General features: G+C 55.5%; 1 protein-coding gene across 1 annotated transcript; it reads right to left on the reverse strand.

Moving 5' to 3' along the window:
• Positions 1–44,028: 44,028 nt before the first annotated feature.
• On the reverse strand, positions 44,029–51,309 carry LOC123745464 (mucin-22-like). Its single transcript, XM_069311937.1, has 4 exons — positions 47,317–51,309; positions 46,567–47,199; positions 45,103–46,239; positions 44,029–45,045 (listed from the first exon to the last, which is right to left on the reverse strand). Exons 1-4 carry the CDS (start codon positions 51,307–51,309, stop codon positions 44,029–44,031), a joined length of 6,780 nt encoding a protein of 2,259 aa, XP_069168038.1.
• Between the last annotated feature and the right edge of the window lie 19,331 nt (positions 51,310–70,640).

Here is a 70,640-nt window from a genome sequence, read left to right on the forward strand (position 1 = left end):
ACAGTACAACACACCAGTAGGTGAGGTATAGCAGTACAACACACCAGTAGGTGAGGTATAACAGTACAACACACCAGTAGGTGAGGTATAACAGTACAACACACCAGTAGGTGAGGTATAACAGTACAACACACCAGTAGGTGAGGTATAACAGTACAACACACCAGTAGGTGAGGTATAACAGGTACAACACACCAGTAGGTGAGGTATAACAGGTACAACACACCAGTAGGTGAGGTATAACAGTACAACACACCAGTAGGTGAGGTATAACAGTACAACACACCAGTAGGTGAGGTATAACAGTACAACACACCAGTAGGTGAGGTATAACAGTACAACACACCAGTAGGTGAGGTATAACAGTACAACACACCAGTAGGTGAGGTATAACAGTACAACACACCAGTAGGTGAGGTATAACAGTACAACACACCAGTAGGTGAGGTATAACAGGTACAACACACCAGTAGGTGAGGTATAACAGTACAACACACCAGTAGGTGAGGTATAACAGTACAACACACCAGTAGGTGAGGTATAACAGGTACAACACACCAGTAGGTGAGGTATAACAGTACAACACACCAGTAGGTGAGGTATAACAGTACAACACACCAGTAGGTGAGGTATAACAGTACAACACACAGTAGGTGAGGTATAAACAGGTACAACACACCAGTAGGTGAGGTATAACAGTACAACACACCAGTAGGTGAGGTATAACAGTACAACACACCAGTAGGTGAGGTATAACATGTACAACACACCAGTAGGTGAGGTATAACAGTACAACACACCAGTAGGTGAGGTATAACAGTACAACACACCAGTAGGTGAGGTATAACAGTACAACACACCAGTAGGTGAGGTATAACAGTACAACACACCAGTAGGTGAGGTATAACAGTACAACACACCAGTAGGTGAGGTATACAGTACAACACACCAGTAGGTGAGGTATAACAGTACAACACACCAGTAGGTGAGGTATAACAGTACAACACACCAGTAGGTGAGGTATAACAGTACAACACACCAGTAGGTGAGGTATAACAGTACAACACACCAGTAGGTGAGGTATACAACACACCAGTAGGTGAGGTATAACAGTACAACACACCAGTAGGTGAGGTATAACAGTACAACACACAGTAGGTGAGGTATAACAGTACAACACACCAGTAGGTGAGGTATAACAGTACAACACACCAGTAGGTGAGGTATACAGGTACAACACACCAGTAGGTGAGGTATAACAGGTACAACACACCAGTAGGTGAGGTATAACAGGTACAACACACCAGTAGGTGAGGTAATAACAGTACAACACACCAGTAGGTGAGGTACAACACACCAGTAGGTGAGGTATAACAGTACAACACAACCAGTAGGTGAGGTATAACAGGTACAACACACCAGTAGGTGAGGTATAACAGTACAACACACCAGTAGGTGAGGTATAACAGTACAACACACCAGTAGGTGAGGTATAACAGTACAACACACCAGTAGGTGAGGTATAACAGTACAACACACCAGTAGGTGAGGTATAACAGTACAACACACCAGTAGGTGAGGTATAACAGTACAACACACCAGTAGGTGAGGTACAACACCACCAGTAGGTGAGGTATAACAGTACAACACACCAGTAGGTGAGGTATAACAGTACAACACACCAGATAGGTGAGGATAACAGTACAACACCAGTAGGTGAGGTATAACAGTACAACACACCAGTAGGTGAGGATATAACAGTACAACACACCAGTAGTTGAGGGTATAAACAGTAGGTGAGTATAACACACCAGTAGGTGAGGTATAACAGGTACAACACACCAGTAGGTGAGGCTACTAACACCAGGGGTACAACATCACCCAGTAGGTGAGGTATAACAGTACAACACACAGTAGGTGAGGTTATAACAGTACAACCACACCAGTTAGGTGAGGTATATACCAGGTACAACACACCAGTAGGTGAGGTATAACAGTACAACACACACCAGTAGGTGAGGTATAACAGTACAATCACACCAGTTAGTGAGGTATAACAGTACAACACACCAGTAGGTGAGGTATAACAGGTACAACACACCCGTAGGTGAGGTATAACAGGTACAACACACCAGTAGGTGAGGTATAACAGGTACAACACACCAGTAGGTGAGGTATAACAGTACAACACACCAGTAGGTGAGGTATAACAGGTACAACACACCAGTAGGTGAGGTATAACAGGTACAACACACCAGTAGGTGAGGTATAACAGGTACAACACACCAGTAGGTGAGGTATAACAGGTACAACACACCAGTAGGTGAGGTATAACAGTACAACACACCAGTAGGTGAGGTATAACAGTACAACACACCAGTAGGTGAGGTATAACAGGTACAACACACCAGTAGGTGAGGTATAACAGGTACAACACACCAGTAGGTGAGGTATAACAGGTACAACACACCAGTAGGTGAGGTACAACACACCAGTAGGTGAGGTATAACAATACAACACACCAGTAGGGGGGGGGGGTATAGTGAGTACCTCACTCCACAATTCACTCTGATAGGCACGTACTTATAGGTAAGTAGTTCTAGGTAAGTGGCTCTCAGGTCATTCCCGTGGCCCGCATGTGGTAACAGCTGTTAGTGTAAGTTACCGTAGCGTTTTGGCTTCTTCCTTTGTTACTCTGCGGGGGTACTCACCTAGTTGTGCTTGCGGGGGTTGAGCTCTGGCTCTTTGGTCCCGACTCTCAACCGTCAATCAACTGGTGTACAGGTTCCTGAGCCTATTGGGCTCTATCATATCTACATTTGAAACTGTGTATGGAGTCAGCCTCCTCCACATCACTTCCTAGTGCATTCCATTTATTAACTACTCTGACACTGAAAAAGTTCTTTCTAACGTCTCTGTGGCTCATGTGGGTACTCAGTCTCCACCTGTGTCCCCTTGTTCGCGTACCACCCTTGCTAAATGATTTATCCTTATCTACCCTGTAAATTCCTCTGAGAATTTTGTAGGTAGTGATCACGTCTCCCCTTACTCTTCTGTCTTACAGTGTCGTAAGGTGCATTTCCCGCAGCCTTTCCTCGTAACTCATGCCTCTTAGTTCTGGGACTAGCCTAGTATCATACCTCTGATTTTTTTCCAGCTTCGTCTTGTGCTTGACAAGGTACGGGCTCCATGCTGGGGCTGCATACTCCAGGATTGGTTTTACATATGTGGTATACAAGGTTCTGAATGATTCCTTAAACAGGTTCCTGAAGGCTGTTCTGATGTTAGCCAGCCTCGCATATGCCGCAGACGTTATTCATTTTAGGTGGGCTTCAGGATTAATTAAAATTAAAATTACAATTTTTATTTATGAAAAGTACATTCATAGTTAATTTACAAACATAATGTTGGATTCATAGATAGAGGTAGTACATACAATACCTAGAGCCACTAATACGCACCGCGTTTCGGGCAACAAGGAGTCAGGTTTGGTGTGATATCAACTCCTAGATCTTTCTCTCTGTCCGTTTCACTAATTAAGTACTTCATCTCCTATTCTGTATCCTGTGTCTGGCCTCCTGTTTCCACCGCCTAGTTTCATTACCTTAAATTTACCCGGGTTGAACTTTAGTAGCCATTTGTTGGACCATTCATTCAGTCTGTCTAGGTCGTCTTGCAGCCTAATACTATCTTCCTTTGTTCTAATCCTCCTCATAATTTTTGCATCATCAGCAAACATTGAGAGAAACGAGTTTATACCCTCTGGGAGATCATTTACATATATCAGAAACAGTATAGGTCCAAGGACTGACCCCTGCGGGACTCCACTCGTAACGTCTCGCCAATCTGAGACCTCATCCATCACAGTGATTCGCTGTTTTCTGTTGCTTAGGTACTCCTTTATCCAGTGGAGTACCTTCCCTTTCACTCCAGCCTGCATCTCCAGCTTTTTCACTAGCTTCTTGTGTGGTACTGTATCAAAGGCTTTCTGACAATCCAAAAATATGCAGTCTGCCCACCCCCTCTGTTTCTCCCCTGGTTTTTGTTGCCTGGTCGTAGAATTCACGTAATCCTGTGAGGCAGGACCTGCCATCTTTGAACCCATGTTGATGCTGTGTTACAAAGTTCCTTTCCTCCAGATGTTCCACTAGCTTTTTCACACAATCTTCTCCATCAGCTTGCATGGTATGCAGGTTAGGGACACTGGCCTGTAGTTCAGTGCCTCCTGTCTATCCCCCTTCTTGTATATTGGGATTAAATTAGCCGTTTTCCTAATTTTTGGCAGTTCTCCTGTTACCAGCGATTTGTTATACAATATGGAGAGTGGCAGGCACAGTGCTTCTGCTGCTTCCTTTAGTATCCATGGCACTATTCCATCTGGGCCTATAGCCTTTGTCACATCCAACTCTCGTAAGAGCTTCCTTACATCCCCACTGGTAATCTTAAACTCTTCTAGTGGTACCTGGTTAATTATTCCCTCCTTATCTCTGGAACTTATCCTTGCTCTAATGTGAAGACCTCCTGGAATTTCTTATTTAGTTCCTCACACAATTCTTTGTCGTTTGTAGTGAATCTGTCTGCCCTTATCTTCAATTTCTTTGCCTGTTCCTTTACTGTTGTTTTTCTCCTGATGTGGCTGTGCAACAATTTAGGCTGAGTCTTTGCCTTGCTTGCTATGTCATTTTCGTATTGTCTTTCTGCCTCTCTTCTCACCCTGACGTATTCATTCCTGGCTCTCTGGTAACCTTCTCTGCTCTCAAGTGTCTTGTTGTTTCTATAGTTTCTCCATGCCCATTTTACTTAGTTGTTTAGCTAGCTTACATCTCTGATTAAACCATGGGTTTCTCATCTGCATTTTGTTATTTTCCTTTTGGGCCGGGATAAACTTTCTTGCTGCCTCCTTGCACTTCTGCGTGATGTATTCCATCATGTCTTGGGCCGTCTTTCTCCTTAGCTCTGATTCCCATGTTATATCCATTGGGTATTTTCTTATCTCCTCGTAATTTCCCTTACAGAATGCTAGCCTATTCCTTTCAGTTCCCTTTCTCGAGTACTTTAGCCCTTCTTCGACCAGATACTCAAACGTCAGAACACTGTGATCGCTCATTCCTACTGGGGCCTCGAAGTCAATTTCCCTTATGTCGGAGTCATTCAGAGTGAAGACTAGGTCGAGTCTCGCTGGTTTATCGTTTCCCCTCATCCTATTGGGTTCCCTGACATGTTGGCTTAGAAAGTTTCTTGTCGCCACCTCCACTAGTTTGGCTCTCATGTATCCTCTCCTCCATGCGGTTCCTTGTTCTCCCAGTCTATCCTTCCGTGATTGAAGTTCCCCAAGTTCCCCATGATGAGCAGGTGGGATCGATTTCTACAGGCAGCAGAGACTGCCCTCTCAATTATGTTATAAACTGCCATGTTGTTTCTGTCATACTCTTGCCTGAATCTTCTGTCATTTGGTGGAAGGTTATATATCACTGCTACTACTACTCTTGGTCCTCCCATCATCATGGTGCCTGTTATGTTGTCTCTAAATCCTTCACAGCCTGGGGTAACCATCTCCTTGAAACTCCTTTCCTTTCTCATGAGTAGGGCCACTCCACCTCCTCTCCAACCCTCCCTCTCTTTCCTTAATACAGTGTAATCCTGGGGGAACACCGCATTTGTTAGGATTCCTGAGAGTTTTGTTTCCGTGATTCCAATTACATCTGGGTTTACTTCTTGTGCTCTTTCCCTAAGTTCACTTGCCTTGCTTGTAATCCCATCTATGTTCGTGTACATCATCTTGATGCTGACTCTTTTCTCTCCATCGACAGTTTCTGTTGCTTCCACTGGAGTAGGTAAACATGGAGGGTCTGGGATGGGGAGGGGGAAGGGTGGGGCCCTGGGTTGTGAGGGAGCTGAGAGTGAGGGGGGACCTGGGTTGTGGGGGACGGGGAGGATCTGGTTTGGAGAGGGTAGGGGCGAAGTGAGGGCTTGGAGGGGTGGGGGAGAAGGGAGGTCTTGGGGGGACAGGGAGAAAAGGGGGGTTTGGGGGGAAGGGGGGAGGGAGGGCTTGGGTGGGGGGTGAGGGAGAAAGGAGGGCTTGGAGGGGGGGGAAGGAGGGAGGGCTTGGGGGGGGGAGAAGGGAAAAGTGTGTGAAGGAGAAAGGAAAAAATGTGTGTGTGTTGTTGTTACTTGTTCCTTTGTTACCTTGTGTGTCTAGGCAATGAGGCAGGGTGGGCTACTCGAGACATGAGGCGGTGACACAAGGCCAAGAGGCAGGGGGGACTACTCAGGATATGCCCCCTCCCTTTCCAGTCCGTTGTTGTCGTGAAGGGGCTCAGTAGGCGGCTGCCGAGGTGTGATGCTCCATGGGACGGTTCTCTGTCCTTTTGTGGCCTTATGCTCCTGCTGCCGTCTTCACTAATTATGCTGGTCACTGTTTTCTTTTCCTTATGTTTTGTCCCCCCTTTCCTGTCCTTCTCCTTTTTCATTGTCTTTCCCGCCGACCTTTTGCCAGTCTTGATTATTCTTTTGGACATTTTCTGTTTTGACGCCCGGGTGTTTGTGCAACCCGTCCTCTTAAAAATAACGTCACTTTTGGCTCGTATGCGCGATATGGCTAAATTTGGACGTAATTTGAAATGAAATCGACTCACAAAAGTGACGTTCTGTTCCGTTTTCTATTTGAGTCGTCCGGCCTACGCGCAGAGGTTATAAGTTGACTCTTTAAATTAACGTTTTTCATAACGTTTTGAAACTTTATAAGAATTTCCTGCCCACCTAACCTATCAGAGGACCCTTAACTTACTGTTGTTGAAAAAAAAAATCCCAAATTTATTTTCATTTTCAAATTACGTCCAAATTCGGCCATACGGGCAAACGGCCAAAAGCGACGTTCTTTTTAAGAGGACAGGTTGGTTTGTGGAGGCGCACTTTCTCACCCATAGAACTGTGGTACCCAACGTCGTGAGTGAGGGGACGCTTTTATTGTCAATCCTCCTTTTGTCGCTGAACTCGATCTCGACGGACTGATGGTTCTGTAGGTGGCGATTGTGGGGCGTATACTTATGACGCACCCCTGGGAGGCCCCGGCCTGTCTCTTGTTGGGTGTCCTATCCTCTTATTGTGGCTCCATGGTGGGTATATGGACTCATTTGTGAATGAGATTATTACCTCGTTTCTATGCTGCTGAATGATCCTCTTGTAAATTCTCAGGCTCGTTGAGTGGGCGACCAAGCCCCCGAGGCACACGGAAGTGCATTCGCTGGTTTAATGTGGACCGTGCTTGGGCTGTCCGCTGTAAGCGTGCAGCCTGGAAGAAATACCGACACTGACACCGACAGACGGCTACTTCCTTTATTTTCTTCTGGAAAGCGAGTGCGGACCATCCGTGCAGCTAAACGTGAGAGTTGGAAATCTTATGTTTCCACCATTACGTCCGATGCTCCTCTGCCGCTGATCTGGAAGAAAATCCGCAAGATAGCGGGTAGGTTTGTTCCAGATGTCTCACCGGTCCTTCACCTCCGTGGTACTCTTGTGGCGAATCCAGTAGTGGTTGCGACCAAACTGGGTTTCCACTTTTCTTCTGTTAGCTCTGGTTCTCATCTTCCTCAATCCTTTCTTCTTAGTAAGATCGTTCTTGAATCTCTTTCCTTAGATTTCTGCACTCATCTCCGACTTTCCTATAACGGTCCCTTCGATCTTGAAACTTCAGTTTGCTCTGGCCCTCTGCGGCTCTACAGCAGCGGGCCCAGATGACATTCATTATGAGATGCTTCGCCATCTTCCTCCATGTGCGTCCCAGTACTTACTGAATCTGTATAATCGTATCTGGGAGTCGTCGTCAGTCCCTACGGACTGGCTCGATGCGGTTGTTCTCCCTATTCGAAAACCCGGGTCTCTTGGAACATTCCCTAAGGACTTCTGCCTAATTGTCCTCACGAGTTGCGTCTGCAAACTTTTTGAACACATGGTAAATGTCCGTCTGATGTGGTTCTTAGAACACTATCACCACCTCTCCCTTTCTCAATTTGGTTTTCGCAAGTGTCGCAGCACAACTGATGTTTTGGTGAATTTGGAGGTCTATATTCGTACTGCTTTTGCTGCGAAGACCTCCGTTGTTGCTGTCATTTTTGACCTGGAAAAGACGTATTACACCTTCTGGAGATAACATATTCTGTCCCTACTTCGTTCTTTTGGCCTTCGTAGTAATCTCCCTCTCTTCCTCCAAAGTTTCCTCTCTAGTCGTTCCTTTAGAGTGAGTCTTAGTACTGCTCTCTGGGTCTTTCAGCAATACGAAGGTGTGCCCCAGGGTAGTGTTCTGAGCACTACTCTTTTCCTGGTTGCTCTGAATGGTCTTCTTTCTTCCCTTCCTTCTGGCATCTTCTTTGCTTTCTATGTTGAAGATCTTACCCTCTGCAGTTGAGGTGATGATTCGCTTTTCCTCCAACGGCGGCTTCAACTTGCGACTGATGCCGTATCGTCTTGGGCCACTGATCATGGCTTCAAGTTCTTTACAACTAAAACTTGTGCCATGACTTTTACTCGGAAGCAGGTCGTTCTCAGACTCCCTCTGTCGCTATACGGCCATCCCCTTTCATACAGAGATTCTTCTAAGCTTTTTGGGGCTCATCTTTGACACTCGTCTGACTTGGTTGCTCCATATCTCCAACCTCCGAATTGAATGCTCTAAGGTCGTTAACTTACTTAAGATCTTGTCTCATTCTTCTTGGGGAGCTTATAGGCGCACGCTCCTCTCTCTCATTCTGTCTAAACTTGATTATGGTTGTCCTGCTTACTCGCCTGCTTCTCCTTCTACTCTTCTCCATCTTGACGCTCTGCACCATACTGGGTTATACCTCAGTTTGTGTGTTGCGACCGGCGTCCTGTCTCTCCAGGACCGTCGTGATCGCTACCTTGCACGGTTCCTACAACACCCCTCACTCTCGCTTAGGTCGTGCCTTAACCTTTACCCTCCTGTGGTCCCTGTTCCCCTTCACCACCTCCCTCTTTCTGTCCGGCTGTCTCGCTTGCAAGATGCTCTGTCGGTTAGTATTACTAATATTTCTCCTCGTGTCGTTCTGTCTTTGCCCCCGTGGAGGGTCCCCCTTCCTTAATGTTGTAAAACTCTGACCCAAGTGACTAACACTTTTACCCCTCCTACTATTCTGAAACGCCTTTTCCTTGAACACTTTTCTTCACACTCCCACTCCATCTCCATCTTCACCGACGGGTCTAAGTCTGCAGATGGTGTAGGCTACTCTGTTGTTTTTCCTGACCTCACTTATATGTGTCGCCTGCCTCCATAGACTAGCATCTTCACGGCTGAACTTTATGCTATTCTCTATGCTCTTCGTCTACTGCTTTCTTGCTATCTATCCTCCTTAGTTGTTGTAGTTGACTCTCGTAGTGCCCTCGTGGTGCTGGAGTCCTTTAATCCAGTCCATCCTGTGGTAGTCGAGACTCAACATTGGCTGTTTCTTATCTCCAGCAGATTTAAGACAGTGGAGTTTTGGTGGGTTCCCAGCCATATTGGTGTCTCCTTAAAAGAGCGTGCGGACGCTGCCGCTAAGGAAGCTATTCACACTTGTCACATCTCCCGTAAAGATATTCCTTATTCCAACTTTTACCCAGTTATTCATTCCTCCATCCTTGCCCGTTGGCAGGGGTGTTGGTCTTCTGTTACTGCTAACAAACTGTGTACTCATAAGAGTAGTGTGTCCTCGTGGCCTTCCTCCTACCACCGTAACCGGCGGTGGGAAACGGCTCTGGCGAGGTTGCGTATTGGCTATACACATTTAATTCACGGACACTTAATAGAGTGCCGCCCTGCTCCTTATTGTCCAAACTACATTGTCCCTCTTAAATTCGTGCATATCCTTGGGCCATGGGGGCCGGGGTCCAGGACTGGGACACAGGGCCATGGGGGCCGGGGTCCAGGACTGGGACACAGGGCCATGGGGGCCGGGGTCCAGGACTGGGACACAGGGCCATGGGGGCCGGGGTCCAGGACTGGGACACAGGGCCATGGGGGCCGGGGTCCAGGACTGGGACACAGGGCCATGGGGGCCGGGGTCCAGGACTGGGACACAGGACCATGGGGGCCGGGGTCCAGGACTGGGACACAGGGCCATGGGGGCCGGGGTCCAGGACTGGGACACAGGGCCATGGGGGCCGGGGTCCAGGACTGGAACACAGGGCCATGGGGGCCGGGGTCCAGGACTGGGACACAGGGCCATGGGGGCCGGGGTCCAGGACTGGGACACAGGGCCATGGGGGCCGGGGTCCAGGACTGGGACACAGGGCCATGGGGGCCGGGGTCCAGGACTGGGACACAGGGCCATGGGGGCCGGGGTCCAGGACTGGGACACAGGGCCATGGGGGCCGGGGTCCAGGACTGGGACACAGGGCCATGGGGGCCGGGGTCCAGGACTGGGACACAGGGCCATGGGGAGACAATCAGGGCGCCACAGCACGGGTTGTCCTGGCATGATAGCGGCGTGTGGCCAATGGCCGCATTTCAGCATTTTCCAGTGCTTGGCCCGTCATTATCCTGGTAATCCCGGTATCTGCTCCCCAGTCCCCAGTTACCGGCACCACGCCTCTATAATACTGACTCTCTCTGCTCTTGTGTACCGGGGCCTCTGATCATAGGCATGTGTGTACCGGGGCCTCTGATCATAGGCATGTGTGTACCGGGGCCTCTGATCATAGGCATGTGTGTACCGGGGCCTCTGATCATAGGCATGTGTGTACCGGGGCCTCTGATCATAGGCATGTGTGTACCGGGGCCTCTGATCATAGGCATGTGTGTACCGGGGCCTCTGATCATAGGCATGTGTGTACCGGGGCCTTTGATCATAGGCATGTGTGTACCGGGGCCTCTGATCATAGGCATGTGTGTACCGGGGCCTCTGATCATAGGCTCTTGTGTACCGGGGCCTCTGATCATAGGCATGTGTGTACCGGGGCCTCTGATCATAGGCATGTGTGTGTACCGGGGCCTCTGATCATAGGCATGTGTGTACCGGGGCCTCTGATCATAGGTATGTGAGTACCGGGGCCTCTGATCATAGGCATGTGTGTACCTGGTCCAGTGATCATGTCCAGTGGTGTACCTGGTCCAGTGGTGTACCTGGTCCAGTGATCATGTCCAGTGGTGTACCTGGTCCAGTGGTGTACCTGGTCCAGTGATCATGTCCAGTGGTGTACCTGGTCCTGTGATCATGTCCAGTGGTGTACCTGGTCCTGTGATCATGTCCAGTGGTGTACCTGGTCCAGTGGTGTACCTGGTCCTGTGATCATGTCCAGTGGTGTACCTGGTCCAGTGGTGTACCTGGTCCTGTGATCATGTCCAGTGGTGTACCTGGTCCAGTGGTGTACCTGGTCCAGTGATCATGTCCAGTGGTGTACCTGGTCCTGTGATCATGTCCAGTGGTGTACCTGGTCCTGTGATCATGTCCAGTGGTGTACCTGGTCCTGTGATCATGTCCAGTGGTGTACCTGGTCCTGTGATCATGTCCAGTGGTGTACCGGGTCCTGTGATCATGTCCAGTGGTGTACCTGGTCCAGTGATCATGTCCAGTGGTGTACCTGGTCCAGTGATCATGTCCAGTGGTGTACCTGGTCCAGTGGTGTACCTGGTCCTGTGATCATGTCCAGTGGTGTACCTGGTCCAGTGATCATGTCCAGTGGTGTACCTGGTCCAGTGGTGTACCTGGTCCTGTGATCATGTCCAGTGGTGTACCTGGTCCAGTGGTGTACCTGGTCCTGTGATCATGTCCAGTGGTGTACCTGGTCCAGTGGTGTACCTGGTCCAGTGATCATGTCCAGTGGTGTACCTGGTCCTGTGATCATGTCCAGTGGTGTACCTGGTCCTGTGATCATGTCCAGTGGTGTACCTGGTCCTGTGATCATGTCCAGTGGTGTACCTGGTCCAGTGGTGTACCTGGTCCTGTGATCATGTCCAGTGGTGTACCTGGTCCTGTGATCATGTCCAGTGGTGTACCTGGTCCTGTGATCATGTCCAGTGGTGTACCTGGTCCTGTGATCATGTCCAGTGGTGTACCTGGTCCAGTGGTGTACCTGGTCCAGTGGTGTACCTGGTCCAGTGATCATGTCCAGTGGTGTACCTGGTCCAGTGGTGTACCTGGTCCAGTGGTGTACCTGGTCCAGTGGTGTACCTGGTCCAGTGGTGTACCTGGTCCAGTGATCATGTCCAGTGGTGTACCTGGTCCTGTGATCATGACCAGTGGTGTACCTGGTCCTGTGATCATGACCAGTGGTGTACCTGGTCCTGTGATCTTGTCCAGTGGTGTACCTGGTCCTGTGATCATGACCAGTGGTGTACCTGGTCCAGTGATCATGACCAGTGGTGTACCTGGTCCAGTGATCATGACCAGTGGTGTACCTGGTCCAGTGATCATGACCAGTGGTGTACCTGGTCCTGTGATCATGTCCAGTGGTGTACCTGGTCCTGTGATCATGACCAGTGGTGTACCTGGTCCAGTGGTGTACCTGGTCCTGTGATCATGACCAGTGGTGTACCTGGTCCTGTGATCATGACCAGTGGTGTACCTGGTCCAGTGGTGTACCTGGTCCAGTGATCATGACCAGTGGTGTACCTGGTCCAGTGATCATGACCAGTGGTGTACCTGGTCCAGTGATCATGACCAGTGGTGTACCTGGTCCTGTGATCATGACCAGTGGTGTACCTGGTCCTGTGATCATGACCAGTGGTGTACCTGGTCCTGTGATCATGACCAGTGGTGTACCTGGTCCTGTGATCATGTCCAGTGGTGTACCTGGTCCTGTGATCATGACCAGTGGTGTACCTGGTCCAGTGATCATGTCCAGTGGTGTACCTGGTCCTGTGATCATGTCCAGTGGTGTACCTGGTCCTGTGATCATGACCAGTGGTGTACCTGGTCCTGTGATCATGTCCAGTGGTGTACCTGGTCCTGTGATCATGTCCAGTGGTGTACCTGGTCCAGTGGTGTACCTGGTCCTGTGATCATGACCAGTGGTGTACCTGGTCCTGTGATCATGTCCAGTGGTGTACCTGGTCCTGTGATCATGTCCAGTGGTGTACCTGGTCCTGTGATCATGTCCAGTGGTGTACCTGGTCCAGTGGTGTACCTGGTCCTGTGATCATGACCAGTGGTGTACCTGGTCCTGTGATCATGACCAGTGGTGTACCTGGTCCTGTGATCATGACCAGTGGTGTACCTGGTCCAGTGGTGTACCTGGTCCTGTGATCATGACCAGTGGTGTACCTGGTCCTGTGATCATGACCAGTGGTGTACCTGGTCCTGTGATCATGACCAGTGGTGTACCTGGTCCAGTGGTGTACCTGGTCCAGTGGTGTACCTGGTCCTGTGATCATGACCAGTGGTGTACCTGGTCCTGTGATCATGACCAGTGGTGTACCTGGTCCTGTGATCATGACCAGTGGTGTACCTGGTCCTGTGATCATGTCCAGTGGAGTACCTGGTCCTGTGATCATGACCAGTGGTGTACCTGGTCCTGTGATCATGTCCAGTGGTGTACCTGGTCCTGTGATCATGACCAGTGGTGTACCTGGTCCTGTGATCATGTCCAGTGGTGTACCTGGTCCTGTGATCATGACCAGTGGTGTACCTGGTCCTGTGATCATGACCAGTGGTGTACCTGGTCCAGTGGTGTACCTGGTCCAGTGGTGTACCTGGTCCAGTGATCATGACCAGTGGTGTACCTGGTCCTGTGATCATGACCAGTGGTGTACCTGGTCCTGTGATCATGACCAGTGGTGTACCTGGTCCTGTGATCATGACCAGTGGTGTACCTGGTCCTGTGATCATGACCAGTGGTGTACCTGGTCCTGTGATCATGACCAGTGGTGTACCTGGTCCAGTGGTGTACCTGGTCCAGTGGTGTACCTGGTCCTGTGATCATGACCAGTGGTGTACCTGGTCCTGTGATCATGACCAGTGGTGTACCTGGTCCTGTGATCATGACCAGTGGTGTACCTGGTCCTGTGATCATGACCAGTGGTGTACCTGGTCCTGTGATCATGTCCAGTGGTGTACCTGGTCCTGTGATCATGACCAGTGGTGTACCTGGTCCAGTGATCATGACCAGTGGTGTACCTGGTCCTGTGATCATGACCAGTGGTGTACCTGGTCCTGTGATCATGACCAGTGGTGTACCTGGTCCTGTGATCATGACCAGTGGTGTACCTGGTCCTGTGATCATGACCAGTGGTGTACCTGGTCCAGTGATCATGACCAGTGGTGTACCTGGTCCTGTGATCATGACCAGTGGTGTACCTGGTCCTGTGATCATGACCAGTGGTGTACCTGGTCCTGTGATCATGTCCAGTGGTGTACCTGGTCCTGTGATCATGACCAGTGGTGTACCTGGTCCAGTGATCATGACCAGTGGTGTACCTGGTCCTGTGATCATGACCAGTGGTGTACCTGGTCCTGTGATCATGACCAGTGGTGTACCTGGTCCTGTGATCGTGTCCAGTGGTGTACCTGGTCCTGTGATCATGACCAGTGGTGTAACTGGTCCTGTGATCATGACCAGTGGTGTACCTGGTCCTGTGATCATGACCAGTGGTGTACCTGGTCCAGTGGTGTACCTGGTCCAGTGGTGTACCTGGTCCTGTGATCATGACCAGTGGTGTACCTGGTCCTGTGATCATGACCAGTGGTGTACCTGGTCCAGTGGTGTACCGGGACCAGTGGTGTACCTGGTCCTGTGATCATGACCAGTGGTGTACCTGGTCCAGTGGTGTACCTGGTCCAGTGGTGTACCTGGTCCAGTGGTGTACCTGGTCCAGTGATCATGTCCAGTGGTGTACCTGGTCCAGTGGTGTACCTGGTCCAGTGATCATGTCCAGTGGTGTACCTGGTCCTGTGATCATGTCCAGTGGTGTACCTGGTCCTGTGATCATGTCCAGTGGTGTACCTGGTCCAGTGGTGTACCTGGTCCTGTGATCATGTCCAGTGGTGTACCTGGTCCAGTGGTGTACCTGGTCCTGTGATCATGTCCAGTGGTGTACCTGGTCCAGTGGTGTACCTGGTCCAGTGATCATGTCCAGTGGTGTACCTGGTCCTGTGATCATGTCCAGTGGTGTACCTGGTCCTGTGATCATGTCCAGTGGTGTACCTGGTCCTGTGATCATGTCCAGTGGTGTACCTGGTCCTGTGATCATGTCCAGTGGTGTACAGGGTCCTGTGATCATGTCCAGTGGTGTACCTGGTCCAGTGATCATGTCCAGTGGTGTACCTGGTCCAGTGATCATGTCCAGTGGTGTACCTGGTCCAGTGGTGTACCTGGTCCTGTGATCATGTCCAGTGGTGTACCTGGTCCAGTGATCATGTCCAGTGGTGTACCTGGTCCAGTGGTGTACCTGGTCCTGTGATCATGTCCAGTGGTGTACCTGGTCCAGTGGTGTACCTGGTCCTGTGATCATGTCCAGTGGTGTACCTGGTCCAGTGGTGTACCTGGTCCAGTGATCATGTCCAGTGGTGTACCTGGTCCTGTGATCATGTCCAGTGGTGTACCTGGTCCTGTGATCATGTCCAGTGGTGTACCTGGTCCTGTGATCATGTCCAGTGGTGTACCTGGTCCAGTGGTGTACCTGGTCCTGTGATCATGTCCAGTGGTGTACCTGGTCCTGTGATCATGTCCAGTGGTGTACCTGGTCCTGTGATCATGTCCAGTGGTGTACCTGGTCCTGTGATCATGTCCAGTGGTGTACCTGGTCCAGTGGTGTACCTGGTCCAGTGGTGTACCTGGTCCAGTGATCATGTCCAGTGGTGTACCTGGTCCAGTGGTGTACCTGGTCCAGTGGTGTACCTGGTCCAGTGGTGTACCTGGTCCAGTGGTGTACCTGGTCCAGTGATCATGTCCAGTGGTGTACCTGGTCCTGTGATCATGACCAGTGGTGTACCTGGTCCTGTGATCATGACCAGTGGTGTACCTGGTCCTGTGATCTTGTCCAGTGGTGTACCTGGTCCTGTGATCATGACCAGTGGTGTACCTGGTCCAGTGATCATGACCAGTGGTGTACCTGGTCCAGTGATCATGACCAGTGGTGTACCTGGTCCAGTGATCATGACCAGTGGTGTACCTGGTCCTGTGATCATGTCCAGTGGTGTACCTGGTCCTGTGATCATGACCAGTGGTGTACCTGGTCCAGTGGTGTACCTGGTCCTGTGATCATGACCAGTGGTGTACCTGGTCCTGTGATCATGACCAGTGGTGTACCTGGTCCAGTGGTGTACCTGGTCCAGTGATCATGACCAGTGGTGTACCTGGTCCAGTGATCATGACCAGTGGTGTACCTGGTCCAGTGATCATGACCAGTGGTGTACCTGGTCCTGTGATCATGACCAGTGGTGTACCTGGTCCTGTGATCATGACCAGTGGTGTACCTGGTCCTGTGATCATGACCAGTGGTGTACCTGGTCCTGTGATCATGTCCAGTGGTGTACCTGGTCCTGTGATCATGACCAGTGGTGTACCTGGTCCAGTGATCATGTCCAGTGGTGTACCTGGTCCTGTGATCATGTCCAGTGGTGTACCTGGTCCTGTGATCATGACCAGTGGTGTACCTGGTCCTGTGATCATGTCCAGTGGTGTACCTGGTCCTGTGATCATGTCCAGTGGTGTACCTGGTCCAGTGGTGTACCTGGTCCTGTGATCATGACCAGTGGTGTACCTGGTCCTGTGATCATGTCCAGTGGTGTACCTGGTCCTGTGATCATGTCCAGTGGTGTACCTGGTCCTGTGATCATGTCCAGTGGTGTACCTGGTCCAGTGGTGTACCTGGTCCTGTGATCATGACCAGTGGTGTACCTGGTCCTGTGATCATGACCAGTGGTGTACCTGGTCCTGTGATCATGACCAGTGGTGTACCTGGTCCAGTGGTGTACCTGGTCCTGTGATCATGACCAGTGGTGTACCTGGTCCTGTGATCATGACCAGTGGTGTACCTGGTCCTGTGATCATGACCAGTGGTGTACCTGGTCCAGTGGTGTACCTGGTCCAGTGGTGTACCTGGTCCTGTGATCATGACCAGTGGTGTACCTGGTCCTGTGATCATGACCAGTGGTGTACCTGGTCCTGTGATCATGACCAGTGGTGTACCTGGTCCTGTGATCATGTCCAGTGGAGTACCTGGTCCTGTGATCATGACCAGTGGTGTACCTGGTCCTGTGATCATGTCCAGTGGTGTACCTGGTCCTGTGATCATGACCAGTGGTGTACCTGGTCCTGTGATCATGTCCAGTGGTGTACCTGGTCCTGTGATCATGACCAGTGGTGTACCTGGTCCTGTGATCATGACCAGTGGTGTACCTGGTCCAGTGGTGTACCTGGTCCAGTGGTGTACCTGGTCCAGTGATCATGACCAGTGGTGTACCTGGTCCTGTGATCATGACCAGTGGTGTACCTGGTCCTGTGATCATGACCAGTGGTGTACCTGGTCCTGTGATCATGACCAGTGGTGTACCTGGTCCTGTGATCATGACCAGTGGTGTACCTGGTCCTGTGATCATGACCAGTGGTGTACCTGGTCCAGTGGTGTACCTGGTCCAGTGGTGTACCTGGTCCTGTGATCATGACCAGTGGTGTACCTGGTCCTGTGATCATGACCAGTGGTGTACCTGGTCCTGTGATCATGACCAGTGGTGTACCTGGTCCTGTGATCATGACCAGTGGTGTACCTGGTCCTGTGATCATGTCCAGTGGTGTACCTGGTCCTGTGATCATGACCAGTGGTGTACCTGGTCCAGTGATCATGACCAGTGGTGTACCTGGTCCTGTGATCATGACCAGTGGTGTACCTGGTCCTGTGATCATGACCAGTGGTGTACCTGGTCCTGTGATCATGACCAGTGGTATACCTGGTCCTGTGATCATGACAGTGGTGTACCTGGTCCAGTGATCATGACCAGTGGTGTACCTGGTCCTGTGATCATGACCAGTGGTGTACCTGGTCCTGTGATCATGACCAGTGGTGTACCTGGTCCTGTGATCATGTCCAGTGGTGTACCTGGTCCTGTGATCATGACCAGTGGTGTACCTGGTCCAGTGATCATGACCAGTGGTGTACCTGGTCCTGTGATCATGACCAGTGGTGTACCTGGTCCTGTGATCATGACCAGTGGTGTACCTGGTCCTGTGATCGTGTCCAGTGGTGTACCTGGTCCTGTGATCATGACCAGTGGTGTACCTGGTCCTGTGATCATGACCAGTGGTGTACCTGGTCCTGTGATCATGACCAGTGGTGTACCTGGTCCAGTGGTGTACCTGGTCCAGTGGTGTACCTGGTCCTGTGATCATGACCAGTGGTGTACCTGGTCCTGTGATCATGACCAGTGGTGTACCTGGTCCAGTGGTGTACCGGGACCAGTGGTGTACCTGGTCCTGTGATCATGACCAGTGGTGTACCTGGTCCAGTGGTGTACCTGGTCCAGTGGTGTACCTGGTCCAGTGATCATGACCAGTGGTGTACCTGGTCCTGTGATCATGACCAGTGGTGTACCTGTTCCTGTGATAATGACCAGTGGTGTACCTGGTCCAGTGGTGTACCTGGTCCAGTGGTGTACCTGGTCCTGTGATCATGACCAGTGGTGTACCTGGTCCTGTGATCATGACCAGTGGTGTACCTGGTCCTGTGATCATGACCAGTGGTGTACCTGGTCCTGTGATCATGTCCAGTGGTGTACCTGGTCCTGTGATCATGTCCAGTGGTGTACCTGGTCCTGTGATCATGACCAGTGGTGTACCTGGTCCAGTGATCATGACCAGTGGTGTACCTGGTCCTGTGATCATGTCCAGTGGTGTACCTGGTCCAGTGGTGTACCTGGTCCTGTGATCATGTCCAGTGGTGTACCTGGTCCAGTGGTGTACCTGGTCCTGTGATCATGTCCAGTGGTGTACCTGGTCCTGTGATCATGTCCAGTGGTGTACCTGGTCCTGTGATCATGTCCAGTGGTGTACCGGGTCCTGTGATCATGCCCAGTGGTGTACCTGGTCTTGTGATCATGACCAGTGGTGTACCTGGTCCAGTGGTGTACCTGGTCCTGTGATCATGTCCAGTGGTGTACCTGGTCCTGTGATCATGTCCAGTGGTGTACCTGGTCCTGTGATCATGTCCAGTGGTGTACCTGGTCCAGTGGTGTACCTGGTCCAGTGGTGTACCTGGTCCTGTGATCATGTCCAGTGGTGTACCTGGTCCTGTGATCATGTCCAGTGGTGTACCTGGACCAGTGGTGTACCTGGTCCTGTGATCATGTCCAGTGGTGTACCTGGTCCTGTGATCATGACCAGTGGTGTACCTGGTCCAGTGATCATGTCCAGTGGTGTACCTGGTCCTGTGATCATGACCAGTGGTGTACCTGGTCCTGTGATCATGTCCAGTGGTGTACCTGGTCCTGTGATCATGACCAGTGGTGTACCTGGTCCTGTGATCATGACCAGTGGTGTACCTGGTCCAGTGATCATGTCCAGTGGTGTACCTGGTCCTGTGATCATGACCAGTGGTGTACCTGGTCCTGTGATCATGTCCAGTGGTGTACCTGGTCCTGTGATCATGTCCAGTGGTGTACCTGGTCCTGTGATCATGTCCAGTGGTGTACCTGGTCCTGTGATCATGTCCAGTGGTGTACCTGGTCCAGTGGTGTACCTGGTCCAGTGGTGTACCTGGTCCTGTGATCATGTCCAGTGGTGTACCTAGTCCTGTGATCATGACCAGTGGTGTACCTGGTCCTGTGATCATGTCCAGTGGTGTACCTGGTCCTGTGATCATGACCAGTGGTGTACCTGGTCCTGTGATCATGTCCAGTGGTGTACCTGGTCCTGTGATCATGTCCAGTGGTGTACCTGGTCCTGTGATCATGACCAGTGGTGTACCTGGTCCTGTGATCATGTCCAGTGGTGTACCTAGTCCAGTGGTGTACCTGGTCCAGTGGTGTACCTGGTCCTGTGATCATGTCCAGTGGTGTACCTGGTCCTGTGATCATGACCAGTGGTGTACCTGGTCCAGTGGTGTACCGGGACCAGTGGTGTACCTGGTCCTGTGATCATGACCAGTGGTGTACCTGGTCCAGTGGTGTACCGGGACCAGTGGTGTACCTGGTCCTGTGATCATGTCCAGTGGTGTACCTGGTCCTGTGATCATGACCAGTGGTGTACCTGGTCCAGTGGTGTACCGGGACCAGTGGTGTACCTGGTCCTGTGATCATGACCAGTGGTGTACCTGGTCCAGTGGTGTACCGGGACCAGTGGTGTACCTGGTCCTGTGATCATGACCAGTGGTGTACCTGGTCCTGTGATCATGACCAGTGGTGTACCTGGTCCTGTGATAATGACCAGTGGTGTACCTGGTCCTGTGATCATGTCCAGTGGTGTACCTGGTCCTGTGATAATGACCAGTGGTGTACCTGGTCCTGTGATAATGACCAGTGGTGTACCTGGTCCTGTGATCATGACCAGTGGTGTACCTGGTCCTGTGATCATGCCCAGTGGTGTACCTGGTCTTGTGATCATGACCAGTGGTGTACCTGGTCCAGTGATCATGCCCAGTGGTGTACCTGGTCCAGTGGTGTACCGGGACCAGTGGTGTACCGGGTCCTGTGATCATGCCCATAGAGACAGGTCCGGGTAAGTCATTGACCCTTGTTAATACTTCCCCCCGAGGCTTGTGACCTAAATAGTGACCAGGTGGTGCTCCCCTGCCACCTGGCCCCTCCCCTGACACCTTCCCTGCCACCTGGCCCCTCCCCTGACACCTTCCCTGCCACCTGGCCCCTCCCCTGACACCTTCCCTGCCACCTTCCCTGCCACCTGGCCCCTCCCCTGACACCTTCCCTGCCACCTGGCCCCTCCCCTGACACCTTCCCTGCCACCTGGCCCCTCCCCTGACACCTTCCCTGCCACCTGGCCCCTCCCCTGACACCTTCCCTGCCACCTGGCCCCTCCCCTGACACCTTCCCTGCCACCTGGCCCCTCCCCTGACACCTTCCCTGCCACCTGGCCCCTCCCCTGACACCTTCCCTGCCACCTGGTCCCTCTCCTGACACCTTCCCTGCCACCTGGCCCCTCACCTGACACCTTCCCTGCCACCTGGCCCCTCCCCTGACACCTTCCCTGCCACCGGGCCCCTCCCCTGACACCTTCCCTGCCACCTGCCCCCCCCCTGACACCTTCCCTGCCACCTGGCCCCTCCCCTGACACCTTCCCTGCCACCTGGCCCCTCCCCTGACACCTTCCCTGCCACCTGGCCCCTCCCCTGACACCTTCCCTGCCACTTGGCCCCTCCCCTGACACCTGGTCCCTCTCCTGCCACCTCCCCTGCCACCTCCCCTGCCACCTGGCCCCCTCCCCTGCCACCTCCCCTGCCACCTGGCCCCTCCCCTGACACCTGGTCCCTCTCCTGCCACCTCCCCTGCCACCTGGCCCCCTCCCCTGCCACCTGGTCCCTCCCCTGCAAACTGGCCCCCCTCCCCTGCCACCTGGCCCCTCCCCTGCCACCTCCCCAGCCACCTCCCCTGCCACCTGGCCCATCCCCTGCCACCTGGCCCCCCTCCCCTGCCACCTGATCCCTCCCCTGCCACCTGGCCCCTCCCCTGCCACCTCCCCTGCCACCTCCCCTGCCACCTGGCCCCTCCCCTGCCACCTGGCCCCCCTCCCCTGCCACCTGGCCCCCCTCCCCTGCCACCTGGCCCCCCTCCCCTGCCACCTGATCCCTCCCCTGCCACCTGGCCCCTCCCCTGCCACCTCACCTGCCACCTGGCCCCTCCCCTGCCACCTGGCCCCTCCCCTGCCACCTGGCCCTCCTCCCCTGCCACCTGATCCCTCCCCTGCCACCTGGCCCCTCCCCTGCCACCTCCCCTGCCACCTCCCCTGCCACCTGGCCCCTCCCCTGCCACCTGGCCCCTCCCCTGCCACCTGGCCACTCCCCTGCCACCTGGTCCCTCCCCTGCCACCTGGCCCCTCCCCTGCCACCTGGCCCCTCCCCTGCCACCTGGTCCCTCCCCTGCCACCTGGCGCCTCCCCTGCCACCTGGCCCCTCCCCTGCCACCTGGTCCCTCACCTGCCACCTGGCCCCTCCCCTGCCACCTGGCCCCTCCCCTGCCACCTGGCCCCTCCCCTGCCACCTGGTCCCTCCCCTGCCACGTGGCCCCTCCCCTGCCACCTTTCCTGCCACCTGGCCCCTCCCCTGCCACGTGGCCCCTCCCCTGCCACCTTTCCTGCCACCTGGCCCCTCTCCTGCCACGTTCCCTGCCACCTGGCCCCTCCCCTGCCACCTGGCCCCTCCCCTGCCACCTGGCCCCTCCTATGCCACCTTCCCTGCCACCTGGCCCCTCCCCTGCCACCTGGCCCCTCCCCTGACACCTCCCCTGCCACCTGGTCCCTCCCCTGCCACCTGGCCCCTCCCCTGCCACCTGGCCCCTCCCCTGCCACCTGGTCCCTCCCCTGCCACCTGACCCCTCCCCTGCCACCTGGCCCCTCCCCTGCCACCTGGTCCCTCCCCTGCCACCTGGCCCCTCCCCTGCCACCTGGCCCCTCCCCTGCCACCTGGCTCCTCCCCTGCCACCTGGCCCCTCCCCTGCCACCTTTCCTGCCACCTGGCCCCTCTCCTGCCACCTTCCCTGCCACCTGGCCCCTCCCCTGCCACCTCCCCTGCCACCTCCCCTGCCACCTGGCCCCTCCCCTGCCACCTGGCCCCTCCCCTGCCACCTGGCCACTCCCCTGCCACCTGGTCCCTCCCCTGCCACCTGGCCCCTCCCCTGCCACCTGGCCCCTCCCCTGCCACCTGGTCCCTCCCCTGCCACCTGGCCCCTCCCCTGCCACCTGGCCCCTCCCCTGCCACCTGGTCCCTCACCTGCCACCTGGCCCCTCCCCTGCCACCTGGCCCCTCCCCTGCCACCTGGCCCCTCCCCTGCCACCTGGTCCCTCCCCTGCCACGTGGCCCCTCCCCTGCCACCTTTCCTGCCACCTGGCCCCTCCCCTGCCACGTGGCCCCTCCCCTGCCACCTTTCCTGCCACCTGGCCCCTCTCCTGCCACGTTCCCTGCCACCTGGCCCCTCCCCTGCCACCTGGCCCCTCCCCTGCCACCTGGCCCCTCCTATGCCACCTTCCCTGCCACCTGGCCCCTCCCCTGCCACCTGGCCCCTCCCCTGACAACTCCCCTGCCACCTGGTCCCTCCCCTGCCACCTGGCCCCTCCCCTGCCACCTGGCCCCTCCCCTGCCACCTGGTCCCTCCCCTGCCACCTGACCCCTCCCCTGCCACCTGGCCCCTCCCCTGCCACCTGGTCCCTCCCCTGCCACCTGGCCCCTCCCCTGCCACCTGGCCCCTCCCCTGCCACCTGGCCCCTCCCCTGCCACCTGGCCCCTCCCCTGCCACCTTTCCTGCCACCTGGCCCCTCTCCTGCCACCTTCCCTGCCACCTGGCCCCTCCCCTGCCACCTGGCCCCTCCCCTGACACCTTCCCTGCCACCTGGCCCCTCCCCTGACACCTCCCCTGCCACCTGGCCCCTCCCCTGCCACCTTCCCTGCCACCTGGCCCCACCTCTGACACCTTCCCTGCCACCTGGTCCCTCCCCTGCCACCTTCCCTGCCACCTGGCCCCTCCACTGACACCTCCACTGCCACCTGGCCCCTCCCCTGACACCTTCCCTGCCACCTTCCCTGCCACCTGGCCCCACCCCTGACACCTTCCCTGCCACCTGGCCCCTCCCCTGACACCTTCCCTGCCACCTGGCCCCTCTCCTGCCACCTTCCCTGCCACCTGGCCCCACCCCTGACACCTTCCCTGCCACCTGGCCCCTCCCCTGACACCTTCCCTGCCACCTGGCCCCTCCCCTGCCACCTGGTCCCTCCCCTGACACCTTCCCTGCCACCTGGCCCCTCCCCTGACACCTTCCCTGCCACCTGGCCCCTCCCCTGACACCTTCCCTGCCACCTGGTCCCTCACCTGACACCTTCCCTGCCACCTGGTCCCTCACCTGACATCTTCCCTGCCACCTGGCCCCTCCCCTGACACCTTCCCTGCCACCTGGCCCATCCATTGCCACCTTCCCTGCCACCTGGCCCCTCCCCTGACACCTTCCCTGCCACCTGGTCCCTCACCTGACATCTTCCCTGCCTCCAGGCCCCTCCCCTGACACCTTCCCTGCCACCTGGCCCCTCCCCTGACACCTTCCCTGCCACCTGGCCCAACCCCTGACACCTTCCCTGCCACCTGGAACCACCCCTGCCACCTTCCCTGCCACCTGGCCCCTCCCCTGACACCTCCCCTGCCACCTGGCCCCTCCCCTGACACCTCCCCTGCCACCTGGCCCCTCCCCTGACACCTCCCCTGCCACCTGGCCCCTCCCCTGACACCTTCCCTGCCACCTGGTCCCTCACCTGACACCTTCCCTGCCACCTGGTCCCTCACCTGACATCTTCCCTGCCACCAGGCCCCTCCCCTGACACCTTCCCTGCCACCTGGCCCCTCCCCTGACACCTTCCCTGCCACCTGGCCCAACCCCTGACACCTTCCCTGCCACCTGGAACCACACCTGCCACCTTCCCTGCCACCTGGCCCCTCCCCTGACACCTCCCCTGCCACCTGGCCCCTCCCCTGACACCTCCCCTGCCACCTGGCCCCTCCCCTGACACCTTCCCTGCCACCTGGCCCCTCCCCTGACACCTTCCCTGACACCTGGCCCCTCCCCTGACACCTTCCCTGCCACCTGGCCCCTCCCCTGACACCTTCCCTGCCACCTGGCCCCTCCCCTGACACCTTCCCTGCCACCTGGCCCCTCCCCTGACACCTTCCCTGCCACCTGGCCCCTCCCCTGACACCTTCCCTGCCACCTGGCCCCTCCCCTGACACCTTCCCTGCCACCTGGCCCCTCCCCTGACACCTTCCCTGCCACCTGGCCCCTCCCTGACACCTTCCCTGCCACCTGGCCCCTCCCCAGGTGGCAGACAGGAGACTGTGTGGCAGGAGACTGTGGCAGGAGACTGTGTGGCAGGAGACTGTGTGGCAGGAGACTGTGTGGCAGGAGACTGTGTGGCAGGAGACTGTGTGGCAAGAGACTGTGTGGCAGGAGGTGGTGTGGCAGGAGGTGGTGTGGCAGGAGACTGTGTGGCAGGAGACTGTGTGGCAGGAGACTGTGTGGCAGGAGACTGTGTGGCAGGAGACTGTGTGGCAGGAGACTGTGTGGCAGGAGACTGTGTGGCAGGAGACTGTGTGGCAGGAGGTGGTGTGGCAGGAGGTGGTGTGGCAGGAGACTGTGTGGCAGGAGACTGTGTGGCAGGAGACTGTGTGGCAGGAGACTGTGTGGCAGGAGACTGTGTGGCAGGAGACTGTGTGGCAGGAGACTGTGTAGCAGGAGACTGTGTGGCAGGAGCCTGTGTGGCAGGAGGTGGTGTGGCAGGAGGTGGTGTGGCAGGAGGTGGTGTGGCAGGAGACTGTGTGGCAGGAGACTGTGTGGCAGGAGACTGTGTGAAAGAGACTGTGTGGCAGGAGGTGGTGTGGCAGGAGGTGGTGTGGCAGGAGACTGTGTGGCAGGAGACTGTGTGGCAGGAGACTGTGTGGCAGGAGACTGTGTGGCAGGAGGTGGTGTGGCAGGAGGTGGTGTGGCAGGAGGTGGTGTGGCAGGAGGCTGTGTGGCAGGAGACTGTGTGGCAGGAGACTGTGTGGCAGGAGACTGTGTGGCAGGAGACTGTGTGGCAGGAGACTGTGTGGCAGGAGACTGTGTGGCAGGAGACTGTGTGGCAGGAGACTGTGTGGCAGGAGCCTGTGTGGCAGGAGGTGGTGTGGCAGGAGGTGGTGTGGCAGGAGGTGGTGTGGCAGGAGACTGTGTGGCAGGAGACTGTGTGGCAGGAGACTGTGTGGCAGGAGGTGGTGTGGCAGGAGGTGGTGTGGCAGGAGACTGTGTGGCAGGAGACTGTGTGGCAGGAGACTGTGTGGCAGGAGACTGTGTGGCAGGAGACTGTGTGGCAGGAGACTGTGTGGCAGGAGACTGTGTGGCAGGAGACAGTGTGGCAGGAGACTGTGTGGCAGGAGGTGGTGTGGCAGGAGGTGGTGTGGCAGGAGGTGGTGTGGCAGGAGACTGTGTGGCAGGAGGTGGTGTGGCAGGAGACTGTGTGGCAGGAGACTGTGTGGCAGGAGACTGTGTGGCAGGAGACTGTGTGGCAGGAGGTGGTGTGGCAGGAGACTGTGTGGCAGGAGGTGGTGTGGCAGGAGACTGTGTGGCAGGAGACTGTGTGGCAGGAGACTGTGTGGCAGGAGGTGGTGTGGCAGGAGACTGTGTGGCAGGAGACTGTGTGGCAGGAGACTGTGTGGCAGGAGGTGGTGTGGCAGGAGACTGTGTGGCAGGAGGTGGTGTGGCAGGAGACTGTGTGGCAGGAGACTGTGGCAGGAGGTGGTGTGGCAGGAGACTTTGTGGCAGGAGACTGTGTGGCAGGAGACTGTGTGGCAGGAGACTGTGTGGCAGGAGACTGTGTGGCAGGAGACTGTGTGGCAGGAGACTGTGTGGCAGGAGACTGTGTGGCAGGAGACTGTGTGGCAGGAGACTATGTGGCAGGAGACTGTGTGGCAGGAGGTGGTGTGGCAGGAGACTGTGTGGAAGGAGGTGGTGTGGCAGGAGACTGTGTGGCAGGAGACTGTGTGGCAGGAGACTGTGTGGCAGGAGACTGTGTGGCAGGAGACTGTGTGGCAGGAGGTGGTGTGGCAGGAGACTGTGTGGCAGGAGACTGTGTGGCAGGAGACTGTGTGGCAGGAGACTGTGTGGCAGGAGACTGTGGCAGGAGACTGTGTGGCAGGAGACTGTGTGGCAGGAGGTGGTGTGACCGGAGACTGTGTGGCAGGAGACTGTGTGGCAGGAGACTGTGTGGCAGGAGACTGTGTGGCAGGAGACTGTGTGGCAGGAGACTGTGTGGCAGGAGGTGGTGTGGCAGGAGACTGTGTGGCAGGAGGTGGTGTGGCAGGAGACTGTGTGGCAGGAGGTGGTGTGGCAGGAGACTGTGTGGCAGGAGGTGGTGTGGCAGGAGGTGGTGTGGCAGGAGACTGTGTGGCAGGAGACTGTGTGGCAGGAGACTGTGTGGCAGGAGGTGGTGTGGCAGGAGACTGTGTGGCAGGAGGTGGTGTGGCAGGAGACTGTGTGGCAGGAGACTGTGGCAGGAGGTGGTGTGGCAGGAGACTGTGTGGCAGGAGACTGTGTGGCAGGAGACTGTGTGGCAGGAGGTGGTGTGGCAGGAGGTGGTGTGGCAGGAGACTGTGTGGCAGGAGACTGTGTGGCAGGAGGTGGTGTGGCAGGAGACTGTGTGGCAGGAGGTGGTGTGGCAGGAGACTGTGTGGCAGGAAACTGTGTGGCAGGAGACTGTGTGGCAGGAGACTGTGTGGCAGGAGACTGTGTGGCAGGAGACTGTGTGGCAGGAGACTGTGTGGCAGGAGACTATGTGGCAGGAGACTGTGTGGCAGGAGACTATGTGGCAGGAGACTGTGTGGCAGGAGACTGTGTGGCAGGAGACTGTGTGGCAGGAGACTGTGTGTCAGGAGACTGTGTGGCAGGAGACTGTGTGGCAGGAGACTGTGTGGCAGGAGACTGTGTGGCAGGAGACTGTGTGGCAGGAGACTGTGTGGCAGGAGACTGTGTGGCAGGAGGTGGTGTGGCAGGAGACTGTGTGGCAGGAGACTGTGTGGCAGGAGACGGTGTGGCAGGAGACTGTGTGGCAGGAGGTGGTGTGGCAGGAGACTGTGTGGCAGGAGACTGTGTGGCAGGAGACTGTGTGGCAGGAGACTGTGTGGCAGGAGACTGTGTGGCAGGAGACTGTGTGGCAGGAGGTGGTGTGGCAGGAGACTGTGTGGCAGGAGACTGTGTGGCAGGAGGTGGTGTGGCAGGAGACTGTGTGGCAGGAGACTGTGTGGCAGGAGGTGGTGTGGCAGGAGACTGTGTGGCAGGAGACTGTGTGGCAGGAGACTGTGTGGCAGGAGGTGGTGTGGCAGGAGACTGTGTGGCAGGAGACTGTGTGGCAGGAGACTGTGTGGCAGGAGACTGTGTGGCAGGAGACTGTGTGGCAGGAGGTGGTGTGGCAGGAGACTGTTTGGCAGGAGACTGTGTGGCAGGAGACTGTGTGGCAGGAGACTGTGTAGCAGGAGGTGGTGTGGCAGGAGACTGTTTGGCAGGAGACTGTGTGGCAGGAGACTGTGTGGCAGGAGACTGTGTGGCAGGAGACTGTGTGGCAGGAGACTGTGTGACAGGAGACTGTGTGGCAGGAGACTGTGTGGCAGGAGACTGTGTGGCAGGAGACTGTGTGGCAGGAGATGGTGTGGCAGGAGACTGTGTGGCAGGAGACTGTGTGGCAGGAGACTGTGTGGCAGGAGACTGTGTGGCAGGAGACTGTGTGGCAGGAGACTGTGTGGCAGGAGACTGTGTGGCAGGAGGTGGTGTGGCAGGAGACTGTGTGGCAGGAGACTGTGTGGCAGGAGACTGTGTGGCAGGAGACTGTGTGGCAGGAGACTGTGTGGCAGGAGACTGTGTAGCAGGAGACTGTGTGGCAGGAGGTGGTGTGGCAGGAGACTCTGTGGCAGGAGACTGTGTGGCAGGAGACTGTGTGGCAGGAGGTGGTGTGGCAGGAGACTGCGTGGCAGGAGGTGGTGTGGCAGGAGACTGTGTGGCAGGAGACTGTGGCAGGAGGTGGTGTGGCAGGAGACTGTGTGGCAGGAGACTGTGTGGCAGGAGACTGTGTGGCAGGAGACTGTGTGGCAGGAGACTGTGTGGCAGGAGACTGTGTGGCAGGAGACTGTGTGGCAGGAGACTATGTGGCAGGAGACTGTGTGGCAGGAGGTGGAGTGGCAGGAGACTGTGTGGCAGGAGGTGGTGTGGCAGGAGACTGTGTGGCAGGAGACTGTGTGGCAGGAGACTGTGTGGCAGGAGACTGTGTGGCAGGAGACTGTGTGGCAGGATACTGTGTGGCAGGAGGTGGTGTGGCAGGAGACTGTGTGGCAGGAGACTGTGTGGCAGGATACTGTGTGGCAGGAGACTGTGTGGCAGGAGACTGTGTGGCAGGAGGTGGTGTGGCAGGAGACTGTGTGGCAGGAGACTGTGTGGCAGGATACTGTGTGGCAGGAGACTGTGTGGCAGGAGGTGGTGTGGTAGGAGACTGTGTGGCAGGAGACTGTGTGGCAGGAGACTGTGTGGCAGGAGACTGTGTGGCAGGATACTGTGTGGCAGGAGACTGTGTGGCAGGAGGTGGTGTGGCAGGAGACTGTGTGGCAGGAGAATGTGTGGCAGGAGACTGTGTGGCAGGAGGTGGTGTGGCAGGAGACTGTGTGGCAGGAGACTGTGTGGCAGGAGACTGTGTGGCAGGAGACTGTGTGGCAGGAGACTGTGGCAGGAGACTGTGTGGCAGGAGACTGTGTGGCAGGAGGTGGTGTGGCAGGAGGTGGTGTGGCAGGAGACTGTGGCAGGAGGTGGTGTGGCAGGAGACTGTGTGGCAGGAGACTGTGTGGCAGGAGACTGTGTGGCAGGAGACTGTGTGGCAGGAGACTGTGTGGCAGGAGACTGTGTGGCAGGAGACTGTGTGGCAGGAGACTGTGTGGCAGGAGGTGGTGTGGCAGGAGACTGTGTGGCAGGAGGTGGTGTGGCAGGAGACTGTGTGGCAGGAGGTGGTGTGGCAGGAGACTGTGTGGCAGGAGGTGGTGTGGCAGGAGGTGGTGTGGCAGGAGGTGGTGTGGCAGGAGACTGTGTGGCAGGAGACTGTGTGGCAGGAGGACTGTGTGGCAGGAGTGGTGTGGCAGGAGACTGTGTGGCAGGAGGTGGTGTGGCAGGAGACTGTGTGGCAGGAGACTGTGGCAGGAGGTGGTGTGCAGGAGACTGTGTGGCAGGAGACTGTGTGGCAGGAGACTGTGTGGCAGGAGACTGTGTGGCAGGAGGTGTGTGGCAGGAGACTGTGTGGCAGGAGACTGTGTGGCAGGAGACTGTGTGGCAGGAGACTGTGTGGCGAGGAGGTGGTGTGGCAGGAGACTGTGTGGCAGGAGACTGTGAGGCAGGTGACTGTGTGGCAGGAGACTGTGTGGCAGGAGACTGTGTGGCAGGAGACTGGTGTGGCAGGAGACTATGTGGCAGGAGACTGTGTGGCAGGAGACTGTGTGGCAGGAGACTGTGTGGCAGGAGACTGTGTGGCAGGAGACTGTGTGGCAGGAGACTGTGTGGCAGGAGACTGTGTGGCAGGAGGTGGTGTGGCAGGAGACTGTGGTGGCAGGAGACTGTGTGGCAGGAGACTGTGTGGCAGGAGACTGTGTGGCAGGAGGTGGTGTGGCAGGAGACTGTGTGGTAGGAGACTGTGTGGCAGGAGACTGTGTGGCAGGAGACTGTGTGGCAGGAGACTGTGTGGCAGGAGACTGTGTGGCAGGAGGTGGTGGCAGGAGACTGTGTGGCAGGAGACTGTGTGGCAGGAGGTGTGTGGCAGGAGACTGTGTGGCAGGAGACTGTGTGGCAGGAGGTGGTGTGGCAGGAGGTGGTGTGGCAGGAGACTGTGTGGCAGGAGACTGTGTGGCAGGAGACTGTGTGGCAGGAGTGGTGTGGCAGGAGACTGTGTGGCAGGAGACTGTGTGGCAGGAGGTGGTGTGGCAGGAGACTGTGTGGCAGGAGACTGTGTGGCAGGAGTGTGTGGCAGGGGTGGTGTGGCAGGAGACTGTGTGGCAGGAGACTGTGTGGCAGGAGGACTGTGTGGCAGGAGACTGTGTGGCAGGAGACTTGTGGCAGGAGACGTGTGGCAGGAGACTGTGTGGCAGGAGACTGTGTGGCAGGAGACTGTGTGGCAGGAGGTGGTGTGGCAGGAGGTGTGTGGCAGGAGTGGTGTGGCAGGAGACTGTGTGGCAGGAGTGGTGTGGCAGGAGAATGTGTGGCAGGAGACTGTGGCAGGAGACTGTGTGGCAGGAGACTGTGTGGCAGGAGGTGGTGTGGCAGGAGACTGTGTGCAGGAGGTGGTGTGGCAGGAGACTGTGTGGCAGGAGACTGTGTGGCAGGAGACTGTGTGGCAGGAGGTGGTGTGGCAGGAGACTGTGTGGCAGGAGACTGTGTGGCAGGAGACTGTGTGGCAGGAGGTGGTGTGGCAGGAGACTGTGTGGCAGGAGGTGTGTGGCAGGAGACTGTGTGGCAGGAGACTGTGGCAGGAGGTGGTGTGGCAGGAGACTGTGTGGCAGGAGACTGTGTGGCAGGAGACTGTGTGGCAGGAGACTGTGTGGCAGGAGACTGTGTGGCAGGAGACTGTGTGGCAGGAGACTGTGTGGCAGGAGACTGTGTGGCAGGAGACTATGTGGCAGGAGACTGTGTGGCAGGAGGTGTGTGGCAGGAGACTGTGTGGCAGGAGGTGGTGTGGCAGGAGACTGTGTGGCAGGAGACTGTGTGGCAGGAGACTGTGTGGCAGGAGACTTGTGTGGCAGGAGACTGTGTGGCAGGAGGTGGTGTGGCAGGAGACTGTGTGGCAGGAGACTGTGTGGCAGGAGACTGTGTGGCAGGAGACTGTGTGGCAGGAGACGTGTGTGCAGGAGACTGTGTGGCAGGAGGTGTGTGGCAGGAGACTGTGTGGCAGGAGACTGTGTGGCAGGAGGACTGTGTGGCAGGAGGTGGGTGGCAGGAGACTGTGTGGCAGGAGACTGTGTGGCAGGAGACTGTGTGGCAGGAGACTGTGTGGCAGGAGACTGTGTGGCAGGAGACTGTGTGGCAAGGAGACTGTGTGGCAGGAGACTGTGTGCAGGAGAAGAGGAGACTGTGTGGCAGGAGACTGTGTGGCAGGAGACTGTGTGGCAGGAGACTGTGTGGCAGGAGACTGTGTGGCAGGAGACTGTGTGGCAGGAGACTGTGTGGCAGGAGACTGTGTGGCAGGAGACTGTGTGGCAGGAGGACTGTGGCAGGGAGGTGGTGTGGGCAGGAGACTGTGTGGCAGGAGGTGGTGTGGCAGGAGACTGTGTGGCAGGAGACTGGTGGCAGGAGACTGTGTGGCAGGGAGATGTGTGGCAGGAGACTATGTGGCAGGAGACTGTTGGGCAGGAGGTGGTGTGCAGGAGACTGTGTGGCAGGAGGTGGTGTGGCAGGAGACTGTGTGGCAGGGAGACGTGTGGCAGGAGACTGTGTGGCGAGGAGACTGTGTGGCAGGAGGTGGTGGGGCAGAAGACTGTGTGCAGGAGACTGTGTGGCAGGATACTGTGTGGCAGGAGACTGTGTGGCAGGAGGTTGTGTGGCAGGAGACTGTGTGGGCAGGAGACTGTGTGGGCAGGAGACTGTGTGGCAGGAGACTGTGTGGCAGGGATACTGTGTGGCAGGAGACTGTGTGGCAGGAGGTGGTGTGGCAGGAGACTGTGTGGCAGGAGACTGTGTGGCAGGAGACTGTGTGGCAGGAGGTGGTGTGGCAGGAGACTGTGTGGCAGGAGACTGTATGGCAGGAGACCTGTGTGGCAGGAGACTGTGTGGCAGGAGACTGTGGCAGGAGACTGTGTGGACAGGAGACTGTGTGGCGGAGGTGGTGTGACAGGAGACTGTGTGGCAGGAGACTGTGTGGCAGGAGACTGTGTGGCAGGAGACTGTGTGGCAGGAGACTGTGTGGCAGGAGACTGTGTGGCAGGAGACTGTGTGGCAGTAGGTGGTGTGGCAGGAGACTGTGTGGCAGGAGACTGTGTGGCAGGAGGTGTGTGGCAGGAGACTGTGTGGCAGGAGACTGTGTGGCAGGAGGTGGTGTGGCAGGAGGTGGTGTGGCAGGAGACTGTGTGGCAGGAGACTGTGTGGCAGGAGACTGTGTGGCAGAGGGTGTGTGTGGCAGGAGACTGTGTGGCAGGAGACTGTGTGGCAGGGACGGTGTGGCAGGAGACTGTGTGGCAGGAGACTGTGTGGCAGGAGTGGTGTGGCAGGAGACTGTTGGCAGGAGACTGTGTGGCAGGAGACTGTGTGGCAGGAGACTGTGTGGCAGGAGACTGTGTGGCAGGAGACTGTGTGGCAGGAGGTGGTGTGGCAGGAGACTGTTTGGCAGGAGACTGTGTGGCAGGAGACTGTGTGGCAGGAGACTGTGTGGCAGGACTGTGTGGCAGGAGACTGTGTGGCAGGACTGTGTGGCAGGAGACTGTGTGGCAGGAGACTGTGTGGCAGGAGACTGTGTGGCAGGAGACTGTGTGGCAGGAGATGTGTGGCAGGAGACTGTGTGGCAGGAGACTGTGTGGCAGGAGACTGTGTGGCAGGAGACTGTGTGGCAGGAGGTGGTGTGCAGGAGACTGTGTGGCAGGAGACTGTGTGGCAGGAGACTGTGTGGCAGGAGACTGTGTGGTAGGAGACTGTGTGGCAGGAGACTGTGTGGCAGGAGACTGTGTGGCAGGAGACTGTGTGGCAGGAGGTGGTGTGGCAGGAGACTGTGTGGCAGGAGACTGTGTGGCAGGAGACTGTGTGGCAGGAGACTGTGTGGCAGGAGACTGTGTGGCAGGAGACTGTGTAGCAGGAGACTGTGTGGCAGGAGGTGGTGTGGCAGGAGACTGTGTGGCAGGAGACTGTGTGGCAGGAGACTGTGTGGCAGGAGGTGTGTGGCAGGAGACTGTGTGGCGGAGGTGGTGTGGCAGGAGACTGTGTGGCAGGAGACTGTGGCAGGAGGTGGTGTGGCAGGAGACTGTGTGGCAGGAGGTGGTGTGGCAGGAGACTGTGTGGCAGGAGACTGTGTGGCAGGAGACTGTGTGGCAGGAGACTGTGTGGCAGGAGACTATGTGGCAGGAGACTGTGTGGCAGGAGGTGGTGTGGCAGGAGACTGTGTGGCAGGAGGTGGTGTGGCAGGAGACTGTGTGGCAGGAGACTGTGTGGCAGGAGACTGTGTGGCAGGAGACTGTGTGGCAGGAGGTGGTGTGGCAGAGACTGTGTGGCAGGAGACTGTGTGGCAGGAACTGTGTGGCAGGAGACTGTGTGGCAGGAGGTGGTGTGGCAGGAGACTGTGTGGCAGGAGACTGTGTGGCAGGAGACTGTGTGGCAGGAGACTGTGTGGCAGGATACTGTGTGGCAGGAGACTGTGTGGCAGGAGGTGGTGTGGCAGGAGACTGTGTGGCAGGAGACTGTGTGGCAGGAGACTGTGTGGCAGGAGGTGGTGTGGCAGGAGACTGTGTGGCAGGAGACTGTATGGCAGGAGACTGTGTGGCAGGAGACTGTGTGCAGGAGACTGTGGCAGGAGACTGTGTGGCAGGAGACTGTGGCAGGAGGTGGTGTGCAGGAGACTGTGTGGCAGGAGACTGTGGCAGGAGACTGTGTGGCAGGAGACTGTGGCAGGAGACTGTGTGGCAGGAGGGGTGTGGCAGGAGACTGTGTGGCAGGAGGTGTGTGGCAGGAGACTGTGTGGCAGGAGGTGTGTGGCAGGAGATGTGTGGCAGGAGGTGGTGTGGCAGGAGGTGGTGTGGCAGGAGGTGTGGCAGGAGAGGAGACTGTGTGGCAGGAGACTGTGTGGCAGGAGACTGTGTGGCAGGAGGTGGTGTGGCAGGAGACTGTGTGGCAGGAGACTGTGGCAGGAGGTGGTGTGGCAGGAGACTGTGTGGCAGGAGACTGTGTGGCAGGAGACTGTGTGGCAGGAGACTGTGTGGCAGGAGGTAGTGTGGCAGGAGACTGTGTGGCAGGAGACTGTGTGGCAGGAGACTGTGTGGCAGGAGACTGTGTGGCAGGAGGTGTGTGGCAGGAGACTGTGTGGCAGGAGACTGTGTGGCAGGAGACGTGTGGCAGGAGACTGTGTGGCAGGAGACTGTGTGGCAGGAGACTGTGTGGCAGGAGGTGGTGTGGCAGGAGACTGTGTGGCAGGAGACTGTGTGGCAGGAGACTGTGTGGCAGGAGACTGTGTGGCAGGAGACTGTGTGGCAGGAGACTGTGTGGCAGGAGACTGTGTGGCAGGAGACTGTGTGGCAGGAGGTGGTGTGGCAGGAGACTGTGTGGCAGGAGACTGTGTGGCAGGAGACTGTGTGGCAGGAGACTGTGTGGCAGGAGGTGGTGTGGCAGGAGACTGTGTGGCAGGGACTGTGTGGCAGGAGACTGTTGGCAGGAGACTGTGTGGCAGGAGACTGTGTGGCAGGAGACTGTGTGGCAGGAGGTGGTGTGGCAGAGGTGGAGGGACTGTGTGGCAGGAGACTGGTGTGGCAGGAGACTGTGTGGCAGGAGACTGTGTGGCAGGAGGTGGTGTGGCAGGAGACTGTGTGGCAGGAGACTGTGTGGCAGGAGACTGTGTGGCAGGAGACTGTGTGGCAGGAGGTGGTGTGGCAGGAGACTGTGTGGCAGGAGACTGTGTGGCAGGAGGTGGTGTGGCAGGAGACTGTGGCAGGAGACTGTGTGGCAGGAGGACTGTGTGGCAGGAGGTGGTGTGGCAGGAGACTGTGTGGCAGGAGACTGTGTGGCAGGAGACTGTGTGGCAGGAGACTGTGTGGCAGGAGACTGTGTGGCAGGAGACGTGTGGCAGGAGACTGTGTGGCAGGAGACTGTGTGGCAGGAGGTGGTGTGGCAGGAGACTGTGTGGCAGGAGACTGTGTGGCAGGAGACTGTGTGGCAGGAGACTGTGTGGCAGGAGACTGTGTGGCAGGAGGTGGTGTGGCAGGAGACTGTTGGCAGGAGACTGTGTGGCAGGAGACTGTGTGGCAGGAGACTGTGTGGCAGGAGACTGTGTGGCAGGAGGTGGTGTGGCAGGAGACTGTTTGGCAGGAGACTGTGTGGCAGGAGACTGTGTGGCAGGAGACTGTGTGGCAGGAGACTGTGTGGCAGGAGACTGTGTGGCAGGAGACTGTGTGGCAGGAGACTGTGTGGCAGGAGACTGTGTGGCAGGAGATGGTGTGGCAGGAGACTGTGTGGCAGGAGACTGTGTGGCAGGAGACTGTGTGGCAGGAGACTGTGTGGCAGGAGACTGTGTGGCAGGAGGTGGTGTGGCAGGAGACTGTGTGGCAGGAGACTGTGTGGCAGGAGACTGTGTGGCAGGAGACTGTGTGGCAGGAGACTGTGTGGCAGGAGACTGTGTGGCAGGAGACTGTGTGGCAGGAGACTGTGTGGCAGGAGGTGGTGTGGCAGGAGACTGTGTGGCAGGAGACTGTGTGGCAGGAGACTGTGTGGCAGGAGACTGTGTGGCAGGAGACTGTGTGGCAGGAGACTGTGTAGCAGGAGACTGTGTGGCAGGAGGTGGTGTGGCAGGAGACTGTGTGGCAGGAGGTGGTGTGGCAGGAGACTGTGTGGCAGGAGGTGGTGTGGCAGGAGGTGGTGTGGCAGGAGACTGTGTGGCAGGAGACTGTGTGGCAGGAGGTGGTGTGGCAGGAGACTGTGTGGCAGGAGACTGTGTGGCAGGAGGTGGTGTGGCAGGAGACTGTGTGGCAGGAGGTGGTGTGGCAGGAGGTGGTGTGGCAGGAGACTGTGTGGCAGGAGACTGTGTGGCAGGAGACTGTGGCAGGACCTTGTGGCAGGAGACTGTGTGGCAGGAGACTGTGGCAGGAGACTGTGGCAGGAGACTGTGTGGCAGGAGACTGTGGCAGGAGGTGGTGAGGCAGGAGACTGTGTGGCAGGAGACTGTGTGGCAGGAGACTGTGTGGCAGGAGACTGTGTGGCAGGAGACTGTGTGGCAGGAGACTGTGTGGCAGGAGACTGTGTGGCAGGAGACTATGTGGCAGGAGGTGGTGTGGCAGGAGACTGTGTGGCAGGAGACTGTGTGGCAGGAGACTATGTGGCAGGAGACTGTGTGGCAGGAGGTGGTGTGGCAGGAGACTGTGTGGCAGGAGACTGTGTGGCAGGAGGTGGTGTGGCAGGAGACTGTGTGGCAGGAGACTGTGTGGCAGGAGGTGGTGTGGCAGGAGACTGTGTGGCAGGAGACTGTGTGGCAGGAGACTGTGGGAGGAGACTGTGTGGCAGGAGACTGTGTGGCAGGAGACTGTGGCAGGAGACTGTGGCAGGAGACTGTGTGGCAGGAGACTGTGGCAGGAGACTGTGGCAGGAGACTGTGTGGCAGGAGACTGTGTGGCAGGAGACTGTGTGGCAGGAGGTGGTGTGGCAGGAGACTGTGTGGCCGGAGACTGTGTGGCAGGAGACTGTGTGGCAGGAGGTGGTGTCGCAGGAGGTGGTGTGGCAGTAGACTGTGTGGCAGGAGGTGGTGTGGCAGGAGGTGGTGTGGCAGGAGACTGTGTGGCAGGAGACTGTGTGGCAGGAGGTGGTGTGGCAGGAGGTGGTGTGGCAGGAGACTGTGTGGCAGGAGACTGTGTGGCAGGAGACTGTGTGGCAGGAGACTGTGTGGCAGGAGACTGTGTGGCAGGAGACTGTGTGGCAGGAGACTGTGTGGCAGGAGACTGTGTGGCAGGAGACTGTGTGGCAGGAGACTGTGTGGCAGGAGACTGTGTGGCAGGAGACTGTGTGGCAGGAGACTGTGTGGCAGGAGACTGTGTGGCAGGAGACTGTGTGGCAGGAGACTATGTGGCAGGAGGTGGTGTGGCAGGAGACTGTGTGGCAGGAGACTGTGTGGCAGGAGACTATGTGGCAGGAGGTGGTGTGGCAGGAGACTGTGTGGCAGGAGACTGTGTGGCAGGAGACTATGTGGCAGGAGACTGTGTGGCAGGAGACTGTGTGGCAGGAGGTGGTGTGGCAGGAGACTGTGTGGCAGGAGACTGTGTGGCAGGAGACTGTGTGGCAGGAGACTGTGTGGCAGGAGGTGGTGTGGCAGGAGACTGTGTGGCAGGAGACTGTGTGGCAGGAGACTGTGTGGCAGGAGGTGGGTGGCAGGAGACTGTGTGGCAGGGACTGTGTGGCAGGAGACTGTGTGGCAGGAGACTGTGTGGCAGGAGACTATGTGGCAGGAGACTGTGTGGCAGGAGACTGTGTGGCAGGAGACTGTGTGGCAGGAGACTGTGTGGCAGGAGACTGTGTGGCAGGAGACTGTGTGGCAGGAGGTGGTGTGGCAGGAGACTGTGTGGCAGGAGACTGTGTGGCAGGAGACTGTGTGGCAGGAGACTGTGTGGCAGGAGACTGTGGCAGGAGACTCTGTGGCAGGAGACTGTGTGGCAGGAGACTGTGTGGCAGGAGGTGGTGTGGCAGGAGGTGGAGTGGCAGGAGACTGTGTGGCAGGAGGTGGTGTGGCAGGAGACTGTGTGGCAGGAGACTGTGTGGCAGGAGACTGTGTGGCAGGAGACTGTGTGGCAGGAGGTGGTGTGGCAGGAGACTGTGTGGCAGGAGACTGTGTGGCAGTAGACTGTGTGGCAGGAGACTGTGTGGCAGGAGACTGTGTGGCAGGAGACTGTGTAGCAGGAGACTGTGTGGCAGGAGACTGTGTGGCAAGAGACTGTGTGGCAGGAGACTGTGGCAGGAGACTGTGTGGCAGGAGACTGTGTGGCAGGAGACTGTGTGGCAGGAGACTGTGTGGCAGGAGACTGTGTGGCAGGAGACTGTGTGGCAGGAGGTGGTGGGGCAGGAGACTGTGTGGCAGGAGACTGTGGCAGGAGACTGTGTGGCAGGAGACTGTGTGGCAGGAGACTGTGGCAGGAGACTGTGTGGCAGGAGACTGTGTGGCAGGAGACTGTGTGGCAGGAGACTGTGTGGCAGGAGACTGTGTGGCAGAAGACTGTGTGGCAGGAGGTGGTGGGGCAGGAGACTGTGTGGCAGGAGACTGTGTGGCAGGAGACTGTGTGGCAGGAGACTGTGTGGCAGGAGACTGTGTGGCAGGAGACTGTGGCAGGAGACTGTGGCAGGAGACTGTGTGGCAGGAGACTGTGTGGCAGGAGACTGTGTGGCAGGAGGTGGTGTGGCAGGAGGTGGTGTGGCAGGAGACTGTGTGGCAGGAGGTGGTGTGGCAGGAGACTGTGTGGCAGGAGACTGTGTGGCAGGAGGTGGTGTGGCAGGAGACTGTGTGGCAGGAGACTGTGTGGCAGGAGACTGTGGGAGGAGACTGTGTGGCAGGAGACTGTGTGGCAGGAGACTGTGGCAGGAGACTGTGGCAGGAGACTGTGTGGCAGGAGACTGTGGCAGGAGACTGTGGCAGGAGACTGTGTGGCAGGAGACTGTGTGGCAGGAGACTGTGTGGCAGGAGGTGGTGTGCAGGAAACTGTGTGGCCGGAGACTGTGTGGCAGGAGACTGTGTGGCAGGAGTGGTGTGGCAGGAGGTGTGTGGCAGTAGACTGTGTGGCAGGAGGTGGTGTGGCAGGAGGTGGTGTGGCAGGAGACTGTGTGGCAGGAGACTGTGTGGCAGGAGGTGGTGTGTCAGGAGGTGGTGTGGCAGGAGACTGTGTGGCAGGAGACTGTGTGGCAGGAGACTGTGTGGCAGGAGACTGTGTGGCAGGAGACTGTGTGGCAGGAGACTGTGTGGCAGGAGACTGTGTGGCAGGAGACTGTGTGGCAGGAGACTGTGTGGCAGGAGACTGTGTGGCAGGAGACTGTGTGGCAGGAGACTGTGGCAGGAGGTGGTGAGGCAGGAGACTGTGTGGCAGGAGACTGTGTGGCAGGAGACTGTGTGGCAGGAGACTGTGTGGCAGGAGACTGTGTGGCAGGAGACTGTGTGGCAGGAGACTGTGTGGCAGGAGACTATGTGGCAGGAGGTGGTGTGGCAGGAGACTGTGTGGCAGGAGACTGTGTGGCAGGAGACTATGTGGCAGGAGACTGTGTGGCAGGAGACTGTGTGGCAGGAGGTGGTGTGGCAGGAGACTGTGTGGCAGGAGACTGTGTGTCAGGAGACTGTGTGGCAGGAGACTGTGTGGCAGGAGACTGTGTGGCAGGAGACTGTGTGGCAGGAGACTGTGTGGCAGGAGACTGTGTGGCAGGAGATGGTGTGGCAGGAGACTGTGTGGCAGGAGACTGTGTGGCAGGAGACTGTGTGGCAGGAGACTGTGTGGCAGGAGACTGTGTGGCAGGAGGTGGTGTGGCAGGAGACTGTGTGGCAGGAGACTGTGTGGCAGGAGACTGTGTGGCAGGAGACTGTGTGGCAGGAGACTGTGTGGCAGGAGACTGTGTGGCAGGAGACTGTGTGGCAGGAGACTGTGTGGCAGGAGGTGGTGTGGCAGGAGACTGTGTGGCAGGAGACTGTGTGGCAGGAGACTGTGTGGCAGGAGACTGTGTGGCAGGAGACTGTGTGGCAGGAGACTGTGTGGCAGGAGACTGTGTGGCAGGAGGTGGTGTGGCAGGAGACTGTGTGGCAGGAGGTGGTGTGGCAGGAGACTGTGTGGCAGGAGGTGGTGTGGCAGGAGGTGGTGTGGCAGGAGACTGTGTGGCAGGAGACTGTGTGGCAGGAGGTGGTGTGGCAGGAGACTGTGTGGCAGGAGACTGTGTGGCAGTAGACTGTGTGGCAGGAGACTGTGTGGCAGGAGACTGTGTGGCAGGAGACTGTGTAGCAGGAAACTGTGTGGCAGGAGACTGTGTGGCAGGAGACTGTGTGGCAGGAGACCGTGGCAGGAGACTGTGTGGCAGGAGACTGTGTGGCAGGAGACTGTGTGGCAGGAGACTGTGTGGCAGGAGACTGTGTGGCAGGAGACTGTGTGGCAGGAGACTGTGTGGCAGGAGGTGGTGGGGCAGGAGACTGTGTGGCAGGAGACTGTGTGGCAGGAGACTGTGGCAGGAGACTGTGTGGCAGGAGACTGTGTGGCAGGAGACTGTGGCAGGAGACTGTGTGGCAGGAGACTGTGTGGCAGGAGACTGTGTGGCAGGAGACTGCGTGGCAGGAGACTGTGTGGCAGAAGACTGTGTGGCAGGAGGTGGTGGGGCAGGAGACTGTGTGGCAGGAGACTGTGTGTGGCAGGAGACTGTGTGGCAGGAGACTGTGTGGCAGGAGACTGTGTGGCAGGAGACTGTGGCAGGAGACTGTGGCAGGAGACTGTGTGGCAGGAGACTGTGTGGCAGGAGACTGTGTGGCAGGAGTGGTGTGGCAGGAGGTGGTGTGGCAGGAGACTGTGTGGCAGGAGACTGTGTGGCAGGAGACTGTGTGGCAGGAGACTGTGTGGCAGGAGACTGTGTGGCAGGAGACTGTGTGGCAGGAGACTGGCAGGAGACTGTGTGGCAGAAGACTGTGTGGCAGGAGGTGGTGGGGCAGGAGACTGTGTGGCAGGAGACTGTGTGGCAGGAGACTGTGGTGGCAGAGACTGTGTGGCAGGAGACTGTGTGGCAGGAGACGGTGTGGCAGGAGAGCTGTGTGGCAGGATGTGGTGTGGCAGGAGACTGTGTGGTCAGGAGGTGGTGTGGCAGTAGACTGTGTGGCAGGAGTGGTTTTGTCAGGAGGTGGTGTGGCAGAGACTGTGGTGGCAGGAGCTGTGTGCCGGAGGTGGTGTGGCAGGAGACTGTGGTGGCAGGAGACTGTGTGGGCAGTAGACTGTGTGCAGGAGATGTGGTGGCAGGAGACCTGTGGTCAGTAGACTGTGTGGCGAGGAAACTGTGTGGCAGAGACTGTGTTGCAGAGACTGTGTGGCAGGAGACCGTGGAAGGGACTGTGTGGCAGGAGACTGTGTGGTCAGGAGACTTGTGGCAGAGACTGTGTGGCAGGAGACTGTTGTAGGCAGGAGTACTGTGTGGCAGGAGACTGTGTGAGCAGGAGGACTGTGGGGCAGGAGACTGTGTGGCAGGAGACTGTGTGGCTAGGAGTACTTGTGTGGCAGGAGACTGTGGCAGGAGACTGTGTGGCAGGAGACTGTGACAGGAGACTGTGGCAGGAGACTGTGTGGCAGGAGACTGTGGCAGGAGACTGTGTGGCAGGAGACTGTGGCAGGAGACTGTGGCAGGAGGTGGTGTGGCAGGAGACTGTGTGGCAGGAGACTGTGTGGCAGGAGACTGTGTGGCAGGAGACTGTGTGGCAGGAGACTGTGTGGCAGGAGACTTTGTGGCAGGAGACTGTGTGGCAGGAGACTGTGTGGCAGGAGACTGTGTGGCAGGAGACTGTGTGGCAGGAGACTGTGTGGCGGGAGACTGTGTGGCAGGAGACTGTGGCAGGAGACTGTGTGGCAGGAGGTGGTGTGGCAGGAGACTGTGTGGCAGGAGACTGTGTGGCAGGAGACTGTGTGGCAGGAGACTGTGTGGCAGGAGACTGTGTCAGGAGACTGCGGCAGGAGACTGTGGCAGGAGACTGTGGCAGGAGACTGTGGCAGGAGACTGTGGCAGGAGACTGTGTGGCAGGAGGACTGTGTGTGCAGGTGAGACTGTGTGGCAGGAGACTGTGTGGCAGGAGGACTTGGTGGGGCAGGAGACTGTGTTGCAGGAGACTGATGTGCAGGAGACTGTGGCAGGAGACTGTGTGGCAGGGAGACTGTGTGGCAGTAGAGACTGTGGCAGGAGACTGGTGGCAGATACTGTGTGCATGAGACTGTGTGGGCAGGAGACTGCGTGGCAGGAGACTGTGTGGCAGGAGACTGTGTGGCAGGAGACTGTGTGGCAGGAGACTGTGTGGCAGGAGACTGTGGCAGGAGACTGTGTGGCAGGAGACTGTGGCAGGAGACTGTGTGGCAGGAGACTGTGGCAGGAGACTGTGGCAGGAGACTGTGGCAGGAGACTGTGGCAGGAGACTGTGTGGCAGGAGACTGTGTGGCAGGAGACTGTGTGGCAGGAGACTGTGTGGCAGGAGACTGTGGCAGGAGACTGTGTGGCAGGAGACTGTGGCAGGAGACTGTGTGGCAGGAGACTGTGGCAGGAGACTGTGGCAGGAGACTGTGTGGCAGGAGACTGTGTGACAGGAGACTGTGTGGCAGGAGACTGTGTGGCAGGAGACTGTGTCAGGAGACTGCGGCAGGAGACTGTGGCAGGAGACTGTGGCAGGAGACTGTGGCAGGAGACTGTGTGGCAGGAGACTGTGTGGCAGGAGACTGTGTGGCAGGAGACTGTGTGGCAGGAGACTGTGGCAGGAGACTGTGTGGCAGGAGACTGTGGCAGGAGACTGTGTGGCAGGAGACTGTGGCAGGAGACTGTGAAAGGAGACTGTGAAAGGAGACTGTGTGGCAGGAGACTGTGTGGCAGGAGACTGTGGCACGAGACTGTGGCAGGAGACTGTGGCAGGACTCTGTGTGGCAGGAGACTGTGTGGCAGGAAACTGTGGCAGGAGACTGTGTGGCAGGAGACTGTGGCAGGAGACTGTGTGGCAGGAGACTGTGGCAGGAGACTGTGTGGCAGGAGACTGTGTGGCAGGAGACTGTGGCAGGAGACTGTGGCAGGAGGTGGTGTGGCAGGAGACTATGTGGCAGGAGACTGTGTGGCAGGAGACTGTGTGGCAGGAGACTGTGTGGCAGGAGACTGTGGCAGGAGACTGTGGCAGGAGACTGTGACAGGAGACTGTGGCAGGAGACTGTGGCAGGAGACTGTGTGGCAGGAGACTGTGTGGCAGGAGACTGTGGCAGGAGACTGTGGCAGGAGACTGTGTGGCAGGAGACTGTGTGGCAGGAGACTGTGTGGCAGGAGACTGTGTGGCAGGAGACTGTGGCAGGAGACTGTGGCAGGAGACTGTGGCAGGAGACTGTGTGGCAGGAGACTGTGTGGCAGGAGACTGTGTGGCAGGAGACTGTGGCAGGAGACTGTGTGGCAGGAGACTGTGGCAGGACTCTGTGTGGCAGGAGACTGTGTGGCAGGAGACTGTGGCAGGAGACTGTGTGGCAGGAGACTGTGGCAGGAGACTGTGGCAGGAGACTGCGGCAGGAGACTGTGGCAGGAGACTGTGGCAGGAGACTGTGGCAGGAGACTGTGGCAGGAGACTGTGTGGCAGGAGACTGTGGCAGGAGACTGTGTGGCAGGAGACTGTGGCAGGAGACTGTGGCAGGAGACTGTGGCAGGAGACTGTGGCAGGAGACTGTGGCAGGAGACTGTGTGGCAGGAGACTGTGGCAGGAGACTGTGTGGCAGGAGACTGTGGCAGGAGACTGTGGCAGGAGACTGCGGTAGGAGACTGTGGCAGGAGACTGTGGCAGGAGACTGTGGCAGGAGACTGTGGCAGGAGACTGTGGCAGGAGACTGTGGCAGGAGACTGTGGCAGGAGGCGGTAGGGGAAGTGTTAGCCTCCAAGGTAACTGAGGCAAGAGAGTGTGTACAGTGTTGTCCGGTTAAGTGACCACTTCCTAATACCCGACACATGTGCTCAGGGTCGGGCCAGAGGTATTGTGAGAGTGTCCCTGATGTCCAGGGACTGTATGGCCACCTCCTGTATGTCCAGGGACTGTATGGCCACCTCCAGTGTGTTCAGGGACTGTATGGCCACTTCCTGTGTGTCCAGGGACTGTATGTCCACCTCCTGTATGTCAAGGGACTGTATGGCCACCTCCTGTATGTCCAGGGATTGTATGGCCACCTCCTGTGTGTCCAGGGACTGTGTGGCCACCTCCTGTGTGTCCAGGGACTGTGTGGCCACCTCCTGTGTGTCCAGGGACTGTATGGCCACCTCCTGTATGTCCAGGGACTGTATGGCCACCTCCTGTGTGTCCAGGGACTGTATGGCCACCTCCTGTATGTCCAGGGACTGTATGGCCACCTCCTGTATGTCCAGGGACTGTATGTCCACCTCCTGTATGTCCAGGGACTGTATGGCCACCTCCTGTATGTCCAGGGACTGTATGGCCACCTCCTGTGTGTCCAGGGACTGTATGGCCACCTCCTGTATGTACAGGGACTGTATGGCCACCTCCTGTATGTCCAGGGACTGTATGGCCACCTCCTGTATGTACAGGGACTGTATGGCCACCTCCTGTATGTACAGGGACTGTATGGCCACCTCCTGTGAGTCCAGGGACTGTATGGCCAACTCCTGTATGTCCAGGGACTGTATGGCCACCTCCTGTATGTCCAGGGACTGTATGGCCACCTGTATGTCCAGGGACTGTGTGGCCACCTCCTGTATGTCCAGGGACTGTGTGGCCACCTGTATGTCCAGGGACTGTATGGCCACCTCCTGTATGTCCAGGGACTGTATGGCCACCTCCTGTATGTCCAGGGACTGTGTGGCCACCTCTTGTATGTCCAGGGACTGTATGGCCACCTCCTGTATGTCCAGGGACTGTATGGCCACCTCCTGTGTGTCCAGGGACTGTATGGCCACCTCTTGTATGTCCAGGGACTGTATGGCCACCTCCAGTATGTCCAGGGACTGTATGGCCACCTCCTGTGTGTCCAGGGACTGTATGGCCACCTCCTATATGGCCAGGGACTGTATGGCCACCTCCTGTTTGTCCAGGGACTGTATGGCCACCTCCTGTATGTCCAGGGACTGTATGGCCACCTCCTGTATGTCCAGGGACTGTATGGCCACCTCTTGTATGTCCAGGGACTGTGTGGCCACCTCCTGTATGTCCAGGGACTGTATGGCCACCTCCTGTATGTCCAGGGACTGTATGGCCACCTCCTGTATGTCCAGGGACTGTATGGCCACCTCCAGTGTGTTCAGGGACTGTATGGCCACTTCCTGTGTGTCCAGGGACTGTATGTCCACCTCCTGTATGTCTAGGGACTGTATGGCCACCTCCTGTATGTCCAGGGACCGTATGGCCACCTCCTGTGTGTCCAGGGACTGTGTGGCCACCTCCTGTGTGTCCAGGGACTGTATGGCCACCTCCTGTATGTCCAGGGACTGTATGGCCACCTCCTGTGTGTCCAGGGACTGTATGGCCACCTCCTGTATGTCCAGGGACTGTATGGCCACCTCCTGTATGTCCAGGGACTGTATGTCCACCTCCTGTATGTCCAGGGACTGTATGGCCACCTCCTGTATGTCCAGGGACTGTATGGCCACCTCCTGTGTGTCCAGGGACTGTATGGCCACCTCCTGTATGTACAGGGACTGTATGGCCACCTCCTGTATGTCCAGGGACTGTATGGCCACCTCCTGTATGTACAGGGACTGTATGGCCACCTCCTGTATGTACAGGGACTGTATGGCCACCTCCTGTGAGTCCAGGGACTGTATGGCCAACTCCTGTATGTCCAGGGACTGTATGGCCACCTCCTGTATGTCCAGGGACTGTATGGCCACCTGTATGTCCAGGGACTGTGTGGCCACCTCCTGTATGTCCAGGGACTGTGTGGCCACCTGTATGTCCAGGGACTGTATGGCCACCTCCTGTATGTCCAGGGACTGTATGGCCACCTCCTGTATGTCCAGGGACTGTGTGGCCACCTCCTGTATGTCCAGGGACTGTATGGCCACCTCCCGTATGTCCAGGGACTGTATGGCCACCTCCTGTGTGTCCAGGGACTGTATGGCCACCTCTTGTATGTCCAGGGACTGTATGGCCACCTCCAGTATGTCCAGGGACTGTATGGCCACCTCCTGTGTGTCCAGGGACTGTATGGCCACCTCCTATATGGCCAGGGACTGTATGGCCACCTCCTGTTTGTCCAGGGACTGTATGGCCACCTCCTGTATGTCCAGGGACTGTATGGCCACCTCCTGTATGTCCAGGGACTGTATGGCCACCTCTTGTATGTCCAGGGACTGTGTGGCCACCTCCTGTATGTCCAGGGACTGTATGGCCACCTCCTGTATGTCCAGGGACTGTATGGCCACCTCCTGTATGTCCAGGGACTGTATGGCCACCTCCTGTATGTCCAGGGACGGTGTGGCCACCTCCTGAATGTTCAGGGACTATATGGCCACTTCCTGTATGTCCAGGGACTGTATGGCCACCTCCTGTATGTCCAGGGACTGTGTGGCCACCTCCTGAATGTTCAGGGACTGTATGGCCCCCTCCTGTTTGTCCAGGGACTGTATGGCCACCTCCTGTGTGTCCAGGGACTGTATGGCCACCTCCTGTGTGTCCAGGGACTGTATGGCCACCTCCTGTGTGTCCAGGGACTGTATGGCCACCTCCTGTGTGTCCAGGGACTGTATGGCCACCTCCTGTATGTCCAGGGACTGTATGGCCACCTCCTGTGTGTCCAGGGACTGTATGGCCACCTCCTGTGTGTCCAGGGACTGTATGGCCACCTCCTGTGTGTCCAGGGACTGTGTGGCCACCTCCTGAGTGTCCAGGGACTGTATGGCCACCTCCTGTGTGTCCAGGGACTGTATGGCCACCTCCAGTGTGTTCAGGGACTGTATGGTCACCTCCTGTGTGTCCAGGGACTGTGTGGCCACCTCCAGTGTGTCCAGGGACTGTATGGCCACCTCCAGTATGTCCAGGGACTGTATGGCCACCTCCTGTGTGTCCAGGGACTGTATGGCCACCTCCTGTATGTCCAGGGACTGTATGGCCACCTCCTGTGTGTCCAGAGACTGTGTGGTCACCTCCTGTATGTCCAGGGACTGTGTGGCCACCTCCTGTATGTCCAGGGACTGTGTGGTCACCTCCTGTATGTCCAGGGACTGTGTGGCCACCTCCTGTATGTCCAGGGACTGTGTGGCCACCTCCTGTATGTCCAGGGACTGTGTGGTCACCTCCTGTATGTCCAGGGACTGTGTGGCCACCTCCTGTGTGTCCAGGGACTGTGTGGTCACCTCCTGTGTGTCCAGGGACTGTATGGCCACCTCCTGTGTGTCCAGGGACTGTGTGGTCACCTCCTGTGTGTCCAGGGACTGTACGGCCACCTCCAGTGTGTTCAGGGACTGTGTGGTCACCTCCTGTGTGTCCAGGGACTGTGTGGCCACCTCCTGTGTGTCCAGAGACTGTGTGGCCACCTCCTGTGTGTCCAGGGACTGTGTGGCCACCTCCTGTGTGTCCAGGGACTGTGTGGTCACCTCCTGTGTGTCCAGGGACTGTGTGGCCACCTCCTGTGTGTCCAGGGACTGTATGGCCACCTCCTGTGTGTCCAGGGACTGTGTGGTCACCTCCTGTGTGTCCAGGGACTGTGTGGCCACCTCCTGTGTGTCCAGGGACTGTATGGTCACCTCCTGAGTGTCCAGGGACTGTGTGGTCACCTCCTGTGTGTCCAGGGACTGTATGGCCACCTCCAGTGTGTTCAGGGACTGTGTGGTCACCTCCTGTGTGTCCAGGGACTGTATGGCCACCTCCAGTGTGTCCAGGGACTGTATGGCCACCTCCTGTGTGTCCAGGGACTGTGTGGTCACCTCCTGTGTGTCCAGGGACTGTGTGGTCACCTCCTGTGTGTCCAGGGACTGTGTGGTCACCTCCTGTGTGTCCAGGGACTGTGTGGTCACCTCCTGTGTGTCCAGGGACTGTGTGGCCACCTCCTGTGTGTCCAGGGACTGTGTGGTCACCTCCTGTATGTCCAGGGACTGTGTGGTCACCTCCTGAGTGTCCAGGGACTGTATGGCCACCTCCAGTGTGTTCAGGGACTGTGTGGTCACCTCCTGTGTGTCCAGGGACTGTATGGCCACCTCCAGTGTGTTCAGGGACTGTATGGCCACCTCCTGTGTGTCCAGGGACTGTATGGCCACCTCCAGTGTGTTCAGGGACTGTATGGCCACCTCCTGTGTGTCCAGGGACTGTGTGGTCACCTCCTGTGTGTCCAGGGACTGTATGGCCACCTCTTGTATGTCCAGCGACTGTATGGCCACCTCCAGTGTGTTCAGGGACTGTGTGGTCACCTCCTGTGTGTCCAGGGACTGTGTGGCCACCTCCTGTGTGTCCAGGGACTGTATGGCCACCTCCTGTGTGTCCAGGGACTGTGTGGCCACCTCCTGTGTGTCCAGGGACTGTGTGGCCACCTCCTGTGTGTCCAGGGACTGTGTGGTCACCTCCAGTGTGTTCAGGGACTGTGTGGTCACCTCCTGTGTGTCCAGAGACTGTGTGGCCACCTCCTGTATGTCCAGCGACTGTGTGACCACCTCCTGTGTGTCCAGGGACTGTGTGGTCACCTCCTGAGTGTCCAGGGACTGTGTGGTCACCTCCTGTGTGTCCAGAGACTGTGTGGTCACCTCCTGAGTGTCCAGGGACTGTGTGGTCACCTCCTGTATGTCCAGGGACTGTGTGGCCACCTCCTGTGTGTCCAGGGACTGTGTGGTCACCTCCTGAGTGTCCAGGGACTGTGTGGTCACCTCCTGTGTGTCCAGAGACTGTGTGGTCACCTCCTGTGTGTCCAGGGACTGTGTGGTCACCTCCTGAGTGTCCAGGGACTGTGTGGTCAACTCCTGAGTGTCCAGGGACTGTATGGCCACCTCCTGTGTGTCCAGGTACTGTATGGCCACCTCCTGTATGTCCAGGGACTGTATGGCCACCTCCTGTATGTCCAGGGACTGTATGGCCACCTCCTGTATGTCCAGGGACTGTATGGCCACCTCCTGTATGTCCAGGGACTGTGTGGTCACCTCCTGTATGTCCAGGGACTGTATGGCCACCTCCTGTGTGTCCAGGGACTGTGTGGTCACCTCCTGTATGTCCAGGGACTGTATGGCCACCTCCTGTATGTCCAGGGACTGTGTGGTCACCTCCTGTATGTCCTGGGACTGTGTGGTCACCTCCTGTATGTCCAGGGACTGTGTGTCCACCTCCTGTATGTCCAGGGACTGTGTGGCCACCTCCTGTATGTCCAGGGACTGTGTGGCCACCTCCTGTATGTCCAGGGACTGTGTGGTCACCTCCTGTATGTCCAGGGACTGTGTGTCCACCTCCTGTATGTCCAGGGACTGTGTGGCCACCTCCTGTGTGTCCAGGGACTGTATGGCCACCTCCTGTGTGTCCAGGGACTGTATGGCCACCTCCTGTGTGTCCAGGGACTGTATGGTCACCTCCCGTGTGTCCAGGGACTGTATGGCCACCTCCTGTGTGTCCAGGGACTGTATGGCCACCTCCTGTATGTCCAGGGACTGTGTGGTCACCTCCTGTATGTCCAGGGACTGTATGGCCACCTCCTGTGTGTCCAGGGACTGTGTGGTCACCTCCTGTATGTCCAGGGACTGTATGACCACCTCCTGTATGTCCAGGGACTGTATGGCCACCTCCTGTATGTCCAGGGACTGTATGGCCACCTCCTGTATGTCCAGGGACTGTGTGGTCACCTCCTGTATGTTAAGGGACTGTATGGCCACCTCCTGTATGTCCAGGGACTGTATGGCCACCTCCTGTATGTCCAGGGACTGTGTGGTCATCTCCTGTATGTCCAGGGACTGTATGGCCACCTCCTGTATGTCCAGGGACTGTGTGTCCACCTCCTGTATGTCCAGGGACTGTGTGGTCATCTCCTGTATGTCCAGGGACTGTATGGCCACCTCCTGTATGTCCAGGGACTGTGTGGCCACCTCCTGTATGTCCAGGGACTGTATGGCCACCTCCTGTATGTCCAGGGACTGTGTGTCCACCTCCTGTGTGTCCAGGGACTGTATGGCCACCTCCTGTGTGTCCAGGGACTGTATGGTCACCTCCTGTATGTCCAGGGACTGTATGGCCACCTCCTGTATGTCCAGGGACTGTATGGCCACCTCCTGTATGTCCAGGGACTGTGTGGCCACCTCCTGTATGTACAGGGACTGTATGGCCACCTCCTGTATGTCCAGGGACTGTGTGTCCACCTCCTGTGTGTCCAGGGACTGTATGGCCACCTCCTGTATATCCAAGGACTGTATGGCCACCTCCTGTGTGTCCAGGGACTGTATGGCCACTTCCTGTGTGTCCACCTCCTGTGTGTCCACCTCCTGTATGTCCAGGGACTGTATGGCCACCTCCTGTATGTCCAGGGACTGTGTGGTCACCTCCTGTATGTCCAGGGACTGTGTGGTCACCTCCTGTATGTCCAGGGACTGTATGGCCACCTCCTGTATGTCCAGGGACTGTATGGCCACCTCCTGTATGTCCAGGGACTGTATGGCCACCTCCTGTATGGCCAGGGACTGTGTGGTCATCTCTTGTATGTTAAGGGACTGTATGGCCACCTCCTGTGTGTCCAGGGACTGTATGGCCACCTCCTGTATGTCCAGGGACTGTATGGCCACCTCCTGTATGTCCAGGGACTGTGTGGTCACCTCCTGTATGTTAAGGGACTGTATGGCCACCTCCTGTATGTCCAGGGACTGTGTGTCCACCTCCTGTATGTCCAGGGACTGTGTGGTCACCTCCTGTATGTCCAGGGACTGTGTGTCCACCTCCTGTATGTCCAGGGACTGTGTGGTCATCTCCTGTATGTCCAGGGACTGTATGGCCACCTCCTGTATGTCCAGGGACTGTGTGTCCACCTCCTGTATGTCCAGGGACTGTGTGGTCACCTCCTGTATGTCCAGGGACTGTGTGTCCACCTCCTGTATGTCCAGGGACTGTGTGGTCATCTCCTGTATGTCCAGGGACTGTGTGGTCATCTCTTGTGTGTCCAGGGACTTTATGGCCACCTCCTGTATGTCCAGGGACTGTATGGCCATCTCCTGTATGTCCTGGGACTGTATGGCCACCTCCCGATGGCCAAGGGCATCATGGGAATGTTCCCGATGGCCATCTTCCTCCATCTTTCCCCGCTCGTAAAACTCTTCTTGAATCTTGCCCATTAGACTTTCGCACCTATCTACAGCTCCTCTATAACCTTTTCTCTCTCCCGGAACTTCAGTCTGCTCTGACCCTCTTCGGTTCTACGGCAGCGGGCTAGGATGACATTCCTTATGAGATGCTTCGCCATCTCCCTCTCTGCACATTTCAGTATTTACTGAATATTTAGAACCGTGTCTGGGAGTCGTCGTCAGTCCCCGAGGACTGGCTCCAGGCGGTTGTGTTCTTCCAGTTTGGAAAACTGGTTCTCTTTGGACAGCCCCTGAGGACTTCCGCTCCATTGCCTTCACGAGTTGCCTCTACAAACTCTTTGAGCGTATGGTTAATGTCCGTCTGATGTGGTTCTTGGAACGCTATCACTTCCTCTTCTCTTCTCAATTTGGCTTTCGCAAGTGTCGCAGCACGACTGATGTTTTGGTTAAATTGGAGGTCTATATTCGTACTGCTTTTCCTGCGAAGACCTCCGTTGTTTCTGCCATTTTTGACCTGGAAAAGGCGTATTACACCACCTGAAGATACCATATACTGTCCCAACTCTGTTCTTTGGCCTTCGTGGTAATCTCCATCTCTTCCTGCAGAGCTTCCTCTCTAGTCGTTCTTTAGGGTGAGGCTTGGTACCGCTCTCTCTCTCTCTCTGCCTCTTTCAGCAATACGATGTGTGCCCCAGGGTACGGCACTACTATTTTCCTGGTTGCCCTCAGTGGTCTTCTTTCGTCCCTTTCCTCTGGCATCTTCTCAGCTCCCATGTTTCCTTACCTCTCAGCTCTCTATGTTGACGATCTTACCCTCTGCTGTCGAGGTGATGACTCGCCTTTCCTCCACCGACGGTTTCAACTTGTGCTTGATCCCGTGTCGTCCTGGGCCACCAATCATCTACCTACCTTGTGTAGCTTCCGGGTATCAACGGCCACGCGGCCCGGTCTCCGGTTAGGCCTCCTGTGACTTTATGGCTTCAAGTTCTCTACAACTAAGACCTGTGCTATGATATTTATTCGGAAGCAGGACATTCTTTGACCCCCGTCTGTTGCTTTATGATTACCCCCTTGTGTACAAAGATTTTGCTAAGGTTTTGGGGTTAATCTTTGACACTCGTTTGTGTTGGTCGGTCCATATCTCTTACCTCCGAGTTGAATGTTCTAAGGCCCTTAACCTCCTTAAGGTTTTGTCCCATACTTCCTGGGGAGTGGAGAGGCGCACATTCCTCTCTCGTGCTGGGTAAACTGGAGTATGGTTGGCCTGTTTACTCGTCTGCCTCTCCCTCTACCGTTCGCCGTCTTGATGTTCTCCACCATACTGGGTTACCAACTCGGTAACTCCGCTCTGGTACCTTTTGTTGGTCCTCTACCCTGAGCCTGTATGTTGACATACAGGCTCAGGGAGCCGGTCGGCCGAGCGGACAGCACGCTGGACTTGTGATCCTGTGGTCCTGGGTTCGATCCCAGGCGCCGGCGAGAAACAATGGGCAGAGTTTCTTTCACCCTATGCCCCTGTTACCTAGCAGTAAAATAGGTACCTGGGTGTTAGTCAGCTGTCACGGGCTGCTTCCTGGGGGTGGAAGCCTGGTCGAGGACCGGGCCGCGGGGACACTAAAGCCCCGAAATCATCTCAAGATAACCTCAAGATGACACCGGCGTCCTGTCTCTTCAGGATCACAGGGATCACTACAGTCTTCGCTACCTTGCGCGGTCCCTACACCACCCTCACTCTCGCTTATCTTGTGCTTGACCAATACCCCTCCTGTGGGCCCTGTTCCCCTTCACCCCTTCCTTATTTTGTACCGTTGTCTCCCTTACAAGATTCTCTCTCGGTTCATGTTACCAATATTTCTCCTCAGGTCGTTTCATCCTTGCCCCCCCCCTTCCCTTCCCGTGGAGGGCCCCACTTAAAAAGTTGTGTAAGACTTTGACCTACATGGCTTGGAGGGCATGTACCCCTCTTACAATTCTGAAACAACTTTTCCTTGAACATTTTTCTTCACACTTCCATACCATTTCCGTCTTCACCGATGGGTCTTAGTCTGCAGACGGTGTACGCCCCATATTGTGGTTTTCCCTGACCACACCTATATGTGTCGCTTGCCTCCAGAGACTAGCATCTGCACGGCAGAACTTTATGCTATTTTATGTGATCTTCATCAACTGCTTTCTTCCTGTCAATCCTCCTTTGAGGTTGTAGTTGACTCTCGCGGTGCCCTCATGGCTCTAGAGCCCTTTAATCCAGTCCATCCTGTGGTAGTCGAAATTGGACGTTCCTTATCTCCAGCAGATTTCATACAGTGGAGTTTTGCTGGGTTCCCAGCCATCCCGCCAAACACACACCGAAACTACGACGTTGGTACAACGTTCGAACAAGTTTTAACACCTAACCAGTTATAACAACCAATATAGCAAGTTGTAACAACGTTCTAATACGTCATAAACACGTTAAGCCAAGATGTAACAACTTTATTACAAGTTGTAACAAGCGGAAAATAGAGACAGTTTTGGTTTGTGTTTCCAGGGATGTGTTCATGTCCTTAAATGAGCGTGCGAACGCTGCCGATAAGGAGGCTATCCGCAGTTGTCTTATTTCCTCAAAAGGTATTCCTTATTCAGATTTTTACCATATATTCCTCCATCCGAGACTGCTGGCTAGGTCAGTGTTCAGTGGTCACATGGTTCAAACTCTGCATTCTTAAATGTACTATATCCCTTTGGCCTTCCTCCCACCACCGTAACCAACGGTAGGAAACAGCTCTGGCGAGGTTACACATTGGTCATACATCTTTAACTCACTGACACTTAATAGAGTGCCGCCTTGTTCCCTATTGTCCAAACTGCATTGTCCCTCTTACAGTCGTGCAAATGTGAAATGTCCCGATTTTCAGGACGATCGTATGTCTTGCTTTCCTGATGTCCCTCAAAGACATTTGTCCCTCGATAGACGACTCCTTGGTGAATCTGATATCTTTATTATTGTTCGCCTTATGCGCTTTTATTCTCATATTGGCATCATTGGTTATATTTAGCTCCTCTTGAATATCCTGCGACAATTTTTTCAGGGATGTTCCTGTGCGAACCTTAAGCCTTTGGCTGGCCCACTAAGTGATACTTCCTTCATGTTTCTGTCTTATGTGTTCTGGCTTTTTTTCCAGGCGGGGTGACGGTGTTTGGCACCGGTGGGTTGCCGGGGGATTGATCTTGGTGGGCTCCTTGTGTGCCCTCAGCCGTGGTGGGCTCCTTGTGTGCCCTCAGCCGTGGTGGGCTCCTGGTGTGCCCTCAGCCGTGGTGGGCTCCTGGTGTGCCCTCAGACGAAGTGAGCTCCTGGTGTGCCCTCAGACGTGGTGGGCTCCTGGTGAGCCCTCAGCCGTGGTGGGCTCCTGGTGAGCCCTCAGCCGTGGTGGGCTCCTGGTGTGCCCTCAGACGTGGTGAGCTCCCGGTGTGCCCTCAGCCGTGGGGGGCTCCTGGTGAGTCCTCAGCCGTGGTGGGCTCCTGGTGAGCCCTCAGCCGTGGTGGGCTCCCGGTGTGCCCTCAGCCGTGGTGGGCTCCTGGTGAGTCCTCAGCCGTGGTGGGCTCCCGGTGTGCCCTCAGCCGTGGTGGGCTCCTGGTGAGCCCTCAGCCGTGGTGGGCTCCCGGTGTGCCCTCAGCCGTGGTGGGCTCCCGGTGTGCCCTCAGCCGTGGGGGGCTCCTGGTGAGTCCTCAGCCGTGGTGGGCTCCTGGTGAGCCCTCAGCCGTGGTGGGCTCCTGGTGTGCCCTCAGCCGTGGTGGGCTCCTGGTGAGCCCTCAGCCGTGGTGGGCTCCTGGTGAGCCCTCAGCCGTGGTGGGCTCCTGGTGTGCCCTCAGCCGTGGTGGGCTCCCGGTGAGCCCTTAGACTCAAGGTGAGTCTCGGGACTCAGGGCAGCCCCCAGAAGTCCCTGGGGGACTCCTGGGGCTCCCCAGTGTTCACTGTGTGGGGCGGGGCCGGTGCTGGTCACCCTGTGGGACTCCTGGGGCTCTCCAATCACCTGCCCGTCTGTGTGTTTACTGGCCGCGAGGCACAATTAGTTTCCGCTGATAAGCAACATTAATTTCGCCCTTAGGCTTGGCGATTAACCCCCTCAAGGGTACGCCGGGGCGCATCCGATCCCCCGATCGTTGTCGGCCCTAAATCAACAACAACAACAATAGGTCGGCGTCCAATCCCCGACCGTCCAAGTGGTTGGATATCATTCCTTTCCCCCCGTCTCATCCCAAATCCTTATCCTGACCCCTTCCCAGTGCTATATAGTCGTAATAGCTTGGCGCTTTCCCCTGATAGTTCCGTCCTCAGACGTGATCTGGCAACTGTGTCAACAAGGAGTCACGTCACCCAGGACGGTCCCGACCTCAAGACGTATTCCAGTGGGAACAACTGGGCCGAGTCGGTGGAGACTGAATTGTCTGTGATAACCAGTGAGGTTTTGGTGATTAGACCAAGGATGGCCAGGATGAGATGGCCATGATGGGATGGCCAGGATAGGATGGCCGGGATGGGATGGCCCAGTTGAGTTCCGAGATGGAATTAACGTCCGTCTGTCCTCTATGTTTAGGCTTGTTATAGCTGAAGCCTTAAGGAGAAGCCATCCAGTATGTTGCTGGAGAGTCGAGGTGGTGTTCCGACATTGTGTGTTACGGCCCTAATGGGGCGCAACCGGTTTTTTTTCTGATGGTATTAGAGTTTGGGTATCAGGCCCCAAGTTAGTAGAGGCTTTCAAGGGGTGAGCTCAGTAATGCAAGTAAAAATGAAAAGGGGAGGTACATTAAACACACAAGTCCGTCACTTTATACTATGTATAATTAGTCTTCCCACCACCATAGATAAATAAAAGTCACAAACGGGAAATATCACTACACAATGTGCATTATCGTCTCACTCTGACGACGCTGAATACTTGACGAAGCTCACTCCGTGCAGTCTTGCCTGGTTTCCTATTCCACGGCACTACCCTCTGCAAGTACCAGGAAACCACGATGAATCTACCCTGGCCACAGGCCAGCCAAATCATAATTCCACTGGGTGCCTTGTCGTGAAGGCCCACAACCACAGTCCAGCCTGTAGCTGGCAGGTACCAATCAGCTTCACGCTGTTAGGCCACTTCACGACGAATACTAGGGTTGCGAGCCCTAGGCCGGAGCCTCGTGTAACTCGCTGGTTACTTTCCTCATTCGGCACCACAGATAGTTGTCTCTTCCACCAGCCAGCCCCGGGTACGGCGAATCCCGTCACTGCCACTCCTCAGGCAGACAATTGAACACTCAGCAGTGCTTGTCCGGTGGCGGCTCACTGCTTCTACAAAGCAGACTGGTGAAGAGACCTTGGCTGCCTTGGGTAGACTGATTCATCGTACATCACAGCCATCCTAGGTTGACTCTGTGAAAGCAGACACGTCATCAGCACTGGGACACTACATGGGAACCACTAGGAAAATCACTTACTGGCTTAGACACAAACGTCCACCTTTTCGCTCCATAGATGGCGTTCACTGTCTAAGTGCCACCTCACCAGAGGCCAGCAGCGGCTACTTCATAAGCCGACTAGGACAGGAATCCAGCGCCTATTGCCGGCATATCCCGTCATCACTAAATGGCATTGTCCATGTTGTGGGGGTTTTTGGGAGCGGACTCACAGATGGCGTTGTCGTCACTGCTCCGTGCTCTGAGGAGGAACTTGGGTTCGTAACACTGTGGAGGACTGGCCCGTGATTTACTGAAAAAGGTAGACTCGCTGACGTGAGTACCCGAGAAGAACAACCCGTCCTCTTAAAAATAACGTCACTTTTCGCTCATATGCATGGCGCTATGGCCAAATTTGGACGCAATTTGAAATGAAATCGACTCACAAAAGTGACGTACTGTTCCGTTTTCTGTTTGAGTCATCCGGCTTACTCGGAAACGTTAGGAGAGGAATCTTTCAATTAACGTTTTTCATTACGTTTTGAAACTTTATGAGTATTTCCTGCCCACCTAACCTATCAGAGGACCCTTAACTTACTGTTGTTGAAAAAAAATCCCAAATTTATTTTCATTTTTTTCCATTTTCAAATTACGCCCACTTTCGGCCATACGGGTAAACGGCCAAAAGCGACTTTACTTTTAAGAGGACAGGTTGGTCAAGTCAGAGGTAAGGTACCTTGAGTGTTGTAAGAGAGAAGATAGAAGTGGACTCGCTGGGATAGACGATTGCTGAAGTTCTTTTGTAGTGTCCTGTGTGTACATAACACATGCGGTGTTATGTACACATGTAGTAAATGTATATAGTTAAGAAGTACACGTGGCGATGGTTTTGTTTACTTCCCATTCTTGTTGGACTGACTGTTACTGCTCTGTTCTTAATAACTTACCCATCACTCGGGGTTCGATCCGGTAAGGAAAGGCATTTAGACCCTGTAGAAACTTTGACTGGAAAGAACCTGCTTGCTGGCTGAGTGAGGCCGTAACGACAACCCCATGCTAATTAGTTTGTCTTTGTTCACCGGCAATTCCTCTGAGAATTGTGTAGGTGATGAGCATGTGAGGGGTAGTTCCTTCTGCACCCCATACTCATCCTGTGAGCAGTAGTTCATTCTGCAATCCATACTCATCCTGTGACCGGTAGTTCATTCTGCAATCCATACTCATCCTGTGAGCTGTATCTCATTCTGCACCCCATACTGTCATGAACCCCAGGTAGCCTGGTGAAGCAACCCGTCTTCGACTCAAGTCCATTACATCCAGCGGTCGACCCCACAGATGCATTCATAAATTTTTACATGCTCTTCATTCAAAACGTGAATTTTCTCAAATATAAATTAATATTATAATATATTAGCATATTGAACATATATAGGCATAAGTTAGGTTAGGTTAGGTGTTTAAGTTCTGTTGGCGATTATTTGTATTCGTAATACGTAGGTGAAGCATTTACAGCATTGTGGTTCGAACAAAATTCATTGTTGAGAAGCCCTTGTTCCAAAAGTGTTCGAACGAAATCAGTTATAAGTCGTGTGTAAACCGTTTTTCATTTATAAACAGGGGGTTTGCCGGGTACATGGAATCACTTTTGGGTCTTTGTTTGGCGGACGGGCTGAGTAAAATGAGTCTACCAGGTGAGAGATATTCTACACACCTGACAGATATTACAATGTCAGGGGAAGGAAGTTTATTAAGTAAACGTCAGTGATTAAACAGAGACAAGCAGAGGATGAGCATCTTATAAAAGTTAGATGGAATGATATATCGACATTTTGTGACGTAGCATGACTCAGACAGAGGTGTAATGCATGACTTGAGTGGCAATAGTCGTCAGGAATGGACGTACGTCGTTGACGTACGTCCACGTACGTCGTCGTTGACGTTGACGATGTTAGAGGCGACCTGAAGCCTAGAGGATGGTAGTTCCAGTATGGACTCTAATGTGATATATTCCTATGAGTGAAGGGAAGTAAGCTGGTGTTTCTGTGTGAAGCCTGCCAGGTGACTTCGTGTGCTCAAGTCACGACTGAAAGAAGCTTAAGAGACAGACCTAAAGGATTTTGTTGGGCGACCCAGAGTAGCGCCATGTTGGAGTGTCAGAGGACAAGCATAGTCATATCTTAAAATTCTATGGTAATAGTTGATAGATTGTTTATTAGTGTTTGATTGCATGCCCAGCAATTGTAGAAAACGTATATGAAGATAGGTAGGAGATTTTATTAAGGTAGTGAACAGATATAAGGAGTTAGAAATGAGTGGACATTGTGGAGGAGGGAGCGACGTATCCACACTCACCTGTGGTCAGTGAGCGACTGAGGGGCAGAGCCCCTGAGCGTAGCATCGGTGGTTGATTTCAGTGTGGACTCGTCCGAAAATGGGGGAGTACCCACCGCAGCTGAGCGAGTGTGCGGAAGGATGTCAGAAGGAGGGATTTATTTAGTGTAAATATATGTATTTATATTTTATTAGGAAAACACGTTATTATGGATTGGTAATGGAATTACAGGTTTGAAGGAGATGTTAGTGGAGGAGCTGTGCATCTGAGGAAGACTATATGGTGATCTCCAAGTGTGGAGTTGAACTTCAGTGGTGGAGTAGAACTCCATTGGTAGAGTGGAACTACAAGTTTAGGGGAGTTACACGTTTCTTTGTGAAGCCGTATAGAGGAACTTCACAGGCATTTGAGTAGGACTTCAGGTGCAGCAGATATTAAAAGGACTGCAAGAGTACCTGCCTGATTTTGAGGATCCAGTTCTTAGTGGTGGACCTCAGGACATAGAACAGAGAATTGTATGGACAAATTGATATGTATGAGGGAGTGCTTGATTGCATATTGGGGTCCTCGTAGCCTGGTGGATAGCGCGCAGGACTCGTGATTCTGTGGCGCGGGTTCGATTCCCGCACGAGGCAGAAACAAATGGGCTTTCACCCTGAATGCCCCTGTTACCTAGCAGTAAATAGGTACCTGGGAGTTAGTCAGCTGTCACGGGCTGCTTCCTGGGGGTGGAGGCCTGGTTGAGGACCGGGCCGCGGGGACACTAAAGCCCCGAAATCATTTCAAGATAACCTCAAGATATTGGCATGAAAGATGCAGTGCAAAGTGAGAAATTTATTTCTTGTTTTTGTTGGAGATGTTTTTATGTGGCAGGAAATCAACCCCAAGCAGTGAGGACGTGGTAGGTTGTGGGATGAAAATAGAGAAGCAGCCTCTAGAATAGAACCAATGAAGAGCAGAGGTGCCATAGGCACAATCAGAGAACACTGTATAAACATCAGAGGTGCCATAGGCACAATCAGAGAACACTGTATAAACATCAGAGGTGCCATAGGCACAATCAGAGAACACTGTATAAACATCAGAGGTGCCATAGGCACAATCAGAGAACACTGTATAAACATCAGAGGTGCCATAGGCACAATCAGAGAACACTGTATAAACATCAGAGGTGCCATAGGCACAATCAGAGAACACTGTATAAACATCAGAGGTGCCATAGGCACAATCAGAGAACACTGTATAAACATCAGAGGTCCGCGGTTGTTCAACGTCCTCCCAGCAAGCATAAGAAATATTGCCGGAACAACCGTGGACATTTTCAAGAGGAAACTAGATTTATTCCTCCAAGGAGTGCCGGACCAACCGGGCTGTGGTGGGTATGTGGGCCTGCGGGCCGCTCCAAGCAACAGCCTGGTGGACCAAACTCTCACAAGTCAAGCCTGGCCTCGGGCCGGGCTTGGGGAGTAGAAGAACTCCCAGAACCCCATCAACCAGGTAATCAACCAAATCAACTAGCCTAATACAGTTTATTTGATTAAGCTTTGATCTGATATTTTTGAGATATATACAAGAGTTGTTACATTCTTGTAGAGCCACTAGTACGCGTAGCGTTTCGGGCAAGTCCTTAATCCTATGGTCCCTGGAATACGATCCCCTGCCGCGAAGAATCGTTTTTTCATCCAAGTACACATTTTACTGTTGCGTTAAACAGAGGCTACAGTTAAGGAATTGCGCCCAGTAAATCCTCCCCGGCCAGGATACGAACCCATGACATAGCGCTCGCGGAACGCCAGGCGAGTGTCTTACCACTACACCACGGAGACTGCTGTTTGAGTGTCAACGGCTGGTAGCAGCCTAGGGTGTTGTACTGTAATATTCTACTTATTTCTTTGTATGTGTTTTCATGTAATAATAAAGGGGATTTAGGAGATCATCCAATAATGAGAGTGTGGGGGGGGGAAGGAGTCATGGCGGCTCGAGAGGGTGTTTATTCATGTCTAATAGCCAGTTACGAGACGCACCCCCAAATAAAGGTGACGTTAAACCCTCTCTTTGCGCATACAGCAATTGCAGGGTGATCTCCCATCTTGTTATATACACTCCAGTGTCCAATGCTGATTGTTACGATGTCAACACTTTCTCTGTAGTAAGATATGGTGATATTGACACCAACCTATGAACCTGCACTCCAACTCCAAGGCATTAGGTGAGACACAGACAACGCCATCTGTTGGCAGAGGTGTGGCGTCTGTGAAAGGCTCCTGTTTCACACCTCAGTTAGGAGATGAGGTCGATGATGATGATGATCTCTGGTGAGTGAAGTAACGATATCAACGCCATCTAGATTGTGTATTAGATAACAATTTCAGTTCCCAGGTGACATCCTATGTTCTACCTGTATACTTTCCGTCTGGATAATGACTTATGTCCACAGAGGTGACGTGAAGAATCTATTATGCTGTGGAAATCAGTTCACCTCGGGCAGTCCCGAACTCCTGACTTGTTCTTGTGAGAGGAGAAGTGGCCGCCGTCGGTAGTAGACAGTGTGTTCGCTGTTGTATTTATGCAGTGTCGTGTGGACCGACGTACCAGGGCCGCCGTCGGTAGTAGACAGTGTGTTCGCTGTTGTATTTATGCAGTGTCGTGTGGACCGACGTACCAGGGATTTGGCCAAGAGGAGTTACAAGACGACAGTTGTGGCCGTCTGCTGAGAAGTCCTGCTAGTGTGTTGCTAGAGACTTCTGCCAGGGTCTCTATGTCCCTGGCAGATGTCCTCTTTGATGTCCTCGCTCTTGAATACTACCTTGATCAATCTCTTTTTGTCTCTGTTGTACTGGCCAATCCGGAAAAACTGGTCAATGTCTCGTTCAGCCCCTTCCATTCCTATCTCCTTTACTATCCTATCTTCTTACTTTACTTACTTTCCTATCTTCCTATATGTGTGTGTGTGTGTGTACACGTGTAGTGTGTGTGTGTGTGTGTACACGTGTAGTGTGTGTGTGTACACGTGTAGTGTGTGTGTGTACACGTGTAGTGTGTGTGTGTACACGTGTAGTGTGTGTGTGTGTGTACACGTGTAGTGTGAGTGTGTGTGTGTGTACACGTGTAGTGTGTGTGTGTACACGTGTAGTGTGTGTGTGTGTGTACACGTGTAGTGTGTGTGTGTGTGTGTGTACACGTGTAGTGTGTGTGTGTGTACACGTGTAGTGTGTGTGTGTGTGTGTACACGTGTAGTGTGTGTGTGTGTGTGTACACGTGTAGTGTGTGTGTGTGTGTGTACACGTGTAGTGTGTGTGTGTGTGTACACGTGTAGTGTGTGTGTGTGTGTACACGTGTAGTGAGTGTGTGTGTGTACACGTGTAGTGTGTGTGTGTGTGTGTACACGTGTAGTGAGTGTGTGTGTGTACACGTGTAGTGTGTGTGTGTGTGTACACGTTTAGAGTGTGTGTGTGTGTGTACACGTGTAGTGTGTGTGTGTGTGTGTACACGTGTAGTGAGTGTGTGTGTGTACACGTGTAGTGTGTGTGTGTGTGTGTACACGTGTAGTGAGTGTGTGTGTGTACACGTGTAGTGTGAGTGTGTCTGTACACTCGTGTAGTGTGTGTGTGTGTACACGTGTAGTGAGTGTGTGTGTGTACACGTGTAGTGAGTGTGACTCACAGGAGCATGAGAGGTGTACACTAGTGTGAGTGATGAGGGAGAACATAGATGTGAGTGTGTTAAGTGTGTCCTTGAGACACTGTTGAGTGTAAGTGTTTACTTCCTGGGGTGAGTGAGGTCAGGTCGTAGGCCAGGTGAAGTGGGTCACCCTTCACCCTTATTACCCTGGCTACCCCTCACACTCTCACCACCCTCACACTGGTGGTGGTGGTGACCAGTAACATGGTGATCACTGGTGGTGGTGGTGACCAGTAACATGGTGATCACTGGTGGTGGTGGTGACCAGTAACATGGTGATCACTGGTGGTGGTGGTGACCAGTAACATGGTGATCACTGGTGGTGGTGGTGACCAGTAACATGGTGATCACTGGTGGTGGTGACCAGTAACATGGTGATCACTGGTGATGGTGGTGGTGACCAGTAACATGGTGATCACTGGTGGTGGTGGTGGTGGTGACCAGTAAGATGGTGATCACTGGTGGTGGTGGTGACCAGTAACATGGTGATCACTGGTGGTGGTGGTGACCAGTAACATGGTGATCACTGGTGGTGGTGACCAGTAACATGGTGATCACTGGTGGTGGTGGTGACCAGTAACATGGTGATCACTGGTGGTGGTGGTGGTGGTGGTGACCAGTAACATGGTGATCACTGGTGGTGGTGGTGACCAGTAACATGGTGATCACTCGTGGTGGTGGTGACCAGTAACATGGTGATCACTGGTGGTGGTGGTGACCAGTAACATGGTGATCACTGGTGGTGGTGGTGGTGGTGACCAGTAACATGGTGATCACTGGTGGTGGTGGTGACCAGTAACATGGTGATCACTGGTGGTGGTGGTGACCAGTAACATGGTGATCACTGGTGGTGGTGGTGGTGACCAGTAACATGGTGATCACTGGTGGTGGTGGTGACCAGTAACATGGTGATCACTGGTGGTGGTGGTGACCAGTAACATGGTGATCACTGGTGGTGGTGGTGGTGGTGGTGACCAGTAACATGGTGATCACTGGTGGTGGTGGTGACCAGTAACATGGTGATCACTGGTGGTGGTGGTGACCAGTAACATGGTGATCACTGGTGGTGGTGGTGACCAGTAACATGGTGATCACTGGTGGTGGTGGTGACCAGTAACATGGTGATCACTGGTGGTGGTGGTGACCAGTAACATGGTGATCACTGGTGGTGGTGGTGACCAGTAACATGGTGATCACTGGTGGTGGTGGTGACCAGTAACATGGTGATCACTGGTGGTGGTGGTGACCAGTAACATGGTGATCACTGGTGGTGGTGGTGACCAGTAACATGGTGATCACTGGTGGTGGTGGTGACCAGTAACATGGTGATCACTGGTGGTGGTGGTGACCAGTAACATGGTGATCACTGGTGGTGGTGGTGACCAGTAACATGGTGATCACTGGTGGTGGTGACCAGTAACATGGTGATCACTGGTGGTGGTGGTGGTGGTGACCAGTAACATGGTGATCACTGGTGGTGGTGGTGACCAGTAACATGGTGATCACTGGTGGTGGTGGTGGTGGTGACCAGTAACATGGTGATCACTGGTGGTGGTGGTGGTGGTGGTGACCAGTAACATGGTGATCACTGGTGGTGGTGGTGGTGGTGACCAGTAACATGGTGATCACTGGTGGTGGTGGTGGTGGTGACCAGTAACATGGTGATCACTGGTGGTGGTGGTGGTGACCAGTAACATGGTGATCACTGGTGGTGGTGGTGACCAGTAACATGGTGATCACTGGTGGTGGTGGTGGTGACCAGTAACATGGTGATCACTGGTTGTGGTGGTGGTGGTGACCAGTAACATGGTGATCACTGGTGGTGGTGGTGACCAGTAACATGGTGATCACTGGTGGTGGTGGTGACCAGTAACATGGTGATCACTGGTGGTGGTGGTGGTGACCAGTAACATGGTGATCACTGGTGGTGGTGGTGACCAGTAACATGGTGATCACTGGTGGTGGTGGTGGTGACCAGTAACATGGTGATCACTGGTGGTGGTGGTGACCAGTAACATGGTGATCACTGGTGGTGGTGGTGACCAGTAACATGGTGATCACTGGTGGTGGTGGTGACCAGTAACATGGTGATCACTGGTTGTGGTGGTGACCAGTAACATGGTGATCACTGGTGGTGGTGGTGGTGACCAGTAACATGGTGATCACTGGTGGTGGTGACCAGTAACATGGTGATCACTGGTGGTGGTGACCAGTAACATGGTGATCACTGGTGGTGGTGGTGACCAGTAACATGGTGATCACTGGTGGTGGTGGTGGTGGTGACCAGTAACATGGTGATCACTGGTGGTGGTGGTGGTGGTGACCAGTAACATGGTGATCACTGGTGGTGGTGACCAGTAACATGGTGATCACTGGTGGTGGTGGTGACCAGTAACCTGGTGATCACTGGTGGTGGTGACCAGTAACCTGGTGATCACTGGTGGTGGTGACCAGTAACCTGGTGATGAAGGTGCGGGCTACATCAGTAAGCAGTACACATATAAACACTCCACCATAATACACTAACAACCTGTAGGATCCGCAAAATACCACCATCTTCCCCAATAAAACGGGGGCAGACTTATACATATTCATTTCTGCTGTATAATTGAGCACCCATATTCAGGAACCTCTCTCCCAAAAATGATGCTTCATGGTAATATATTCCGGCAGACTCAGGCTGCTCCCTTGGGGCTAGTGGGCCCCCTGCCTGTAGTGGCAGACGCAGGCTGCTCCCTTGGGTCTAGTGGGCCCCCTGCCTGTAGTGGTAGACGCAGGCTGCTCCCTTGGGGCTAGTGGGCCCCCTGCCGGTAGTGGCAGACGCAGGCTGCTCCCTTGGGGCTAGTGGGCCCCCTGCCTGTAGTGGCAGACGCAGGCTGCTCCCTTGGGGCTAGTGGGCCCCCTGCCGGTAGTGGTAGACGCAGGCTGCTCCCTTGGGGCTAGTGGGCCCCCTGCCTGTAGTGGCAGACGCAGGCTGCTCCCTTGGGTCTAGTGGGCCCCCTGCCGGTAGTGGTAGACGCAGGCTGCTCCCTTGGGTCTAGTGGGCCCCCTGCTGGTAGTGGCAGACGCAGGCTGCTCCCTTGGGGCTAGTGGGCCCCCTGCCGGTAGTGGCAGACGCAGGCTGCTCCCTTGAGGCTAGTGGGCCCCCTGCTGGTAGTGGTAGACGCAGGCTGCTCCCTTGGGTCTAGTGGGCCCCCTGCTGGTAGTGGTAGACGCAGGCTGCTCCCTTGGGTCTAGTGGGCCCCCTGCCGGTAGTGGCAGACGCAGGCTGCTCCCTTGAGGCTAGTGGGCCCCCTGCTGGTAGTGGCAGACGCAGGCTGCTCCCTTGAGGCTAGTGGGCCCCCTGCCGGTAGTGACAGACGCAGGCTGCTCCCTTGAGGCTAGTGGGCCCCCTGCTGGTAGTGGTAGACGCAGGCTGCTCCCTTGGGTCTAGTGGGCCCCCTGCCGGTAGTGGCAGACGCAGGCTGCTCCCTTGGGTCTAGTGGGCCCCCTGCCGGTAGTGGCAGACGCAGGCTGCTCCCTTGGGGCTAGTGGGCCCCCTGCCTGTAGTGGTTGACGCAGGCTGCGTCTACCACTGTGTCTGGGTACAAGTGACAGGATGAACAACCCAGCGGGTTTTCTTCCTATTGGGGAGTGTTGTACATGCTGCTATGGCGGTGTGTCCACTCACAGGATGATTGGCGCTGCCCAATAAACTCGCCCCTCGGGGCAAAATTTAAAAAAAATCAGCTGATCTAGTAAAGAGGGTAATGAACTAAAATTCACCTACGAATTTAGGTATTTCATCTAACGTCATTTAGGTCTAATGAACAGCGAGAAATGGTCTGTTGTTACCTAAAGTACGTTATTGTGATGTAAACTAACGTCGATAAAGTCTTCTTTTAATACGAAATTAGAGTAAACTATTGAGAATTATTTACCAAGTTTACAGGTTCCGGCGCTAGGTGGCACGCTAAACACTGTCGAGAGAGACTTGGCAGAGATAGCAGCCATAATGGATTTGTGTCCTGAAGCTGGTCTTTATTATCATCTATTTGTGGGAGCATCCGTGCATTATCGGACCTCAGACTGATCTGACAGCTTCATCATATTAAGGACACGGCGTTCGGCAAGGCTAAGTATCCCTGTGACGATTTGTTGTGGCCGTGACTTATTGTTTATGTAGGGCGCCTTGCTGTTATGCCGAAAGAACACCAAAAAATCACCCGTGAGTGTATCTCTCATACTCAACTAGATTTAATTTCATGAGTATGTGTGTAAATATATGCTTGTAGGTAGAAATTACATGATATTAATATTGCAGCATGGAGCGATCTACAAGAGAAGTGTACTCCGTCCTGAGGGATCACGTGTCGCCCGACATAACAGGCATTGACAGGATTAGACTGGTTACCGAGCTGTCGGACGTATTCTCCTTTCGTCTTTGGCAGATAGTTTCTAAATATTGATAACTTAGTAGTTAGCGTAATGACACCATGCTGTAATTCATTTCTGATTTATTTATGATATTATTCCATATCTATGGTATACGTAGTTTAACATTATTGAATTTATCCCCCCCCCCAAAAAAAAAAAGATGTGTAGGGGAATCATTCCACTATATATAGAAATTTTTATAGTCCACTTCGCTAAGTTTATTTTAAATGAATTATTTAATTAAATATTACATGAGATTAAATGGTGGGAAAAAATAACCCCAACATTTTTCATGGTATTTCGTAACCCGGGAAGATCAGTGCATCAAATTTAAATTTCTGGTTCTCACTCCCATTTTTATGGTCCTTCGAACCACTAGATAATATAGAACCTGTTCCTACTTGTGAAACATTTTTATGGTCTTTCGTAACCGGATAGATCAGTACATTAAATTTAAATTACTGGTCCTATATAATCAGTATAATAAATAAACTTACAAGTTACTAACACTGATAATATTATAACTCTTCATTAAGAGTATTATCAGGAGTTAGGCTATCTACAATTATATTAATATTTACAGTTGTCAGTAGACCGCCACCTATTATAGCCTAACTCAATTATTTATAACTACACATCTCCAACCCTGGTAGGCTAAGACCTGATGTATACAGTGGCTATAGTGGGCCATAGCAGCTGCCTACAACACTGAGTCACATACCTAACAGAGAGTGAGAATATTTGGATCTGCTGGAGCAACTGTTCACAATTTTTATAATAATCCTGTGTTAACCCCCGCATTTTTTAATGCTACTTTATCCTGACCATCTACTTCCTGTAATAATACACAACCCACTCCTACTGGGGAAGCATCTACCCCCAATTTTAACGGGAGTCTACCTGTAAAATTAGTGAGCACTGGAGAATTGATCAATTCCTGCTTAATATTCCTGAAGGCATTTACCTCTCTTGCCCCCCTCCCCGCTCAGCTCGTTGTCGCCGTCTGGGGGCTTAGTGGGCGGCTGCCGGAGTGTGATGCTCCTTGGGACAGTCCTCTGTCCTTTTCTAGCCTTGTGCTCCTGCTGCCGTCCTCTCCAATTCTGCTGGGCATCTTTTCCTTTTCCTTCTGTTTCGTTTTTCTCCCCCCTCTTCTCCTATCTGCTTGCCGTTTCCTGCCGACCTTTTGCTCGTTCTGGTTCTTCCCTTGGACTTCTTCTACTTTGACGCCCGGGTGCTTGAGGAGGCATACTCTTGCACCCGTAGAACTGCAGTACCCGACGTCGAGAGCGAGGGGAACCTTTTATTGTCAATCCCCACTTCGTCACTGAACCCGATCTCGACGGACTGTCGGTTTCTTAAGGTGGCGTTTGTGGGGCGTATACTCACGACGCACCCCTAGGAGGCCCCGACAAGATCGGCGATAGCTTCTTGTTGGGTGTCCTGCCTCTAATTGTGGCTCCATGGTGGGTGTGGGGGCACATTCGTGAGTGAATTCGTAATTTCGTCAAGATGATAACCCCTGTTTCGGCTGCTTCTGGCTTACCTTTTCAGGCTCGTGGGGTGGGCGACCAAGCCCCCGAGTCGGTCCGTATTGGAAGACCGGGCTCTGTAGCCTCCGCTGCATTGGGCCCCGACCTTGCTCCTCCTTTGGCCTCTCTGACTCCTTCCCCTGGCTCCCCTCCCTCCTCTGTGGTTGGGTCGAGCCCCAAGCCCCCAGTGGTGACTACCTCGTCCCCTGGCGCGGCTCCTTCTCTAGTTGTTACTACTGCGCCTTTTAACCCCTCTCTCTCTGGGGGTTCTCACCGCCGTTCTCGTCACGGCCGCCCTCGCTCGATTCCTTCCAGTTCTGCTACCTATCAAGCCTTGTTTGGTCCCGCTTCGTGGGCCAAATATTTTGATCTCCTCCCTCTTGATTCTGCGCCTCCTGACGATTTCTCCCTTCATCGACATCTCATTGATTCCGTGGATGCCTCCATTACTTTTAACCCCACTCGTCTTGGTACGCGTGTCGTTGCTGCTCCTTCTCAGGATGCTGCTTCCCGCTTGGCTGCCTTATCCTGCCTTGGCGAGACCCCCGTTCGGGTCTCGAAGAACGTCCAGTTGAATGCCAGTGTTGGCACTATTTTGCTCCCGCCCCATGTTGCGACCGGTGTTCGGGACCTACGCGACTGCCACGACGATATTCGACATATCCTCGCTGCCCAGGGCCATTCTATTCTCCAGGTGGACACGTTTACTCGTCCCCCTCGTGGTAGTCGCCGTCAACCCCTCCGGGTTGTGAAGATTACCTTTGATGGTAGGACCCTTCCACCCTCTGTCATTCTTGCTGGTGCCAGGTGCTCTGTCCAGGAGTACATTCCTTCTCCTCGGCTCTGCAACAAGTGCTGGAGGTTTGGGCATGGTGCCCTCCGCTGCTCCGGGACTGTCTCTCTCTGTCCTTTGTGTGGTGGCGAAGGTCACTCTAAGTCGGAGTGCGCTTCTCCCCAGGCTCGTTGCCTCAACTGCGGTGAGGCCCATCCTACCTTCTCCCGTGCGTGTGTCCATTACAAGCTTGAGGCAGCCGTCCTCAACTTGAAGCACCGGGAGCGTTTATCTTTTCCTGAGGCGAGGCGCCAGGTTCGCCGGCTCCCGCCTTATGCTAATATCTCTTATGCTCGCGTGTTGCGCTCTTCCTCTCCTCGTCCTTCCCGCCTTCCTCAGACTCACAACCGTTTCCAGGCCTTGGACCCTGATGCGCCCACTGCCCCCTCCTCTGTCCCTTTGGGTTCTCTCCCGAAGGATCCTCCTCCTGGTCCTCTGTCTGGGGTTCCCCTTCCTTCTACCCGGTCTGTCGTGTCTTCTGTGTCTCCTTCCTCGTCCCCCTCCGATCCTCCTTCCCATCCTCTTCCTCCATCTATCGGCTCTCCCCGCCGCCTGTCGGTGCGGGCGGATGTCCATCGCTCTCCTAACGGCCGTCGTGTGTGCTCTCGTTCGGCTTCTCCTGTTGAGACACTAGAATCCGTTGCCCGGTACGTAGTTGCTGGGACACCGGTCTCTTTAAGTCAGAAGCGTAAGCCTGGCTCCTCTCCTTCCTCTTCCCCGGCGGGTAAGAAGGCTTCGCTTTCTTCCTCAGCTCCTCCTTCTGGCTCTGTTGCTCCTTCCACTCCCGTTTCAGTGCTTGCGCCCCCTGTTCCTGCTATGGAGGTTTCTTTGGCCCCTGCTTCCCTTTCGGTTGCTGCTCTTGCTGGGGTGCGCTCCTCTCTTTCTACTCCCCCTCTTCCTGCTGCTGTCCTTGACTGCTCCTCTCCGTTGTCTCCTCCTCCTCCTCCTCCTCCTCCTCCTCCTCCGGACCCTGCCCGCCCACCTCTGATCTGTTCTCCCGTTTCCTTCCCTCCGTCTTTGCTCAGTTTACCCATGCCCCCTAACCCTGACTTTGCTGACCCTGATCCCGACCCTGATATTCTTTAACGTGCTCTGTTGGTCTTTCGCCTTTGTTTCTTCCTTGTTCTCTGTTTTTGTCCTTTCTCTTCTCGTC

The sequence above is a fragment of the Procambarus clarkii genome, chromosome 71, assembly GCF_040958095.1.
Source record: "Procambarus clarkii isolate CNS0578487 chromosome 71, FALCON_Pclarkii_2.0, whole genome shotgun sequence".
Lineage (NCBI taxonomy): Eukaryota > Metazoa > Arthropoda > Malacostraca > Decapoda > Cambaridae > Procambarus > Procambarus clarkii.

Coding starts and splice junctions, on each gene's coding strand:
- LOC123745464 (XM_069311937.1), bottom strand. CDS start 51,309: ATGGGCAAGATTCAAGAAGAGTTTTACGAGCGGGGAAAGATGGAGGAA. Junction 46,240..46,566: donor AGTCCCTGGACATACAGGAG/GTGGCCATACAG, acceptor CTGGCCATATAG/GAGGTGGCCATACAGTCCCT. Junction 45,046..45,102: donor AGTCCCTGGACAAACAGGAG/GTGGCCATACAG, acceptor CTGGACACACAG/GAGGTGGCCATACAGTCCCT.